The 72,089-nt window shown below is 34.4% G+C and overlaps 3 protein-coding genes across 5 annotated transcripts; 1 reads left to right on the top strand and 2 right to left on the bottom strand.

The window, feature by feature from the left end:
- The first annotated feature begins 24,408 nt into the window (after nucleotides 1–24,408).
- LOC108320988 (uncharacterized) lies at nucleotides 24,409–25,431 on the top strand. The gene has a single exon (XM_017552595.2). The coding sequence runs from the start codon at nucleotides 24,742–24,744 to the stop codon at nucleotides 25,330–25,332; it is 591 nt and encodes a 196-aa protein (XP_017408084.1). The 5' UTR covers nucleotides 24,409–24,741; the 3' UTR covers nucleotides 25,333–25,431.
- A 12,406-nt stretch (nucleotides 25,432–37,837) lies between these two features.
- On the bottom strand, nucleotides 37,838–48,631 carry LOC108321003 (uncharacterized). 3 transcript variants are annotated; one of them, XM_017552625.1, is made up of 6 exons: nucleotides 48,246–48,631; nucleotides 47,500–48,120; nucleotides 46,410–47,158; nucleotides 46,208–46,297; nucleotides 38,602–39,378; nucleotides 37,838–38,394 (listed from the first exon to the last, which is right to left on the bottom strand). In XM_017552625.1, exons 2-6 carry the CDS (start codon nucleotides 47,606–47,608, stop codon nucleotides 38,254–38,256), a joined length of 1,866 nt encoding a protein of 621 aa, XP_017408114.1. In that variant the 5' UTR covers nucleotides 47,609–48,120; nucleotides 48,246–48,631; the 3' UTR covers nucleotides 37,838–38,253. The 3 variants fall into 3 exon arrangements, with proteins under 3 accessions (XP_017408114.1, XP_052736209.1, XP_017408115.1); XM_052880249.1 differs by having other exon boundaries at nucleotides 48,286–48,631; XM_017552626.1 differs by having other exon boundaries at nucleotides 48,351–48,631.
- A 6,682-nt stretch (nucleotides 48,632–55,313) lies between these two features.
- On the bottom strand, nucleotides 55,314–63,132 carry LOC108321001 (uncharacterized). Its single transcript, XM_017552621.2, has 5 exons — nucleotides 61,977–63,132; nucleotides 60,926–61,677; nucleotides 60,717–60,806; nucleotides 56,177–56,953; nucleotides 55,314–55,873 (listed from the first exon to the last, which is right to left on the bottom strand). The coding sequence occupies exons 1-5, from the start codon at nucleotides 62,083–62,085 to the stop codon at nucleotides 55,733–55,735; spliced, it is 1,869 nt and encodes a 622-aa protein (XP_017408110.1). The 5' UTR covers nucleotides 62,086–63,132; the 3' UTR covers nucleotides 55,314–55,732.
- Between the last annotated feature and the right edge of the window lie 8,957 nt (nucleotides 63,133–72,089).

Raw genomic sequence — 72,089 nt, 5'->3', positions numbered from 1 at the left:
GCTCCTTTCTACCTCAGATTTTAAGGCTAGAGTCCTTTTTTTCTTAGTCTTTGCTTCTTCTTCATCTAGTCTTCTAAGGTCAAGTTCATGATCTCTCAATTTCCCAAATAATGTCGCCAAAGTCATTGTATTGAGATTTTGTGACTCAGAAATTGCAGTCACTTTTGGTTGTCACGACCTGTCTAAAGATTTCAAAATTTTATTATTAAGTTCATCATTTTCGAAAGACTTACCTAGTCCAATGAGATGATTAACAATGTTGGTGAAGCGTTTCTGGACGTCTGAAATTGTTTCTCCTTGCTTCATCCTGAACATTTCGTATTCCTGGATCAAGGTATTCTTTCTAGCTTTCTTTATGTCATTTGTACCTTCGTGGGTTACTCTCAGCACTTCCCACATTTCTTGAGTAGTCTTACAAACAGAGATCCTGTAAAACTCCTCAACAGTTAAAGAAGATGAAATAATATTCCGAGCTTTTACATTGTTTTGAAACCTTTTCTTTTCTTCAGCAGTCCATTGAACACGGGGCTTTGGTTCCTGCATATTGTCAGTAGGAACACACGGACCAAATGCAATAACTTCCCAAATATCACAATCAATAGACTCAATAAATATTTCCATTCTAACCTCCCAGAATGCATAATTTTCACCTGTGAATATAGGTGGTCTATTGATAGAAGCACACTGTGCAAATGTTTGATATGATCCTGCCATTCGAATAACTATCAAATCAAGCTCTGATACCAATTTTCAGAGCGACTGCAGCGGAATAATTAGCGTGGGATAACAAACCAAGAGGGTTTTTAATACGAACGCGTGCCTTTTAATTTCTACTCAATTAAACTTACCAAGCAAATAATAAAGACAAATAAAAAGGGTAAGGTTGAGAGAATTTTGCACAAATGATTTTATCCTGGTTCGGATCTTACCAATCCTACATCCAGTCGCTTATCTCAAAACAAGATAAACAGTTCACTACTCACAAAACAATTACAAATTACAATCACAAAGAAACAATTTGTAAAAGTTTAGAAATCACCTTTCTTGTTACCCCAAGAGATGAAAGTGACTTCCCCTGTAACCCACAAGGGATGAAGACCTCCTCTGAATCTTCACACAGGATGAATACCTCCTCTGAATGCTTCACGAAGGATGACAGACTTTTAACTCAGCAACAGCAACAACACTCAATCACACTCCCTGTGAAAGTTCTCGCTCTATGCCAACACGCCAAGTTCTCAAAGCCACAGCACAAGGGTTCAGCAAACCCTAGAACACTTATCACCGCACACTGCAAATAAGATTTTCCGAAATACACTTATTTCGTATTTTCGTATTTTAGAATGAGAGTCTCAATCTAATTTATAGAGATCTCACTCAAGGATACCTTTAAAAATCCGTTGTCAACTAATTAACGTGTGATAATCAATTGTCCAATTATGGTAATTAATTATGCATTTAATGAATGCACAACGGTAAAAAAAACTTGCTTAAAAATTCTCATAATTGCTCATTATAATCAATTATGGAAAGTCATAATTGATTATTGATAATCGATTATTGTAAATTGATAATCAATTATCTTGAGTATAAAATGAGGTTTTCTGATTTAAAATAAATTTTAACGTAACCTAAGACAAACAATACATAGAATCAAATATAAACCACACCTTATACATAAATCTACTAAATTATAAAAGCTTTAATATAAAAACAAGTCTTCATGAAGATCTTCCTGCAATAAGAGCACTTGAGACTTGACTTTGAGACATCATCAAAATTTATGCTCTTTAGCTTTATGCTAACAATTTGATCCTGTGACAAGTAGATCATCTACATATAGGCAGATGATAACCAAATCTTCCTCTGAATGTCCCTTTACATACATTCCATGCTCGACTATACATTTGCTTAACTTCAGATTGATTAAAAATGAATTAATCTGCTTATTCCAAGCTTTGGGAGCTTGTCTCAGTCCATAAAGCGCCATCTGCAGTCTGTATACATTGTATTACTTTTTCTTCTTAATGAATCCAGGTGGCTGCATAACGTACACTTCTTCATCAAGGGGACCATGTAAAATTGCAGATTTAACATCAAGCTGAAACAGTGACCACTCTCTTTCACAGGCCACTACTATCACCAATCGTTTGGGCTTCAATCGTGCTATTGGTGCAAATACTTTGTTGAAATCCACCCCTTGCTTCTGAAGAAATCCCTTAGCCACAAGTCTTGCCTTGTGTTTCGAAATTGATCCATCAAGATTCAATTTTTTCTTGAAAATCCATTTCACCTCAATACATTGTTTTCCAGCTGGAAGATCAACCATTATCCATGTTCCATTCTTTTCTCTATGGATCTAATTTTCTCTTTCATCGCATTACACCTGACTGGTTGCTTCATAGCTTTGGTTTCATTCAATGGTTCTGCTCTAGCCATTAAGGCTAAATGCACAAGATCTCCCCCTTCATCAATTCGTACATCAAAATATGTTTCAAAATCAGAAAATCTGTAAGGCATTACCCTTTGCCTCTGCTTTCTCTAGAATCCAGTGTGTTGAGGTGTATCAGTGACCTCTACAGCTTCTTCAGTCTCTATAGGGGTAATGTTATCAACAAGATCATTAACCTTTGTTCTCAGCAGATTGGTTTGCATTTTATTCCAGTCTCAGCTCTCCTTTTCAAACACCACGACATCCTTACTTAGCATCATTTCTCTCTGATAAGATTATAGAGCTTATATGCACTTGTAGAGTGATAGCCAACAAATACCATTGCCTCCCTTTTATCCTGCAGCTTGGTTCATTTCTGATTCGGTATGTGCATAAAAGCTAATGATCCAAATATTTTTAGATAGGTGATAGTTGGCTTAACACCTGTCCACACCTCCCACAACACCTTCTCTTCCAACCTCTTTGTAGGACATCTGTTCAAAATATATACAGTTGTTGAACTTGCCTCACCCCATAAATTTTGTGGCAATCCCTTCTCTTTAATCATACTCCTGGCCATATTGAGGATTGTCCTATTTCTCCTTTCTGCCAGCCCACTGTGCTAAGGAGTATATGGTGTAATGGTTTCATGCGTAATTCCACATGTTTGACAATAGCTCTTGAATGCACTGGAAGTATATTCACCTCCTCCATCATTTTGAAGGATCTTCATTTGCTTTCCACTCTCCCTTTCTGCATATGCTTTAAACTTTATGAAGACATCAAGTGCATCACTCTTCATTTTGATCACATATATCCAAAGCATTATGCTGAATTCATCAACAAAAGTTATAAAGTATCTGTTTCCAGCCAAAGAAGATACCTCAAATGGTTCGCATATGTCAGAATGCACCACCTCCAAGCAATATTTTGCTCTTGTTCTTATCTGCGACTTGAAAGGTTTTCTGGTTTGTTTACCAGCCAAACATGATTCACATATACTCTCAGGTATAGTGATTTTCAGCATTCCAGATACCATGCTTTTCTCACCAAGGTGCTTCATGTCTTTGAAATTTAAATGGTCAAACCTTAGGTGCCAAATCCAACCTTCATCTTTCTTCACAGCACTCATGCACTACAGATTTTCTACTTATGAAATGTCTTGTTCTTTGAAATCTTACACCTCAAGATCAAGTTCTTGTTCTCATCAAACAGTTTCATCCTATCATGATTTCCCATCACAGTCGTGAACCCTTTCTCCACCAACTGGCCAACACTCAATAGGTTACACTTCATGTCAGGAACGAATAGAACATTAGTGATCACAGCATGTGATCCATTCTTCTTTCTTACTGTCACACCCCCCATTCCTTCTACTTTTAGAGTGCTATCATCAACAAATTTTACCTTACTTCTCTTTGATGCATCAAAGTTGATTAGTCACTCCTTATGACAGGTCATGTGGTTTGCTACATCAAATTTTATCCTATATGGGACTTTGTTTGTATCCAACAATAATTACATGTTTGATACTTTGTAAACAAAATTGGAAAGCAAGATGTTCCCCAATCGCAATAGCAACTATAAGTTTTTGTTTGCCAATAACTCTTTTAAAATAGGAAGTTTGACAACATCGATTATTAATTTTAGTGCTACTCATCATGTTTCTTCCTCTCCATAAAAGTTTTCTTCTTACAAAAAAATTAATCCTATAGTTGTTAGTTTACCTAATGGATCAAAAGTTAATGTTACTCATGTTGGCATAGCCAAAATCAGTGATTTTTAAAGATGTTCTGTCAGGACCCTTAAATTCAGTAGCAAAGTGGGATCCAGATGGGTGCATTGGATTGGACCGAGTGGATTTTGACGGTAGGATATAATTAGCTTTTTCAAAAACCTCGAGTCATTTCCTGCATGCACCTTCTTCTCCAAAAGTTTCTGAGTTTCAGTTTTCTCCTCCTTCTCTCTAAACTTCTTCTCCTTCTTTCTACAAATTCTTACATTTTCCTTCTTCCGATCATCATTCAGGCAACACCTAAGTATTCCTTGTGTCAAGAGCTTTCCTTTGCACCGATCAAGTTGTTGTTTTGAGCTGGTAAGTTCAATTCCTTTGTCTTTTTGAAAAATCATGCATTTCCTGTCACATGCAAGCCTTGTGCGGTCTTGCATGTGTTCATCAACCTTTCATTCTGATTCTATTTCCATTTTTGGTTCGGTGGTGGTTTCCTTTCACCAATCCAAATTTTGTAGATTGTCTTGGCATCACTTGCGATTTAGAAAACTATGGAGAAGTTAAAGTTGTCAAGTTGCTTTAAGGTAAGGGAAGTTAGTTAATTTAATTGAATGGTTTATGTTGTATGAACTTGATTTGGATGATTCTGTATGAATGGAAAATTGAATGATTTTGTGTTCGGTTGAGTTGGTGTGGACTGTTAAATGGTTGTGTTCATGTTGATTGTATTTATGCTGAGTTTCTGGTTCATGGTCGAGTGAATTGTGAGGAAGTGCGATAGTGAAATTGGATAATTATGTTTGGTGTAAGTGTGGTCGGTATAGAGAATCTGGGTAAGTGGTATAAGACTTGTTAGAACCCTTGAGTCACTCAAAATGGTACTAAAGTTAGGAAATCTGATTTTCGGTCTTTGAGTTCATGATTCTGCCAAATTGAACCTCAAATCTGAGATGAAGCTCTCCAAATGATGTTAGAAATGTTTTAGATGTTCGTAGTGCAGCGTATAGGATGTTTGATACAAGATTGGAGGATTAGAAGTTGGGAAGAATGAAGGAATTTGGTAAAGATGGGTGTTGATCGTAATTCTGTAGTCACTCTACAGAATTATGTTGTTCGCTGAAGGTCCTTCTTGGACCGTTCGACTTTTCTCTTATATTCGGTCTTAACTAACTTCTGCTTCTGTGGAGTTTTCAGTTAATGATCGAATGGTCTAATACTGGTGTTTGGTCTTAACTACGTTTGGCCTCTATAGAGCCTTACTAGTTACTGATCGTTCGGTCTCACTCGAGTGTTCGGACTTAACTGAGTTCGGTCTCTTATGGACCTTACTTGTTAATGACCGATAGGTTATATTTAGTTATAAGTCTTGTCTCAGTATTCGGTTTTGACTCTTAGTGTTCAGACTAAATTATAGCGTTCGGCCTTAGATGTGTGGATGGTTTCTTGTTAAGCGCTCGGTCTTGTACTAGCGCTCGTTCTTGGTAGTGCTCGGTCTCGTATTAGCGCTCGTTCTTGGTAAGTGCTCGGTCTTGTACCAGCGCTCGTTCGGTATAGTGCTCGGTTTTGTACTAGCACTCGTTCTTGTTAGCGCTCGGTCTTATACTAGCAGTATGCTAGTATTAGCGCTCAATATAGTACAAGCAATTATGATAGTGTTAGCGATTAGTATTATTGGGTTGTGTGGTCTCTTATTAGCGCTCGTTCTTATACTAGTGATCAATATCGTACTTGTACTAAGTTAATAGTGTTCACCCTAAGCCAATGGCGTCCGGTCTAAGCCAATAGTATTTGTTCTAAATCATAAGTGCTCAATATAAGTCCAAGTGTTCGACTCCTGCTTGAGTCCTATTCTCTAAATGACTGTTCGGTCATGTTTTCATATTGGGAGTGTTCTCCTGTTCGGTCTTGTCTATAGGTTGTGTTGATCTTTCCTGTTCGGTCGTGCTCAAGGGTGGTGTTTGTTCTACTATTCAGTTTGATTTTACTTAAATGTTTTATTGATGAGGAAGTATGATGGCATTAAAGTATGATGTGATTTGTATTATATGGATATGAACGAGTGTTCCAAGGAGGAATATCTCATGTATGGTTATTGAATGGTAAAGTATGAATGTGTTTATAGCTTAGCTGGCATTTATCCTGATATTCTGTGATTACTCATTCTCAAGTAGAGAAGAGTAACTCATGTGTGAGAATGGCAGGAGGTCCTAGTCCATAAGGTGAACTTGGGCGAGGTATAACGGACTAACCTCGGGTGGCAGTTGTTAAGGGCATCTCAACTACTACACCATCCGGGTGCAAAAACGTCGTAGCTACACAATTCATACAGTCCGGACAGTCAGAGTAAAAAGTGGACAGTCATTGCATGTATTATACGTTCGGTCATTGCTGGAAATGTATGTTTGGTTGTTGCATGATTGACATGTTGGTTTTTGTTTACTCTTATGTTTGTCTTAATTATATGTTATCATAGTTAATTAAATTACACTAACTTACCCTTATTTCCTGTCTTGTCATGTTGTCCGTTCGGTCGTCTTTGTCATTGCAATGATCATCCTGTGGGTGTGAGCAGAAGGTGAGGAGGGTTCTCTAGAGCAGGCGCTGGCAGGAGAGGATGATTTTCGTTAGAGTAAGATCGTTCGGTCTTATGCTTGTTTTTGTATTCAGTAGAGGACCGTTCGGTTGATACACCTCTTGTATGACCGATCAGTCTGTTCTTATGGTTTGTTTCAGCATAGGTTTCTGTAAAGTTTTTAATTTATGATTATTTTATGATAACTTAAGTTAACTTTATTTCCTGTAATTGTTCTATTTTATTATAAATGTAACTACTCTTAAATATAGTTTACAGCTATATTTTTGGACGTTACATGTTCTATATATTTCTATTTCTTTTATTAATTTAATATCTATTTCAAAATTAACCTCTACTCTTGACTACTCAAAATATGAAATTTACAAGATCTCTTAACTTTTAATATGTATTTAAATTATATTTTAGATTATTCCAACCTAAATTAGTGTGATATTTAAAATATATATATATATATATATATATATATATATATATATATATATATATATATATATATATATATATATATATATAACGCAAATTCTTATCTTAATAAATACAATTTTCTCTAATACAATTTTATATTGGTATTGATATATTATATATCTTAAAAATTGTTACAAAAACACTCCTTAGTTATCGTTGTAAATTTTTAATTTTACCTTTTAGATAATATTAATACTTATAAAATTGTGAACAAATCACATTCATCCGGTCTTATCTTATATTGTTTAAGTCGTAATTGAGTATCAGGTTAGATGATAAAAATAGAATTAAACTGTTCAAGTAACACCTATAAATTTACTTTATCTATTTAATTATATCTTTTCAACATAAACTCATTTAAAATATTTAAATGCAATTGCTCATAATAACTTAATATTGGTGGTAAGCCAAACAAAGAAAAAAATTGATATAACCAAAAGCTAAAAGTTAAGAAAGTGTGTGACATATACATGACCTTGTTTAAAATATTTATGACCAAGAATTCATAGTATTTGAATGCAACTCTGGTCCTCACAAATGTATCAATTTGATTGAATTGCCAAATAAAATTTTACACATGGCTTCAAATTCTTGCATATATCATTATCAAAAGAGTGACAATTTATATTCACATTATGTATTATTTTAAGATATCAAATATATATATATATATATATATATATATATATATATATATATATTAAAGTGACTAAATTCATTGCTGATAACTATATACCCATTGGAATGTTTGAAAATTGACTAGTTACAATATGGCCAGTAAAGCTAATTTGTGTCCACTAGATTGGAAGAAATCCTTGACAGAAATGTAGATCATAGTTGATATTGAAAATTCCAGTAAGAAAGAGATATATATTAAATGGAAAAATATGAACATACTATTTGTGATCTTTGTGTTTATCTTTTTCTTTCTTAGAATTTTAAGGAAGATCCTCACACCAATAAGGTTACTGTAGAGACTATTTAATGTAAAATAAAATTTATGAAATTTAAAAAAATTAAAAACTTAGAAGACTATTGTGACATCCCAAAAATACAGTCAGAACTATAAATTCAGAAAAATCACATTTAATAATAATTCAGTACAGTTTTTCACTAAAAACAAAATTTGAAACGAACGGACGCTCAAGGACGAACGTCCTTGAGTACAGTATTACAACTTTAAAGAAACGAACGACGACAAGCCTCGCGTCTTACAACAAGAGTTACTATTGAAAACCGAACGTACAAGAAACCTGACCGAACAGTTTACATAGGACAATTACCGAACGGTCGATTATTAAAAGAAAACGAGTAGTAGGTCGAACGACCACTCACACCAACAACTAATAGCCGAGCGTCTCACTGCTCGGTCTTCACTTCAACTTCTACCAGATTCTCTTCGTTCAGCGCCTCTTCCAAACGCTCGTCTCTCTCTGCTCACATCCACACGGATGATCATTGCAATGACAAGACGGACGTACAAAACGAGACAACACAAGGAAAAACGAAAGGGTAAGCTTATGTAATTTAACTCATGCATCAACATACAAATTTAGGTAAACAATTCAACATACATGCATATTTCAACGCACTCATTCATCACATATCAATATACTGTAAAGTAAGTACTAATTAAACTCAACACGACTGACTGTCCGGACTGTATAAATTCCCGTGTAGCTACGACGATCGTGCACCCGGGTGGTGTGGTAACTGGCATTCTGATCAGCTGCCACCCGAGGTTAGTCCGTTCCGTCCAAATTACTGTTATGTGACGGTTCCGTCCAAATTACTGTTATGTGACGGGGACCTCCTGCCATTCCCATGCATGACATACCCCATCTATGTGAGGACGAGTAGTCACGGAATATCAGGATCGAATCGCCTGCTAAGTCTGTCCACGGTCATACTTTACAACTTTCAACTTTCATCCATGAGTCGTTCCTGCCTGGAACGCTCGTTCAACATTCATAACTTTACTTTCATCTCATATACTGTTCATCATTCACTTTTCATCATGTATTCATATTTTCATTTCATCTCATATACTGTTCATCATTCACTATTCATAATTCACTAGTCATCATTCCATAATCATTTTCATCATTCATAAGGAAGCCATTAAAAACGAACGTTCTGTCCCCAATAAGACCGAGGACGAACGCTGTGAGCCGAGACCCAAAAAGACGCTCGTTCAAATCAGAGTACGAACGGCAGCATTTCAATGACGTTCGCGAATGGCTGAATAATATACTGTTCATAGGACGAACGCGAATGGCTATTCGGACGAACGTTATTTACCTTGATAATCAGCTAAATGAACGAACGCTCAATGCAAAACCGAACACCAAACAGAACGAGCGTTCAGTATAAGACTGAACAGCAATTAGGACGAGCGTTCGGTATGAGACCGAACACCAATTTTGAACGAACGTTCGGTGTAAGACCGAACCCCATATTGAACGAACGTTCGGTGTAAGACCGAACTGCAATATGGACGAACGCTCCCATTAAAACCGAGCACACAAAAGGGCGAACGCTCATTTCAAACAGAGCATCATTTGGACGAACGCTAATTGATGCGAACGTTAGGTGTGAGACCGAACGTTAATAACCTTAAATAATAGATTTTACGAACGGAAATAGACTATTTCAAACATACCAGATACAACAAAGCTTGGCCGAACGCTCAACAAGGCAGTGGAATATGAGGACGCTCGTCCTCTACCAGGAATCATTCCAAATGAACGAATCTCATTCCAAAGACCGTTCAGTACGAACGTAAAAATCATAGGGGAAGTTCTTATTCAATATTCATTTACATTTCCAGTTCATTCTTCATTATGCAAAATCTCATAGTTTCATACGTTCATATCATCATTAACTTTCATATTTCATACGACCCATATTATGTAAATTCATATTTCTCACTTCACCTAAAATAACGTACATACATACATATCAATCACAGCAAATATCATGCAAATTCATTTATCTCACTTCACCCAAAATAACGAACGTTCATGTACTCCAGTTATATCAAAAATCATGCATTTTACTCAATCAAATAACGAACGTCCATACAATAAAATCACAGTAACATCATGCATTATACTCATACAGTTAACAACGAACGTTCAAACGAAGCACACAACATGAATTAAATCAAATAAGCTTCCCTTACTTGGAAAATGACCGAACGCTCACAGACGCACACAGACGCTTCTCCACTCAAAATCCACTAGCCAACGCTCGTTAATCCACTATACGAGCGAACCCCAAAAACCAAAATTAGAACTACTCCTACTTAAAGAGAATAACGAACGTACAACTCAAAACTGAGTTTTCATGCACAGAGAACGGACGTCAGAATGAAGGGAGGGCTTACCAGCTTCACTAGCCGAACGTTCTCCCTGGAAGCTCTTGTCGCCGAGCGTCCTGCAGCAGTGCCGGAGTACTAGAATGGAGGGGGGTGAATGTTGGTATCTTAGAGAGAGAAAGAGGTTCAGGTGTAGAGAGAAGGAGGAGAGAATTTGAGATTTCAGAAATGTAGAAGAGAGGTCCGTGCAGGGGAAGTGGGGAATAAGTTCAGAATCTCTGATTAGTTTCCCACTTCCGCCGAACGCTCATCTACTCTGGCAGCCACTTTCCAGCTCGGCAGATCGCACTTCACCAGCCCACTCCGGACGGTCGACCACTGCACTGTTGCCACGTGTTTTCCACTATCGCCGACGCACGTTCAGTCTGGCCGACACACTGTTCTCCACTACCGGACGTCCACTATGCGATCGCCACGTGTAATCCACCACTTCGAGCGCACGTTCACAGTCTGGCAGTCGGTGCTCCACTGACGCTGCTGACTCACCCGGACGCGCGGCAGCTGGCGTCCGTCAGTGGATGTCGGGCACTGTTGTCGGCCATGTTCACTGCTGAGGTGGCGCGCTCTCCAGCCGCCACGTGGCCGCCACGTGGACGCACGTTTTTCGAGGCCTGACATTCCTCCCAACTACAAAAATTTTCGTCCTCGAAAATTAGGACTGAGTCTCTAATAGATGGGGATACAAATCCTTCATAGCACCTTCCACCTCCCAAGTAGAGTCGCCTGTCTTCTCGTTCCAGACGACTTTCACCAATCTGACTGCTTTCCTCTTGTAGTACTTGGTGTTGCTATCTTTAATGCGTACCGACTGCATCTCCAGTGTACGATCTTGACGAAGACGAATATCTTCTAACTCCAAGATGTGAGAAGGGTCGGCTACGTACTTCCAGAGTTGAGAAACATGAAAGACTGGATGAAGATTACATAGTTGAGGCGGTAAAGATAACTCGTACGCGACTGGCCCGATCTTCCTCTAGATCTGATAAGGTTCGATGAACTTGGGAGACAACTTCTTGGGTCGAACAGCTCTTCCAACTCCCGTGGTCGGATGCAGTCTAAGGAAAACATGACTTCTTGTATCGAACTCCGAGGGTCTTCTCCTCTTGTCAGCGTAAGATTTCTGTCGACTCCTGGACGTCTTCAACCTTTCTTGAATCAACTTTACCTTCTCGGTCGTCTGCTGAATGAGCTCTGGTCCTGTTAATACCTTTTTCCCCTTCCAGAAATCAACACAAAGGCGTTTGGCACTTCATTAGGAATTACGTCAAAGAATTCATCCGCGACCGATCGTCCTCCACTCAGTTTACTGAACGATCACTCGCGACTCAAACCTTCAAATCGTTCGTCCGAATGCGTCATGATCAGAAACCAACTGACGCCCTCCACGATGTCTTCCTTTAGTTGACTGAGCATCACGGATACTCTACCTCATACTTGTCCGGGAATACTAATTCCCTTAAGGGGAGCCAGACTAGATTCACCTTATAACTACGTCCTTCACTCTCGATAGGACATTTGAAGCATACTGTAGACACCCTAACCTCACCAGCCGCTGTGGTTGATACTACCAAGTCGAACTGCATCTCGCGTTCGACTATACCCAATTCCCCAACGCACGCCTTCGAAATGAAGGAGTGTGTCGCCCCCGAATCATACAACACACAACAAGGCTTTCCAAAATAATAAACAGATACTGGTGACGAACGTACCTGAACTGGCAGCTTCGGCGCCCGTGATCGCATACACTCTACCAACAGCCTGCGTTCGTTCACCCCTTCCTTGTTGCATTCTCCCAGCATTTGGCGGTGTCATTGCCGCACGTCTGTCCATATAACACTCGCTTTCCCAGTGACCACTTCTTCTACAGCGGTTGCAATACTTCCCTCCAGTTAACTGAGGACAGACTGACTTGAAATGGGGTCCTCCACATTGAAAACATTTGACCGTCCCTCGTTGCCCAGACTGTCCGGCAACAACCAAAGCTTGAGACCCACTTGAATTCGGTGGCTGTACTGGACGAGCGTAAGGTACCCTATTTCGGTTCAAATTTGGCTTGGACATGACCAATCCCTTAGCTGCTTGCTGCTGTTTCTTTTGTTGCTTTGCTTCGGCCACATTCTTTTCCAATACCTTGGCCCTCTCAACCATTGCAGGAAAAGACCTAATGCATAGGCTGGATAGCAGCACCTTCAGATTACTCCTCAGCCCGTTCTCGAATTTCCTACACTGCCATTCTTCACTGGTAGCTATAGTGTTGAAACGGACCAGATGCTTGAACTTGCTGGTGTACTCAGAAACGGTCATGTCACCTTGTACCAACTGGAGAAATTTCACTTCCTTGGCGTAACGAACGCTATCAGGGAAATACTCCTCATAAAACTTAGCCTTGAAGACTTCCCAGGAAATGGGACTGTGAGAGTCCGTCAGCAACATCTTTGCGCTTGACCACCAATGACTGGCCTCTCCAGTCAACAGATACTCAGTGAACGCCAACCTGTTTTCGTCCGGACATCTCTTAGCATGGTAGATCTGCTCCATGTCACGCAGCCACTGGTCTGCCTCGTCAGGAAGGCATTTCCCATCAAATTTCGCTGGACGATGCTGCAGAAAGTTTTCCAAACTCCACTCAGCCTGATGAGTAGTGTTTGAAGCAGATGCTCCTGGCGTACCCCTAGTAGCTGCAAGAATCTCCATCAGCTGCCTCTGAGTCATTTCAGAAGTAGCGCGAGCAGCTTCGAGATTTTGTGAATTAGTCGCGTTTTGCTGCATCAGAACAGCATTCTGCTCTTGTAGCCTTTCGATCACCGATTCCAACAATCTAGCGTTGTTGGGCACATCATGTTCATTGGTCTGTGGTGGAGGAGGAGGAAGTCTAGGTGCCATTGATTCTCTGGAACGGAGAAAGGAACGAACGTTAGTCCTGTTGAAAGAGTCGAAAATAACTCATTGAACGCAATTTAAGCACACAGCAAAAACACAGTGTACTCATAACCTACAGTGTCCTTAAGAGGACAAAACTGCTCTGATACCACTAATGTTACATCCCAAAAATACAGTCAGAACTATAAATTCAGAAAAATCACATTTAATAATAATTCAGTACAGTTTTTCACTAAAAACAAAATTTGAAACGAACGGACGCTCAAGGACGAACGTCCTTGAGTACAGTATTACAACTTTAAAGAAACGAACGACGACAAGCCTCGCGTCTTACAACAAGAGTTACTATTGAAAACCGAACGTACAAGAAACCTGACCGAACAGTTTACATAGGACAATTACCGAACGGTCGATTATTAAAAGAAAACGAGTAGTAGGTCGAACGACCACTCACACCAACAACTAATAGCCGAGCGTCTCACTGCTCGGTCTTCACTTCAACTTCTACCAGATTCTCTTCGTTCAGCGCCTCTTCCAAACGCTCGTCTCTCTCTGCTCACATCCACACGGATGATCATTGCAATGACAAGACGGACGTACAAAACGAGACAACACAAGGAAAAACGAAAGGGTAAGCTTATGTAATTTAACTCATGCATCAACATACAAATTTAGGTAAACAATTCAACATACATGCATATTTCAACGCACTCATTCATCACATATCAATATACTGTAAAGTAAGTACTAATTAAACTCAACACGACTGACTGTCCGGACTGTATAAATTCCCGTGTAGCTACGACGATCGTGCACCCGGGTGGTGTGGTAACTGGCATTCTGATCAGCTGCCACCCGAGGTTAGTCCGTTCCGTCCAAATTACTGTTATGTGACGGTTCCGTCCAAATTACTGTTATGTGACGGGGACCTCCTGCCATTCCCATGCATGACATACCCCATCTATGTGAGGACGAGTAGTCACGGAATATCAGGATCGAATCGCCTGCTAAGTCTGTCCACGGTCATACTTTACAACTTTCAACTTTCATCCATGAGTCGTTCCTGCCTGGAACGCTCGTTCAACATTCATAACTTTACTTTCATCTCATATACTGTTCATCATTCACTTTTCATCATGTATTCATATTTTCATTTCATCTCATATACTGTTCATCATTCACTATTCATAATTCACTAGTCATCATTCCATAATCATTTTCATCATTCATAAGGAAGCCATTAAAAACGAACGTTCTGTCCCCAATAAGACCGAGGACGAACGCTGTGAGCCGAGACCCAAAAAGACGCTCGTTCAAATCAGAGTACGAACGGCAGCATTTCAATGACGTTCGCGAATGGCTGAATAATATACTGTTCATAGGACGAACGCGAATGGCTATTCGGACGAACGTTATTTACCTTGATAATCAGCTAAATGAACGAACGCTCAATGCAAAACCGAACACCAAACAGAACGAGCGTTCAGTATAAGACTGAACAGCAATTAGGACGAGCGTTCGGTATGAGACCGAACACCAATTTTGAACGAACGTTCGGTGTAAGACCGAACCCCATATTGAACGAACGTTCGGTGTAAGACCGAACTGCAATATGGACGAACGCTCCCATTAAAACCGAGCACACAAAAGGGCGAACGCTCATTTCAAACAGAGCATCATTTGGACGAACGCTAATTGATGCGAACGTTAGGTGTGAGACCGAACGTTAATAACCTTAAATAATAGATTTTACGAACGGAAATAGACTATTTCAAACATACCAGATACAACAAAGCTTGGCCGAACGCTCAACAAGGCAGTGGAATATGAGGACGCTCGTCCTCTACCAGGGATCATTCCAAATGAACGAATCCCATTCCAAAGACCGTTCAGTACGAACGTAAAAATCATAGGGGAAGTTCTTATTCAATATTCATTTACATTTCCAGTTCATTCTTCATTATGCAAAATCTCATAGTTTCATACGTTCATATCATCATTAACTTTCATATTTCATACGACCCATATTATGTAAATTCATATTTCTCACTTCACCTAAAATAACGTACGTACATACATATCAATCACAGCAAATATCATGCAAATTCATTTATCTCACTTCACCCAAAATAACGAACGTTCATGTACTCCAGTTATATCAAAAATCATGCATTTTACTCAATCAAATAACGAACGTCCATACATTAAAATCACAGTAACATCATGCATTATACTCATACAGTTAACAACGAACGTTCAAACGAAGCACACAACATGAATTAAATCAAATAAGCTTCCCTTACTTGGAAAATGACCGAACGCTCACAGACGCACACAGACGCTTCTCCACTCAAAATCCACTAGCCAACGCTCGTTAATCCACTATACGAGCGAACCCCAAAAACCAAAATTAGAACTACTCCTACTTAAAGAGAATAACGAACGTACAACTCAAAACTGAGTTTTCATGCACAGAGAACGGACGTCAGAATGAAGGGAGGGCTTACCAGCTTCACTAGCCGAACGTTCTCCCTGGAAGCTCTTGTCGCCGAGCGTCCTGCAGCAGTGCCGGAGTACTAGAATGGAGGGGGGTGAATGTTGGTATCTTAGAGAGAGAAAGAGGTTCAGGTGTAGAGAGAAGGAGGAGAGAATTTGAGATTTCAGAAATGTAGAAGAGAGGTCCGTGCAGGGGAAGTGGGGAATAAGTTCAGAATCTCTGATTAGTTTCCCACTTCCGCCGAACGCTCATCTACTCTGGCAGCCACTTTCCAGCTCGGCAGATCGCACTTCACCAGCCCACTCCGGACGATCGACCACTGCACTGTTGCCACGTGTTTTCCACTATCGCCGACGCACGTTCAGTCTGGCCGACACACTGTTCTCCACTACCGGACGTCCACTATGCGATCGCCACGTGTAATCCACCACTTCGAGCGCACGTTCACAGTCTGGCAGTCGGTGCTCCACTGACGCTGCTGACTCACCCGGACGCGCGGCAGCTGGCGTCCGTCAGTGGATGTCGGGCACTGTTGTCGGCCATGTTCACTGCTGAGGTGGCGCGCTCTCCAGCCGCCACGTGGCCGCCACGTGGACGCACGTTTTTCGAGGCCTGACAACTATACTCAAATTTAATCATTTGTACTAATCTAAAAATTTATTTCACCCTAATCTTTGTAAATTAAATTTTGTTAAATTACTCTTAATCAAATGAATTTATAGTTACTGGCTTCCAATATTTCACTTTAAGGATACATCAACTACTTAATTAATAATCTTAATCAAATATAAGAACTAAGAATTGATTAAACACTAACATCAATTTCCCAATTAAGTATTTTTGTTATAAATATTATCGAATTTAAAGATATATAAACTCACTACAAGACATGTGATGTCATTCCCAATAAAAAAAAAGTTAAAAACAGTAAATTTGAAGATTTTCTTTATATATTATTTATCTATTCGTTTTCACCTAATACGATACTATAATTATTTATAAAAAGAAATAGAAATATGTAAGTAATTGAAATTTGAAAAATCAATTGACGGTGGTGGAAATTCAAAGCTAAGTTGTAATATCATGTTTTCTGTTCCCTAAAGCATGCTCCATGGCAAGGAAATGTGAGGTCAAACAGTGAAATGAGTCTGAAATGAAAGAAGAAAGAATCCATATAAGCCAACCACACGATACCAAAATTATTCCATCACGTGTTTTCCACGTGAAGACAAAGATGGCATGTCGGCTGCAAATTTTTTCTATTTTCTAGTTTTTCTCTTTCTTTACATTTCATACGTATTTGCATGTGATTGGTTCCCCGATTAGATTTTACCCGATCATTTTTCCCTCTTTTGTAATTTTTTTCCCCAAATTTCTAAGCTGTTCTATCTTATCTGTAAAAAAACAAAAATATTTCAAACCAACATGCTTTTTAAGAATTATAAACAATTTAATTAAGTTTTAAATTTCTCTTAAATTCATATAGTTTTATTTGAGCTTTTTTTTCATAAGTATTTAATTATATTTTTTAGTACCTAAAAACTGTTGATTAAATTATGATTTTGGTGCATATATTTTACAAAATTATTAATTTACTTTTTTATTTTCCATTCATATAAGTTTGGTCCTTATTATTTTTAACGGAATTTTAATATTTAATCTTTAACATTTACATTGTGCATTTTATTTTTTTCCAATTTCATATATCTTGTTCAAAGTAAAAAAAACACATATAATTAAATAGAAAACAGTATTATAAAACTTCATATGAGAGGATATATCCCAACAAGAAAACATGAAGGATCCATTTATACTTGGAAGCTCCACACAAACTTCTTTCAATTTGGTCTAACCATAAATTTGAAAAAAAAAAAGCATGGAGTCAATTTTAACATGGAAGAAATTCATACTTACAAAAAAACAATTAAAGTCAAGTATAAGTTGAAATCGTATTTTTAATATAAATAGATAAAATATAAAAGAAAAAAAACCCATAAAACTATATTTAATTTTGGATTAAAAATAATGTATGTTTATTTATAATTTATTAATGCGAAATTTATCTTAGTCTTTTTTGAGAAAAAAATCAATATGCATGTCATAGTCTTATTTTACAAGGATGTTACTTCACATATATGTGTAACGTCCCAAAAATATAGCATAAAACTATATACAGGGGTCATAATTTAATAATATAATAAAACAGTTACTGGAAATAAAGTTAATCTTACCGTTATTACATAATAAACACAAAATTTAAAATTTTTCAAAAGTCTTGCACTATTCCAAAACTATGTACCTAACCGACTAGTTTATACACCACCATTAACAAGATTAAATAGTAAATTACTATTAAACGGTTGGTCTTTCTTCTTCCTCCAAAGCTTCCTCCACCGAGCACTCCTCTACCTCTGCTCACACCCAAAGGTGATCATTGCAAGAGAAAAATCGAACAGAAATATGGACCAAAATAGGAAATAAGGGTAAGCTAATATAATTTAATTGTATACACATACATAATTTCAAACAGGTCCAAACAATACAAGACCGAACGCTATAGCATGTCAAAATCGAATACAAGCAAACATATACATACCGAACACTCAAGTAGTTATGACCGAACACTATACTCATGCATAGACCAAACACCTGACTTGACCATCCGGATTGTATGAATGTGTAGCTACAGGTGTTTCTGCACTTGTGGTGGTGAAATAGCAAGACACCCATCAAGCTACCCCACAAGGTAAGTCTGGTGAATATTACCTTGATACCTTGAGGTTAAAGGACCTCCTGTCATTCTCACACATGAGTTACTCCTCTCTACTTGAGAATGAGTAATCATAGAATATCAGGATAAACACCAGCTTAGCACGATATCCACATTCATACTTTACAATTCAATAACTATCCACGAGACATTCCGCCTTGGAATTCTCTTCCACAGTACTTAAAACATAATCCTCAACATTTAACATATAATGTCATTCAACAATCATATCATCACTCATAAAACCGAGAACTCTGTGAACGTTGGAGACTGAACGTTGGAGACTGAACGGTTTCTCACTACCTAAAGGATAGGACCGAACGGTTCATAATAGATAGAACAGAAGAATTAACCGAACACTATTAAAAATCGATCACTAGAAGATACCAAACGTTAACACTAGCATCAATGCTAGTATAAGACCGAGCGCTAACACTAGCATAACTACTAGTATAAGACCGAGCGCTAACACTAACATAAATGCTAGTATAAACCCGAACACTAACTCTAGCATAACTGCTAGTATAAGACTGAACGCTTGACCAAGAACGAGCGCTAGTACAAGACAGAGAACTACCACCTAAGACAAACGGTCGTGAACGGGTAAGATTAAAGATACCGAACCCAATTCATGACCAAGTACCTGAACATGACCGAGCAATCAACAGCGAACGCTCAATTATCTGCCTAATTTTGCAGAACTTCTGCAGAATTATGAACAAGCTAGATTTTACCAAAACTAAACAATTTACCTAACTTCTAATCCTCCAAACATGAATCATATACACCTTTACACCTATCCAAGGTTACCTAAAATCTTTCTAACACCAATCTAAAAGATCTCTTAACAGATTTCGCATAGATTATGCAGAATCAATAACCCAATGACCAAAAATCCATTTTCCTACTATTTACATGTTTTAAGACAACTTAAAGGTTCTAACAATTCTAAATAAACTTTCCCAGACGTACCTTACCACCCAATTTCACTCCTAACCTCAAACTTTCATTTTCCCTTATTCACTTCTTAAAAAAAATAGCACAGACCGAACGCTTTTCTGCAGAAAACCCAACCAGTTCACAGGTTTCAGCCATACACAGAACTTCAAACACAATTCAATCAAACATCCACTTATTCATACATGCAAACGTCCAAACAGAAATTCCAAACACAGAAAAACATAATTAAATTACTAGATTCCCTTACCTCGAATGAACCAGACAAATTCTACACTTCCACAGTCTTGCCTAACCTGCACGTAACTTCTAAAGCAGCCTACAAATTTCTGATCGGTGAAAAGGAACCAACCAAAGCATCAAAGACAGAAAACATATTCAGAGGAGTAGTTGATGAACACATGCAAGCTGAACAGTGCTTGCATGTAACAAAACAGAAAATGTAGGAACCTCAAAGGACGAAGGAATTGAACTTACCAACTCCAAAACAACAACTTGATCGGTGAAAAGAGAAGTTCTTGACACCAGGAAGGCTCAGGAACAACCTGATTGATGATCAGATGAAGAAAAAGTGAGAATTTCTAGAGAGAATTTGTAGAGAGAATGAGGAGAAAAGAGAATTCAGAAATTTGGAAAGAAGAAGTGCATGCAAAGAATAAACGAGATTTTAAATTTTTTGCTTATATACTACCACCAAAACCGTGCGGTCCAATCAGTTGCATACACCTGGTTTTCACTTTCTCTGAATTTCTCGATCCTTACAATGTGTATATTCATAATTATTTTCATGAGTCACTGTTATTTTAGATTATGAATAAAAACAAATTAATTATTAATGAATAATAAACTTTTTTTTAATAAACCAATTCACAATTTTCTTAAAATAGTAAGCAAAATGTATCTGAATTGGTCGTTGAAAACAACAAAGATTAATTGCTATTTGATTTTCCAATGAGTGTATTCTCTTTTGATTTTCATTCCTAATGAGAAAAAAGAGAAAGAAGCAGAAAAAATTGTATGTATCATGACCCATATTGATGTAATCTTTGTTGGGTTTTCAATATTTATAATTTGACTCCTCAAGAAATTAAAATATTTTTTATGATTTCTACGTAATAAATCTTTCATGACATATATATTAACCATAATTTAATTAATTATATCACTTATTTATATATATATATATATATATATATAATATAATATATAATATGTCAATGGTCGAGTCGGATATGAATAATGTCTACTTACTACTTAACTCGCAAAAAAATAAATTCATTCACTATCTGCACAAATATTTATTTAAAAAATACTTGTACGTATTTTAAAATCCAAAAATACTTTTGGATACCGATAAATATTTAAAAAACTATATTTTATAAATTTTTAAATAAAATTTAAAAAAATATATAATATAAATTAAATTAAATATAAATTAAAATTTAATTTTAGTTGAATTTGTGTTAGTGTTGGTTTTTAAGCTAATATACATGTTTTGAATTGTTCTGCATTTAAATATTTAATTTTATAATGTATATATGTTTTAAACTGTATTTTATTTATTTTTATTCATATTTTAAAATTTAACATATATCATATGTTTAAAATTTTTATTTATTGTTATTATTATTTGAAAATTCAATTTAAAAATCTTTCAAAATATATATTCTTATGTTAATAGATTCTTTATAAACTAAAACGGTAAAAACTGTTTGGTATAAAGATACAGTAAAATAAATAAATAAACTTTAACGAGTTAAAGAAAAGCAGAGGCTGTATGTAGTGATTAATAAGTTTGTATTTTAAAGAAGATATTTTCTCACGAATTTTCAGTGAATTTAAACATATCACTGCCTAATGTGTCAATACCAGATTAAAACGGGACAAATTTGTTTACTAGTTATTTTTTTAAAGTAAAAATTTAAATAAAAATAATTTAAAATTAATTTTTATGTTTTATATTACTTGTAAATATGTAATAATATTATAACTTAAATAATTATACTTGTAAATTAAATTTTAATCATTAATTATAGTGGAATACTATAATATATAAACATAATAATTATTTTAATTTATTTAATTAGAATGGTTAATTAATTAATTAAAAAATTTGAAAATTTTATATAATTAAACATGTTTTTAATATATGTAATAATTTTAAAAAAGATAAAATAAATAACAAATTAAAAAAATGACTGCTAACTCATTCTTTAATGAATGGATAAAAATTTATAACTTCTTTATTAAGTTAGACTAGCTAAGTCTGACATTTTTATGGATGAATGACATATTAGAACAAAAACATGGTTAATAATATAAAGGATTGTGAGATTAGTATGACTATAAATTATAATTAATATGGTCAGACGAGTTATTATATAAAAGTTTCCTGAAAGCATAAAAAGAAATTAAAACAAATTATATAAAAATTTTCTGAAAGCATGAAAAGAAATTAAAAGTAGGATAAAATTGGAGTATAAATAAAGTTACTTTTTTTGTTAAAGAGTGAGTAGTCTCTTCAAAGGCTTGTTATTTATGAAAATAATGCGTGGTAGACAAATTTGAGTGGGCATCAACTCAAGCAGTGTGTTCAATTATTTTAGTAAGATATGTTACAATCGTGCGTGCAAGCGTGACAGAGAGAAAATGTTTCTATTCGCCAATTGTCTTAAAAAACTTTTACAATATTTATTTAGGATGATGTGGAGGAGATAAATTAAGGATTTAATAAATTAAAATTTCACTAAATCTTATATTACTGCATCGAAAAATACACGAGAATCCTTTAATAACATTTTTTTAATTTCAATAAGAAATTTTTCTGTTTTTTATTTTATTTCTTAACTAATATTAAATACTTTTAATAAAGTTATTAAGCTCTGTTGACTTGATGTGCCAGCTTTAGAACGATTTGATCCATTTAGTCTATCATCTATATGCGTTTGTGTAGGGTTGAATTGTAAACTTATAGAGAAAGCAGTTTTATAAAATTAATAATATATCTTAAAAACCAAAAAGAAATTATTATAATAAAGTATTTAAAAACTGTTTTGTTATATATATCAAATTATTGTATTTAAAATTAAAATTAATTTTATTAATATGACTTATGCAGTAAAAATAGTAATATTATTTAAATTTTTAAAATATATTTTATTTTTTACTATTGAAAAGCAGATCAAAATGATATAAAGTTAGGTCAAAAAACGATTAACTTATTTAAAATACTCTCAGACAAACCCAGTACAAATTCATTTAATTTATTAAATGTTTCGAGTCGAATTGAAGTGGTTGACGCGGAGTCAAACTGAATCAATTCTAATTGATTGCTCTATTAATTAGTTTATCTAGAAATTAATTAAGAATTAAAATTTTGACTTATAATATGCTAAATAAAGAAGAGTTGGACATTAAGACAAAACACGATAACCATCATTAGTTATAGTTTAGGAAACTTCACTTAATGCAAAGTACAAAAAACCTGCCCTAAAATATTGGCTTCTTGGTGAACGTGGCTGTACCTCATTATATGTTTTCCACTATTGACATTATTCCTTTTGAATCTCAAACTCAAAACTATTTTTAGAAATTTTATTGCAAACACTTGTATTCATATAACTATCATGGAGTTTTTGTGGATCTTTAGAAACAATGTTTGGAGTTTTTGTCATGAATTGAAAATACCTTCTCACTTTCTTCACTGGAAAATTGTTGTTATATTTTAGAATTTTAATTTAACAATTTTTTATGTTATGTAACTATTATATTTTAGGTTTAATAGCCTATTTGGTTTCCACTTTCGTTACCTAATCTCAATTTAGTTCTTACTTTTAAAAGTGTTTGGAATATATTTATAGTTAGTAAAATTTGCGTCTAATTTGTCTCTTCCGTTAAGTATCATCAAACGGAGTTAATTCATTAATAATGTGGCACCAGTTATGTAATATAATATATGATTTATTAAACGGAGTTAATTCACTAATCCGTTAAGATTTTTATTTTTATATAATATAATCTATGATCGTCAGTTTAGGATCGGACGGTTTACACAGTAAAAAACAATCATTTAATCATCTAAAAACAAGTCGGTTAGATTCTGTGAACTGAGCAGTTATCTTTAAACAACAATTAAGATTGATGATGATTAACTTAAACCAAAACACGATTATTACTAGTTGGGTCGTGATGAGATTGGTGTTAATATAAAACCCATTTTGAAATCTATAAATACATACGTGAGATAATGAGATAGGTTAGTTGAATTTATTAGCTATTCATGACTTAATTTATCACATATTTGTTAACTTTAATATTAAAGTATCTTTGACATATACCCTATCCACTTGAATTGAATAAAGTAAAGAAAAAATGGTAGCACGTACCAACAGATGGATACATATGATATGAAAGACTTATAACTTAAATTCCATAACAAATCATATTGTTAAATTTTTTTATTTTTATTTAATATAAAACTTAGATTCGTATTTGAATTTTTGAATAAAATTGGACTAAAGAAAAATGATAAGCTGATAAAGAAAAGGGAGCGATCCATAGAATGATAATTTTTTTACTTACTCGTGAAAGTAATATATGATAAAGTGGAAAGTAGGGAGCTTTAAGTAATTAAAGAAAGAGGAAGCTTTTGGGGACAAAGAGTTGTTGAACCTATGATTTAACCACCACACACTTTAGCACGATCGATTGGTTAGGATTTTGATCTCTCCACTTAGTCACAGACAGATGAATGCTAACACTTTCCTCTCCTTAAAGAGCTTAAACACATAACCAAATTCTGTTCAACATAAAATCAAAATAATGGTCCACAATTTTCCTGCTTCTCTTTGTTTCTTGTGTGCACCACTCTTCAATGAGGCTCCTTCTCTGCAATCATTATGATTTATTATATTTTCACTTTGGCACCTTCTCAATTGTTATTTATTTCTTTACTCACAAAATTAAACATGCTCTTCTTGTATATTTGGCAATCTCAGAGTCTCAAGTAAAAGTCCATTCGCATCTGGGCTAAGCATGAGCAGTGAAAATCATCATTACTTTTACCATCAGAACCTGCAAATCCATCGCAGAACCACGTTTCTGCCAATGCTATGTGCAAGGCCATCATCCATGAAAGATGTCAGTCTTCCACAGTGGAGAGACCAAGCAGGATCCTTTTCCAATGACCCTTTGTCCCCAAGAATTGGTTGCATGGGTCAGGTCAAGAGGCACAACAAAATACTTGGACTTCTCACAACCAAAACTACCACCACCACCAACATCAACATCATTTCCCCCTCTGTTAACTATGCCAAGCTTAAAAAGCTCTTTTCTGCCAAAAACTTAGCCACCACCACCACCACTAGGCCAAGAGGAACAGAAAACAGTGGGAATGTGCCCAGAAGCCACAACAAGCATATGTGTAAGAGAAATGAGAATGTTGTTCCCATAAGAATTGAAAACATGGATCTTCCTCTACCTGTGATCAAGAGAGTGCAGAAGCCAGAGGAAGAGAGGCAAGTGGATACTCTTTGGAAAAGAAGGTCTGGTGGGGCTGCATTGAAAACCTTACAACTTCAACAGATTCATCGTTCCAGACATCATCCTCAGCTTACAAGTGTTTGATGAGTCATCGGATATGCCAGATGCAAAATTCTTCTGTTTTTTCCTTTTCTCTTTGAATTTTTACATTGGATATAATCTAAATGGCATGTTTTTAGTTTCCGTGCTGTTTGATTTCCTGGTGTATCTCACATGGAGTTGGTTCAGAATATCCTAGTTATGTTGTATATATATATATATATATATATATATATATATATATATATATATATATATATATCATCATGAATAGATCAGATCATAGATCTAGCTTTGCTGTGTGTTCCAATATTAACCAAAAGAACCTACAATGGAAGTTTCTGTGTAAAAGTTGCAGGATCTGTGCCAGAAAACACCATGAATAACTTAACATGATGCAGATAATTGATCACATTACCAGCATCAGTGTTTCACAAAGGAAAGCCCTTATTCATTAATGAGTTATTATGATCATAAAAGTTAACAACATTTAGTGGTAAGAATATTATTTAATGTAATTATTGAAGATCCTAACTATGCTATAAATAAGAAAGTTTATAATATATAAAGGAATAAAAACTTTATTATATAAATGGTATTGTATGATTAAGTTAGATGTAAAGTCAGCAATTTATGGTAATATTCTCAACAATGTTGTACAGTAAAACATGAAATTCAGGAAGTCATGGATTTGAATTTTCAATTCTGATTCTGAAGCTTATGCTGGAGCAATGCAAATCACAGTACAAAACTTATATCACTGGATGCACGACCAGCAGTTCCCACTGCATAATGCTAAAAACATTAGCTTATTGCCATGAAAATATATGGAAAATCGTGTTCTGTTGGATCAATTTTATTGATGAGAGTAAAACATCAAGAATTTTTTTTTAAATTAGACTATTTTACTATTTAAGTACAATTTACAAAATTCTAATTATATTTTTTCTAATTTTGCAAATTGTGAGAATTCTGTTATTACTAAGTAATTTATTTATTTTAATTATTAACTTTAAGTTAAACAACTAATAACTTCTCCAAATAATTATCTAATTTGACTTTGAATTTAAAATTATATTTTTGAATTTTATACCTTTTGTATTTTAAAATTTTTGTAAATATCTATTAAGAATTTTTATATATTTCTATATTTTAATTTTCCAAATTTTTTTATAAATAAAAAATTTCTTAAAACAATTTGTACCTTGTTAATATTTTCTTTAAATAATTTCTTTATAAATAAACCTAAATGTTTTACATTCATATCACTAATTTTTAACTTTACGTTAAATCTTTTTTCAAATATTTCCACTTACAATCATGTTATTATTTAATTTTTATTTATAACTTATTACACACACAAAAATTATTACATAAACTATTTTAACCAAATAAATATACATTTATCAAAATTAATTTTACAAAAACACAACCATAAAAAGAATATTTTATTATGATAATTTTTCTATTACTATAATTATAATATATTAAATTATCATATTTATTATAATCATTTTTCAAAAAAGTTTATTTCTAGTTAATTTATATATATTAAATTGAATATATTTCTTAAATTTATATTCACGTGAGTTTATAAAAGAAATATAAATTTTTAATAAATTAATTTATTATAAATAAATATACAAATTTATAAAACTAAAAAAAAAATGTTGCTAAGAATTCATTCCTTAAAAAACAGAATTTCAACATCAAACAACTTACAAAATCAGAAAAAATTAGATGAGAATTTAGTTTTTATAGAAAAATATTTTATAGTTTTTTAATAATCTTTTCAAGTTAATAAAATTCAAAAGTGGTTAAAAAAAATTCTAAGATACCACCATTTATTTCAGAATATATATGCTATTTAAAAAAAATATGTACACCATGTTACAGAAAAATAGCTAATTTTCCCTTTTATAGTTACAACTTACAACAACTAACGCCTTCATTCCATCCCTCCAGCAGTTTAATAAAATGGAATACAAATAAAAAGAATCAAATGCACTTACAGGTTTAAATCAGTTTAAATAAGCATGAACAAAGGCTTAAGAATAAAATAAAATCTTTCTTTAAATCATCTAATTTTAATATTAACAGACAGATAATGCAAATAAAGAATTTAAGACCTATCTGTTTTAGATCAATCATTTCTATCAAATTTTCTTCTCACTATTATTAAGGCTTAATCTTCAGTTGGTATCAAAATTTATCATAATAATTATTGTTAGAGATATGCATTACAAGTCCCAATATCCTCTGGTAAGATATCATTATCCTATGCATAGGAAAAAAATATATATATATGCCAATTAAGCCTTTCATTTGCCTTAGGCTTTTAACAACATGGATGAATGGATAAAAAAAACGTTGCATATTCACCATATTTATATTTAAAGCATTTTCTTGTTATACCTTCATAAATTACTTTCTGCACCCTTGTAAATTTTGTATTTTAAATTATATAATCTAAAATGTAAATTTTAAATTCCGAATGATATAATTTATAATTTAATTTTCTTTTTTATATCTAAAATTCTATAATGCAAAAATTCAATCTTATATAAGATTAAATATGTTTTTAATTTCTAAAGTTTAAAATAAAATCTAAAATTATATAATTTTTTCTTGATATATTACACAAATTAATGTAATTAAATTAAAAAGACTATATTGCTTTATTAATAACTAAAACGTATCAAAATTTAAAAAAAAATATTAATTTCATGTGAAATTTAAATAACTAAAATTATATTTATTGAGGGGGAGAAATCATCCATATTTAACTATTACCAGTTAAACATCTCTGAACATATCTGTGGCATTCAAAATAGGAATTCTCTTTTGAGAATATCATATTCGTAATCATATTTTCCATAGGGAAACATTAATTTATATTAAAGAAGAATAAAAGTGGTGCGTGTTATTATCAATAATAATGGCAGTTTAAATTCATTTTTATCATTTCCGTCAAAATAAAAAACGTTTTGTATTTTGTTTCTGCATGAATTTTTGAGAGTGAGAGACTAACATGACGCGTCTTCCTTGTCTTTGGCTACCTGAAATGCTTGAATCGTCTGTCCTTTTTTAATTTGGACCGCCTACTCTCTTGCAACCGCTCGGTCTCCTAATCTTAACTGTTCAGTTTTTGGTGTCAACCGATCGATCTTCTTCTTAACGGGGGAGGTACCTACAAAAGGCACTCTGACGCTCAAGTTAGGCGTATGGTGGAAGAGCTTTGGCTCTTTGATTGAATACTCAGTTAAGAGTTATCACTATGTGAGTATTTTAGAGTAGTAGAGTGTGAGTAAAGTGTACCTGGCCTTTGGCTCTGTTAGTGTATTTATAAGTGTTTCATAGATCAAATAAAAACAACCATACCTGGAGATCCGGTTAGTTACTCATAAACAGATTTATCAATATCTTAAACACTTATCAACATCTTCAGATCTTCAATTAGATATGGCCTAATAGTACCTTAAGTATTGGCCCAATTATGACCCAACACTATTTAACATGGTTGACTTTAGTTGATGCGGTTGATGATGGCATGGTTGACCATTGTCGCGGTGGTAACCGAACGGCTTGTGATGTTAACCGTTCGGTATACACTATATATGATACATGCCCCCCAAGTCCGAGTTAAGCGTTCGGCTTTAGCCATGATTAACTATAGGACTTATGAGTTTGAGGGAGACTGTATTTGCTGTATTGAGTAATGCCCTTTTAGATTGTTGTTCACCGAACAAGGTTGGACTGATCAGTTGATGGCAAGATGCCAGAGAAGATTTTTTTTTTTTTAACTTTTTCTAAACTGAGGTATGGTTGATGAGAGTTCTTTTAGAACCTTTTCTCATGTTGATCACTTCACAAGGTAGGTTGGCCAAGCAAGCAAGACCGTTCGGTTGGCGACTGATGGTCCATGATCACATCGTTCGGCTTTTACCCCAGGGGCCCTAGGCGACGAGACCGACCGTCTCGCTCAGTTTTTTCACACCCAGATGTGTTGCGCGGCGAGAACGAATGACCGTTTGGCTTTACTACCCAGGGTTGCTAGGTGACTGATGTTTAATGTCCATGTGTGCTAGATGACGGGAACGACCGACCTGCTCGGTGTTTAACATCCAGGATTGCTAGACGACTGGAGCAAATGACCGTTCGACTTTACTACCCAGGATCGCTGGGTGACTTTTCAACGTCTAGGTGTGCTAGACGACGGGAACGACCGACCCGCTTGGTGTTTAACGTCCAGGGTTGCTAGACGATTGGAGCGAATGACCGTTCGGCTTTACTACCCAGGGTTGCTAGGTAACTTGAGCGAATGATCGTTCAGCTTTACTACCCAGGGTCGATGGGTGACTTATGTTTAACATCCAGGTGCTAGACGACGGGAACGACCGACCCGCTCAGTGTTTAACGTCCAGGGTTGCTAGACGGCGGAAACGATCGACCTGCTCGGTGTTTAACGTCCAGGGTTGCTAGACGATGGGAACGACCAACCCGCTCGGTGTTTAACGTCCAGGGTTGCTAAACGACTGGAGCGAATGACCGTTCGGCTTTACTACCCAGGGTTGTTCGGTAATTGGAGCGAATGACCGTTCGGCTTTACTACCCAAGGTCGATGGGTGACTGATGTTTAACGTCCAGGTGTGCTAGATGATGGGAACGACCGACCCGCTCGGTGTTTAACATCCAGGGTTTCTAGACGAGGGGAACAACCGACCCGCTTAGTGTTTAACGTCCAGGGTTACTAGAGCGAATGATCGTTCGGGTTTACTATCCAGGGTCGATGGTTGACTGATGTTTAACGTCCAGGTGTGCTAGATGATGGGAACCACCGATCCACTCGATGCTTAACGTTCAGGGTTGTTAAACGACGGGAACGACCGACCTGCTCGATGTTTAACGTCCAGGGTTGCTAGACGTCGGGAACGACTGACCTACTCGGTATTTAACGTCCTGGGTTGCTAGACGACTAGAGCGAATGACCGTTCAGCTTTGCACTAGGAGTTCCTGGAGAACTTCCTAGCGAGAGGGCTTTACCTCTTTGCTTTGACTTTGACCTCGGAGTTCTTCCTGGGGAACGGGTTTTATCGTTCGACTTTGCACTAAGAGTTCCTGGAGAACTTCCTAGTGAGAGGGTTTTACCTCTTGGCGTTGTGATTTGCAGGATCCTATCACCTACAGTAAAGAAATATAACAACTCGAATTTTACATGGTGAGAAAAAGAGTAGCCAAACAAATTAATGCATTAATTTCAAAATAGGTTGTTATAAGGCCGGTCGGCCAAGCAAATAAGACTGTTCGGTCTCTTGTTGAACGTTTGACGGTCAACGACGAGGAATCTGTATTAAGATATTTTGAATGAGTTGTGGGTGTTTTATGCTTTATGACCGAACGGGAGAGAGAGAGAGAGAGAGACCAAGGTCTACTCGAGCTATACCTTGAGGCCATGGAAGGCTGAGTAGTTGAGGCCGAAGGGCCGAATATGTGTAAGGCCGAATGGTCGAATACTTGTGAGGCCGAATGGCTAAATAGTTGAGGCCGAAGAGCCGAATACATAGAGGTCGAATGCCTTTGAATACTTGAGGCCATGGGAGGCTGATGTGGCATTTTTTTTCACCTCCAAATGTCCCAAATATTATCCTACAATTTCCCTACAATTAATAATGCAAATAATTAGTCTCAGATAATTCAAATTAATTAAAATAAGAATTTCTGATCAAATTAAGCACAATTAGAAAAAATGGGAAAATACTGGACATTCTAGCTCAATTCCTTGATTAAATCTAGCACAATAAGCTAAGTGAAATCAAGAAAATATTGACTCATCAGAGGCCGAGCGGTTGAGGTCAGCGAATACCTTTTAGGCCGAACGACCGAATGCTTAAACACTTGAGGCCATGGATGGTCGAGCGGTTGAGGTCGAAGGGTCGAACACCTGTGAGGTCGAATGGCCGAGTACCTGTGAGGCCGAATGGTCGAGCACATGAGGCCGAATCGCCGAGCACCTGTGAGAACGAATGGTTGGATACTTGTGAGGCCGAATGACTTAATAGTTGAGACCGAAGGGTCGAACACCTGTGAGGTCGAATGACAGAGTACCTATGAGACTGAATGGCCGAGCACCTACGAGGCCGAATGGCTGAATACTTGTGAGGCCGAATGGCCAAGCAGTTGAGGCCGAAGGACGAATACCTCTGAGGCCGAACGGTCGAATTCCTGTGAGATCGAATGGCCGTACTTTTGAAACCGAATGGATGAATACCTGTGAGGCCGAATGGCCTAATAGTTGAGGCCAAAAGGCTGAATACCTACAAAGCCGAACACCTTTAAAGCCGAATGGCCGTGAGGCCGAAAGGCCTAATTACTGTAAGGCCGAATGGCCAATTTCCTGTGAACTATATCACTATGATGCAGAGCACAAAATAAAATTTAATAAATGAAGAGAAGCACCATAATAAGGTTAGAAAATTATTAAATGATAAAGGAATCATGTGCGAATTGCTTTTCGAAGTTGAAAAGGAAACTCTTTTTATTATGGGACGTGTGTCGGTACATATTATATTATTAATTATATATATATATATATATATATATATATATATATATAATATCTACTATCAGCACATATTTTTTATTATTTTATGAAATATTCATATTTCAAAATTGCTTATTTTGTTGATGAAATTTCACGTAGAGATGACCATCCATATGATGTAGCTTTCGTTTTATTGAAAATTCCTAGTGTTGATCCGAAGTAGTGATGTCCAGACCGAATGCTCGTCTTGGTTCCTTGCATCTTTAGTGGGATGCCACTCGGCTTGGTGTGGTTGGACGGCTGGTGAATGCAGCCGTTCGGATTGGTGGTGTTGGATGGTTGTTGAATGTAGTCGTTTGGAATGGTGTGGTTGGACGGTTGTTGAATGCATCCGTTTGGAATAGGCTCGTTCCGCCCTTAGTGTCGTAATCTCCTCTTAGCGTTTCCACTGCATATCTCTGATTTGTTTCCTGGGGCTCTATTGCTCCTCTGTGTTTCTCGTGGTCATCATTGGGTTTCTTCAGCTTACTCTCGGCCCTACGGTGGGCGCCAAAATGTTTCTGTATGAATTTACGGGACCGAGAGACTAACCTGTTCCGACGCGTCTTCCTTACCTTTAGCCACCTGGAATGCTTGAATTGCCTGTCCTCTTTTAATCTGGGCCACCTACTCCCTTGCAACCGCTCGGTCTCCTGATGCTAACCGTTCGATCTTTGGCGTCGACCAATCGATCTCCTTCTTGACGGGAGGAGGTACCTGCAAAAGGCACTCTGACGCTCAAGTTAGGCGTGTGGTGGAAGAGCTTTGGCTCTTTGATTGAATACTCAGTGAAGAGTTATCACTATGTGAGTATTTTAGAGTAGTAGAGTGTGAATAAAGCGTACCTGGCCTTTGGCCCTGTCAGTGTATTTATAAATGTTTCATAGATCAAATAAAAAAAACCTTACCTGGAGATCTGGTTAGTTACTCATAAACGGCTTTATCAATATCTTAACCGCTTATCAACATCTTCATATCTTCAATTAGATATAGTCCAAAAGTACCTTAAATATTGACCCAATTATAACCCAATACTATTTAACACGGTTAACTTTAGTTGATGCGGTTGATGATGGCCTGATTGACCATTATCGTGATGATGACCGAACGACTTGTGATGTTAACCGTTTGATATACACTATATCGGATACATATCTTATAATATTTATTTAAAGGTTCTTTCCATTCATCCTTGGACAGTTTTCTATATATTTGTTGGTAGCTCTTACGTCTCATAACGTTTAAGATGAATATATATACGTCCATAAATTATCAGACATTTAATTGCCACGCAGGTTGGTGGTATTTTTATTAGCACATGTGTTAAATTATAGCCACTCAAATTGATTGTGATATTGAAGATTAAAAACTGTTTTTATAATGCATACAAAGAGAACAATCTTCTTCTATATTTTAATTATTATTTTTTTCTTTTTTTGTACTTATTATTGTGTTTTAAAATGAAGTTGTTAAGTAGGTACAATTTTCATGAAAAATAACACCTTTTTAATAGAAAACTTTGTTAAACTTCCAATACCTCTTAAATGAATTGGTTTACTAGTTTAGCTTTAATATTCAAGAAATGCTTAAAGAAAACAATATTAATCTAATACAGTTATACCGTTAAGCAATTAAATATTCAAAAGAGTAAAATATTAGGGCAGAAAAATAATACAAGCCTTTTTATATTATTCACTTTCAACCCTTAAAAATTACATTTAATTTTCCAGAATCAACCTTAGATTAAAGGAATAGACTATAAACAAATTCTGTTAACATATATACATTACATCAAGAGGATTCTCTAATATCTCTATCTCTAACTCCAACCACACAATTAGAAACACTGTCTAAACCCTTAGGACACTCTATCCCAAGTTTATAATCTTTCTAACTGGAACGCTATAATTCTAAACACAATTTTGAATTCAGAACACAAGAAAGAATAAACTACAAGCATCAACAATATTTTTAACACTTTTTTCTATCAAACTTTTCGAATCATATTAAAAGAAATACTTCTTTTGTTCTGCTCCCTCCAAAAAATTATATTAATGAAATTAATTATTATATACAACATATTTTTGTACCATAATTTATTTTACCCACCGCATAAATAGTCATTGCATAAAATTAATATATATATATATATATATATATATATATTATTTATATGTAGTTAATTTGTTATTATTTTTTATTTATATTTTGGATTTAGTCTATATTATTTTTATTATAAATACATTATCCTTTTTGTATATTTAATAAAGGTTTAATAACCTCTTTTGTCCCTATGCTCGGTTTTGTCAATTTGATTCTTGGTTTAAAAAAAGTGTCTACTTGATCATGACTTGGGAAATTTTGTGTCAACTTTGTCCCTTTCGTTAAAAAACACTAACGATGTTAATGAATTGATGATATGACAGTTTCTTTTCAATTTTTTTTTAATCTTTGGGCCACCTATTCCCTCCTGCCACGTCAGTTTTGCCTTCCCCAAATAGCAGAAACCCCAATTCCTCCACTATCACCCAAACCCTATCCGCCACCACCACTTTGCCGCGCCGCAACAGTGAAGTCCAAACCCTATCCAACTATGCCGCCACCACCCACACCGTCAATGCCGCAAAGAACCTGCAACCACCACATCGTCTTTCACCATCAATGCCGACCCACACCGTGAAACCCATCCACCACCATGAACCATGTCGTGTTGTCACCACCATGCCGCATTGTCACCACTATGCCAGAAATCGCACAACCAGGTTCGAACCTACCCTCCATCATCAATCTCGCACAACCCAAATCACCAACAACAACATCATCTTCTTCCTCACGATTAAGACCCAGAAAAATTTCCAATTTTCAAACTCCCAATTCGCGCAGAACAGAAATGAAGGCTTACCATGTGGCAGCCCTTCCCTACCCAAAACTTAGGGTTTCAGATTGGGGAAGAGTGCTTCTGCGCCGTTAATTCGCGAGAATTGGGTTTCGTCCTTCCCATCCGCGGTGGCTACTGCTAAGGTGGTGGTGTTTGGCGAATTGGAGGTCTTTTCCTTTTTGTAGGTGGTGAATTCAAGTGGATGAAGGTGCGAAGATGCGAACTCAGATCTCGTAGGATGAGGCTTTTTTTCTGATTTTGTGGTTTGCAGGATTGGGCTTGGAGAAGGTGATGGAGGTGTGGTGGTTGCAGGTTCTCGCGTTGAGTGGTGCAATTCTTACGGTGGCGACGGCCTGAAGTGGGCTTTCCAGCGCGGTAGCGATGGTGATGGCACGAGGGAGTGGCGGTGGTGAGGTCGCACTCTGGTTCGCGATCCTGCAGGGAGAGGTTCGCTCTGCGGCAGCTGTGGCATGGCGATTTAGGGTTTTGCTAGGTGTGGTAATTTCTGGTATGCAGGTTTGGTGATGGTGAAAATTGGTGGTGGAGCTCGCGGGTTTGATGGAGGTGCGAGACGGTGGTCGCGACAGCTTGCGTGAGCTCATGATGGATGGTGCCTTGCAGCGGCTTTGTAGCGCTGGTGGTGGTCTAATGAAGATGTTTCATGGTGGCGGCAGTGCATGATGTTAGCAGCGTCGTAGCTGTTGACGGCGGCGATTGTGGATGGTTCGACAGCTAAGGTTTGGTGCTTGATGGAAGTTAGGATTTCTGAAGATGGTGATGACGTGGCATCCAAATTTATACTGTAAAATCCAATCTGTAAAATCCACCTCAACCTCTCATTGACACGTTACCAATTTATACTGCCATATCATCAATTCATTAACACCGTTAGTGTTTTTTAACGGAAGGGACAAAGTTGACACAAAATTTCCCAAGTCAGGACCAAGTAGACACTTTTTTAAAACCAAGGACCAAATTGACAAAACCGAGCATAACTGAGGATAAAAGAGGCTATTAAACCTTTAATGAAAGATAGTTTAATTTCATATATAGTTTTTATTGTATTGAATATGGTATTTAGAGTTTTTGGTTCTTTGAAAAAAGAAATTGTTGCCCCTACCCAGTGCAACTACTACCACCACTGTCTTTGTTCGCTACCACCATTGTCATCGAAGCATCAGTTTCAATCGAGGACCACACGGTTCTGCTTGGCTCAGTCAAGCAACCATAACACCATCGAGATCGCCCTCGTCAGAGTTTAAACATGCTCTCACACGCTGATCACAATTTGTTGTTGCCTTCCTTTCCAATCGTACGTGGCAGTGCGTTCATCATCGTCTCCAACAATGACCACCTTCATTGGACTCGTCACGGCTTCCTCTCTAATGATTTGGTCTTGTTGTGTTGTTGCATTGATTGGGCCTCTTTTTATTTTTAGATTTTTTTATCTTTGGTTTGTTCATAGCTTTTTCCTTTGTTGTCTCTTCGGACCTTTCTAGTGCCACTAGTATGTTATTGGATAGTTATTCAAATATTTTCGAAAATGTTTGGATAATGTCAAATCTATGTTGAAGGTGCTCCATTAAACTCACTTTTTAGTGATAAAAATTATTCTTTATGGAAAGTTAAAATGCAAATCTATTGACGGGAAGATTTTCTAAATGAACCTTTTATATATACATATATATATTTCATTTAAATTAAAATTAACTTCTTACTTTTAACATATTAAGGTAACACTCTAAATTTATGTAACAATTCAAAGAAACAAAAAACATGCTTACCCACTTAGATTTCTTCTATTCTTGAATCTTATAGACTTACTATCCACCAATAATTAGGAATGGTAAAAATATTTTTACTCGTAAATATTTATAAATAAAATTGTAATGGATAGTTGGTATCCAAAAGTAACTATTATATGTAAGTAGCAAAGATGTTAATATCTATTTATAAACGGATTGGGTGCGGGTATCATACTATCCACTGATATTTGTAATCTTCAAAAAATAAAAATTTAATTTATATTATTGTTTTAAATTTAATTTATATTTTATTAGATTAAATTTAATTAAAATTAAAATTATTTATATTTAATTTAATTTATATTTGATATTTTTTGTATTTTATTTAAAAATTTTATAAAATATGTTTCTTTAAATATTTGCATATATTCACTTATATCCAAAAGTTTACAAAATCGGCGAATATTTTTTAAACCCGATAAATAACATATTGATTTTTTTTAAAATCGGTAACAAATAAATACTATTTATATCCTATCCGTTATCATCGAATCCATAAGAAAAAAACTACCCACCATTCACAAATAGTTTTTTTTAATAATTATTACGTAAATAATTATTTATTTCCTGGTTCCGTATAAAAAAAGTGCGTTGTATTACTAGATGAAGTAGGTATGATATTATGATTTTAAGGGTGACCCAACTGCTACCATAAGTTCAATTTTAAGAATTGATTCATTGTATTTTCTAACTATCGGATTAAATTAATATAAAATAAAATCAGGTGAATAAAAATTAAAACTCACTCTAAGAGTGTGTAAGCATTCCAACTTCAAGTGAGATTATACTCGAGTTAGCACTTTACACTTAACAATACATGTTAACTTTTCAGCACTCCTAACCAAAATAACTTTAATAAAAAAAAAACTATAAGTATAATTTAAAAGTAACTCATTAAAAATTCATCTCAACATTTTTTCTTTCCTTACACTAAAAGTGCGCTTAAAGTCATAAAGATTATTTTAGCTCAATATTCTCATGTTTCTTTATAACTTATTTCTTACATGATTTATAGTTATATTATTCAAACCGAGTGTTTACCCCCATTCACCCCAAGTGGAGGATATGCATGCAGTTAACTGAGTTGATTTTTCTAAATTAGAGGCAGAAATTTTCAAACTTATAAGTACAAAAGAAATATTGGCCAGAGAACAATCAAGAGTGTAAACTTTATATTTTGTATCTCGATATCATTTGTAAATTTTAACAATGCTCCAAGAACCGCAACTAGAAAGTGAACTGGTATATCCCAAAAAGACATCTAAAACTAATAGTATCAACATGCTCTAAAATTAAAATAAACTTTTAATTTCCCTTCTTTTTTGTAAAATTGAACAAAAACAGCATAAAAACTTTATCATGTAGAATCAAACCCTCATGGAAAGAAAAGAAACGGATCAAAATGCCCCAAAAGATGCAATGACCTAGCATCTTCCACTGCAGACAAAATAGCCCCTACCCTACCAACCCTATATAACCTTTAACCAAAAAGCCAAAGAGAAAAAAAAATACCCTGTTAAACAGGCAGGATTGAGGCACCTGTAACTTATTGCAATATTTGCAAAATGCAGGATTCTAATAAAAAACCCACCCCTCTTCTTTCACTCTCAATTCATTAGCATTCAGAACAAAAGGAATGGAACTAATCATCTGCCATCAAAAATATGAAACTTGGATCTAACTATGATTAAAGAAACAGTGTGTCAAGCTTCAGATCCGGGATCACTAGAGCTCAATTCAGCAGAAGATCCATGCAAGTTAGATGCATAAGATTCGAACAACTTGGACAGCTTTGGTTGCATGCCCTGGCATAGCTTGAATGTAGTTGGGTCCAAGTTCTTGCACTGAAAAACAAAAGCCAATGAAAAGTATGTCAACAACCGAATTCGGTGACAGAAAGTTGCATTAAAATGTAATTTGGTGCAGCAAGCAAACAACGATAGCTGAAGAGTTCACTCGAGCACGATAAAAATAAGCATATTTGAACTGTAATCATCATTAATCAATTAATCACCATTAATCAATACAAAACTAGATCGAGATATCATTACCTCCTGATAGAAAGCATTGATTTCCTCTTCTGTAAGGCCTTCATCCCCCTCTGAGTTCTCCTCCCAGCCAAGAGAACGAAGGAACGCAGCTTCTTCCTCATCTGGATATATTGTAGCACATGGAATTGATTCTTTTTCTTCATCATCAGAAAGCCTTTGAAACGCTTCATGAGCATGGGCATTACCATTGCTAGTTAGTTCAGTACCATTTCCAAGAGACTGGGGACTTGCAGATTCGTTAACTACTTCCCCATTCACTTTATCAGATTTCCCCATTATGGGAGAAGAAACCATTGGGCCAGAATCTGGAAGACCAGTAGAAGAGTTCATTAATGTTTTCTTCTTAATGAGATTGAAGAAATCATTCCGACTCTGAACTTGAGAGATGGAAAGCTTCTTATCCAATGTTGAACCTAATTTCACATCCAACGTAGTTGATTTCCGTTCTGTGGAGGATTTTAGGTTATTGGGGTTCCTCAAAGGAACAGAAGCAGCTCCTGAAGCAACATGATGTTGATTTCCTGGTTTGCTGTTAGGATAATTCGTAGGATGTGATACTTCCTTGGAGGTAGGGGAAGCACCATTTTCCCACACAACAGATTTCAGATCAGTAAACTTTCCAGAAGTCTTTGGAGCTTCAACTTTGGCATTTACACTGCGAACAGATTGGCTTGCAATATGCAACGCAGAGGGTTGCTGTGGCACAGTCTTCGTAACTACATTCATATCAGCATTTCTGATAGCTGTTTTGGGCTTTGATTTCTCAGAGCTAAGAACCTGAAAAGAGAATTAACAGTAAATTCTTAAACACTTTTAAGAGAAAAGAAAATAACAGATAATATTTTATCTTTTAATGAAATATATTTTATTGAATACAAGAAAGTAAATAGACATGCTAGAAATATAAACTTCCAAAATTTTGGAAGTAAAGAAAACATCCAACTTTGATTATGTTGAGAAAATGCATCCTATAAACAACCTTATTTCTTCGAGAGATTCTATTAATAAATGGAAACAACTGGAGCTACCATATTATAATAACACAATTTACATAACCAATTTTAATATGCTCGAAGGAAAGCACAAAACTTCATGTCCAATGGCGACATACAATAACCCATCCCATCCACAGTGAACTAACCATAGAAGCATGTAAAACAGAGTAAGAATATCGAAAAGGGAAGGTAGTAAAAGAAGTGAAAAAAATCGTGGATTATATTTGAAAGGAGCATGAAAATACGTATCACTAAAGCAGGTAACAAACAGTTTATCACAATATAAACAATATGGTTACAGTTATACATAAACATGTCTCTCGAGCATTTCTTTAGAAACCCTTTTACAGATTTATTTAAAAAATCACATATGTCGCCCACCATAAAAAAATTAAAAAGGTTTTAAGCAATTTAATATCAAATCATGACAGATTGTTATTCCAAGGAACCACATAATCCCAGCACACAGATTCCTTATACACCATATGGGAGATGCTGGAGGAGAGATAGGCAGTCCAGAATAGTGCTACCAATGATTCCAGAGCAATGTCATCAATAATGCATGGCAGAATATGGCAGGACAATATTCAACCATATACTAACAGCACTGGAGCCTGGCCTATGGTACCGAAGTAGCAGGCCTCCCTTCACAAGTTGTCAATGGCAGTTGGCAAAAAATCTGCCAAACCATTCTGCCATGGCACTACCATTTAACAATATTGGTCCAGAGTCAGAACCACAAGAACAGGGTAATTCTTGGGAACTCATGGTGAACCAGTACCCCAAAAACTTGCACACTAGATCAAATAAAACAGGTTTAGACCATATACAGTTGATGACATTTTCAGATTTAGGACCAAGCATTATTTGTAAAATGAAATGTTTGTCACTGTTAGGATATTTATCCTATTTTATCATCATTATAGTGTGTCAAGGGTTACCCTATTTATCATGATTATATTATGTCTAGGATTACCCTATTTATCATGATTATATTGTGTCTAGGGTTACCCTATTTATCATGTATTTGTGTATCAATTTATTCTTATAAATAGAAGATTGTGAGAGGGATCAATCAAGCCCTCTAGAATTATCATGTAATATATATTTGTCCGGCGCCACAGTTCTCTGTCGCCCGCCGCTGCCCGCCGCTGCCCGCCGCCGGCCACCGTCAACCGTCGGCCACCGTCGGCCGTCGCCGGCCACCGTCCGGCCACCGTCTCCGGCCACCGTCCGGCCACCGTCACCGCCGGCCACCGCCCGCCATTGCCGGCCACCGTCGTCCATCACTGTCAAAGTTTCCTTCGTCTAAACCCTTAGGGTTTTCTTGTTCTTCGTTAGTACTATTCGTCTTCTTCAGAAATGGCGTCTGGCAGTACTCTTTCCTTCTCTGGAAGTCCATCAATTACCTCCGAGAAGCTAAATGGAAAAAATTATCTATCATGGTCTGCTGCCGTTGAAATGTGGTTCCTTGGCCAAGGGCATTATGACCACCTTGAGCGAGATGGAAGCCATGTGCCTACTGAAAAAGCTGATCAGTGGAAACAAGCAGATTTCCAGTTGTGTGCCCTGTTATGGCAATCAGTGGAACCCAAACTTTTTGTATCTTTGAGGGCTTTCAAAACTTGTCACTCCTTTTGGAAGAAAGCCCAAAGCATTTATGCCAACGATATTCAACGTCTCTATGACACTACGAATAAACTTGCATCTCTTAAAATGGCAGACCATGATATGGTGTCCTTCATGACTGAAGCCCAATCTGTTGTCGAAGAACTTAGGATGTTTTTGGAAGTAGATCCATTAGAAGATATAAAAAAGAAACTAGACAAATTCTACATGGTGTTGATCCTTCGTGCCCTACATCCCGATTTTGATCATCTCAGAGATCAACTTCTAACTAGTCATGAGGTCCCCTCTATGGAAACATTGACCACTCGCCTTCTGCATGTCCCGGTATCTCAAACTCAAGAAGCGCATGAACTAGTGGAACCATCTGTCATGGTTGCCACACGAGGAAGAGGAGGACGTGGCACTAGAGGAGGAGGACGAGGAGGTCGGGGACGTACTCAATGCACATATTGTAAAAGGATGGGTCATACTCAAGAGAATTGCTACTCCTTACATGGTTTCCCTTCCAAAACCGCCAATATTTCGAAGACTGAAACTTCCACTTTGAAAACTGAAACCTCTACTTCTATGTTTTCTGAGGATGAATATCAAGAGTATTTAAGGTTAAAGTCTAACAGCTTGGCACAACCATCTCAATCTCCCAATACATCAACAGCCTGCGTTTCTCAATCTATGGAATGTCAAAATTCATGGGTAATTGACTCAGGTGCTTCTGATCACATTTCTGGTAATACCTCTTTGTTCTCATCTATTTCCTTTCGAGAAAAACCTCATTTCATAACCCTTGCAAATGGATCTAAAACTTCTTCCAAAGGAGTCGGTCATGTTTCTTTGTCTCCCTCCCTCAATCTCAACTCAGTCCTTTTTGTCCCTAATTGTCCTTTTAATTTAATTTCCTTAAGCCAGTTGACTAAAATGTTAAATTGTTCAATAACCTTTGATCATAAATCTTTTGTTATACAGGAGCGTGGTTCGGGGAGACAGATTGGAGAAGGATATGAAGCTGGCGGATTATACCATTTTGGATCTCGTCCAAGGGTGTCTTGTGTTGCTGCTCTTAATCCTAAAGTGCTACATGATCGACTTGGCCATCCTCATTTGTCCAAATTAAAAAAGATGTGTCCTGAACTTAGTGGTCTCCAAACCTTAGAATGTGAGTCATGTCAATTAGGAAAACATGTTAGATCTTCCTTTCCTAAAAGGTCTCAATCAATATGTAATTCTAGTTTTTCCATCATCCATTCTGATATATGGGGACCTAGTCGTATCTCCTCCTTTGGTTATAGATATTTTGTTACCTTTATTGATGAATATTCAAGATGTACTTGGGTTTATCTTATGAAAAATCGTTCTGAATTGTTAGCTATCTTTACATCCTTTTTGAATGAAATCAAGAATCAATTTGGTCAAGTAATCAAAATATTAAGTGATAATGCCAAAGAGTATTTTTCATCCTCCTTTTCTGCCATCTTGAGTTCCCATGGTATCTTACATCAGTCTACTTGTCCTCATACACCACAGCAAAATGGTATAGCAGAACGAAAAAATAGACACTTGGTTGAAACTGCTCGTACCCTTTTGCTTGGTGCCCATATTCCTGTCCATCACTGGGGGGATGCCATCTTAACTGCCTGTTATCTTATTAATAGGATGCCCTCCTCCTCTCTTGATAATAAAGTCCCTTTCTCCATTTTGTTTCCTAATGATCCTCTCTTTCATACATCTCCCCGAGTGTTTGGCTGTGTATGTTTTGTTCATGACATGTCTCCAGGTCTAGACAAACTCTCCGCTCGCGCTCTCAAATGTGTCTTCTTAGGCTATTCTCGACTTCAAAAAGGATATCGGTGTTACTCTCCTGAAACTAAGAAGTATTACATGTCTGCCAATGTCACATTCTTTGAACAGACTCCTTACTTCTCTCTATCTGTTCAGGATGTTTCTATCCTCCAGCAGGTCCTTCCTATTCCAATGGTTGAGTCAAATAGCTCCACTGTCTCTGTCATTCCCAGTCATGATCACAATCCTTCTACACCTGTTTCTCCACATACTGAGATCATCCCACACAGGGCCCCAATGGATAGTCCACCTCCCCAAGACAATGGTGAATCTCCTACTTCAGATTCTTCTCCCTCGTCACCTCCTCCCACGCCTCCTGGTGCAAATGATTCAGCATGGCCTATTGCCCTCAGAAAAGGTACTCGTTCCACTCGGAACCCTCATCCCATTTATAATTTTCTAAGCTATCATCGATTGTCGCCCTCCTATTTTTCTCTTTTATCCTCAGTGTCCTCTGTTGTTATACCCAAGAATGTGAAAGAAGCACTTGATCATCCTGGATGGCGGCAAGCTATGATTGCAGAAATGCAGGCTCTTGACCACAGTAATACTTGGGAGCTGGTGCCCCTTCCCCCAGGAAAAAAGGCGGTTGGTTGTCGATGGGTGTATGCAGTTAAAGTTGGCCCTGATGGTGAAATTGATCGGCTCAAAGCTCGGCTTGTTGCAAAAGGTTACACTCAGGTTTATGGTCTTGATTATTGTGACACTTTCTCTCCTGTAGCCAAGATGACTATTATTCGTCTCTTCTTTGCCATGGCAGCCATTCGTCACTGGCCACTTCATCAATTGGATATCAAGAATGCCTTCCTACATGGTGATCTTGAGGAAGAAGTTTATATGGAGCAACCTCCAGGGTTTGTTGCTCAGGGGGAGTCTGGTATGGTATGCAAATTGCATCGATCTCTATATGGCCTCAAGCAATCCCCACGTGCTTGGTTTGGAAAGTTTAGCTCCATTGTTCAAAAATTTGGGCTACAACGCAGTGAAGCAGACCATTCAGTTTTTTATTGTCATTCTTCTCTCGGGAAATGTGTTTACTTAATAGTATATGTTGATGATATTGTCATTACAGGAAATGATGTTGTTGGAATATCTCAACTAAAAGAGTACTTGTGTAGACATTTTCAAACCAAGGATCTTGGAAGTCTCAAATATTTCTTAGGCATTGAAGTAGCGCAATCAAAAGATGGAGTTGTAATCTCCCAAAGGAAGTATGCTCTTGATATATTACAAGAAACAGGCATGATTGATTGTAGACCGGTAGACAGTCCCATGGACCCAAACCAGAAATTAAGGACAGAAGAAGGTGAATTATTCTCCGATCCAGAGAGGTATAGGAGGCTGGTTGGCAAACTGATTTATCTCACTATTACAAGGCCAGATCTATCCTTTGCAGTTGGAGTGGTTAGTCAGTTCATGCAGGCTCCATGTATTGACCATTGGAATGCTCTCATTCGCATTCTAAGGTATGTAAAGAAGGCTCCCGGGCAAGGATTGTTATATGAAGATAAAGGAAGCATTCATGTCTCTGGGTATTGTGATGCAGATTGGGCAGGTTCACCTATTGATAGACGGTCTACAACAGGATATTGTGTTTTTCTGGGAGGAAACATTATTTCATGGAAAAGTAAGAAACAGAATGTAGTAGCTCGATCAACCGCGGAAGCCGAGTATAGGGCAATGGCATCACTAACATGTGAACTTATATGGGTGAAACAATTCCTTCAAGAGGTTAAATTTTGTGACATCCATACTATGAAGATGTATTGCGACAATCAAGCTGCTCTCCACATTGCATCAAATCCAGTGTTTCACGAGAGGACTAAACATATAGAAATTGATTGTCATTTTGTTCGTGAAAAGTTGTTGACCAAAGAAATATGTACTGAGTTTATTGGGTCAAACGATCAACTCGCAGATGTATTGACCAAGTCATTAAGGGGTCCTCGGATTGAGTTTATTTGTTCCAAGCTTGGTACATACAATTTGTATGCTCCAGCTTGAGGGGGAGTGTTAGGATATTTATCCTATTTTATCATCATTATAGTGTGTCAAGGGTTACCCTATTTATCATGATTATATTATGTCTAGGATTACCCTATTTATCATGATTATATTGTGTCTAGGGTTACCCTATTTATCATGTATTTGTGTATCAATTTATTCTTATAAATAGAAGATTGTGAGAGGGATCAATCAAGCCCTCTAGAATTATTTTACAGTTTCAATCTTAAGTGTCACCTCAGTCCAGTGTTCAAGGAAGCATAAAGATATCACTAATAAGAAACCACCACTCAGATAATTCTTAAAAATGATCTTTAAGTCTAACTCAACCTCAAAATCAGTTCACAAAATGAGAATTACATGTACTTATAAACTATAATTAGTTAGACCACATCTCTAGTCAACATGGGATGTCCAACACACCCCTTATGCCAAAAACTAACATCTTGAGAGTGGGACTACATATGTGTAAGTGTTCAAATAGCTAATGGTATGATAAGTCCAACAAATCTTGCTAGAATAGGTTATGATACTATATTTGAAAGTAAATTTTGGTCTACCATAATCCTACACACCGACTCATAAGGTTAGATTTTCACTTATTTATATATTACAATTTGATAATATATCCAATTGATGCGAGATTTTCAGCAATAATTATATGCTTGCTTAAAAAGTACAAAAAGAAAAACCAAAAAGCAACATTCTTTACTTGACCATATTAACCATTTCATCAATACTATTTCCAATCTGATAGTGTTACACCACAACCTCCACCATCAAAAAAATTCCAGGCCATTCAAAACACTTTTGAAATTGTCAACATTAACTCAAACGTTTACCACTAAATAGCACTCCAACAACAACAAATCCTCATCCTGCCAAAAAATAGCACTCCAATACAAACCAAAATAAACTAAAAAGCCAAAGTACAAATCTAGCTTCAAATGTTACCCTACAACCTAGTTATACATGTACTAATTAAAACTACCACAAACAAAAAACTAATATACAAAATATCAATTAAAACAAGAGCTACATAAGGATAAAGATTAATTGTCAGAAATAAAATCCTGTTATGCAATCTATAATAGAATAAAGTTCAAAAAAACAAACCAGAAAAGTATTTCACAATCTCTTACCGAAGATTTAGCAATTGAGGGTGTTACTGGAATCAACTGTCTTGATTGCTTGATAGCAAGTTCCTCGAGTCTTTGGGTTTTGACCAGCACCTACAATTGTTTAGGGCTTATTAATTGATCATGGATATAAATAAAAGATCACTAAACTGTAGAAAAGAATAAGAATAAAGAAGCTAGTGAAACAAGTAAATAATTCAACTACCTGGGGAGTAGTGCGAGCTCGGGATGGAGCCTGTGCCAATGCCTCAGCCATATTAAGACTGGCTGTTGTAATTGATGGCACAGACCCAGAATTTGTATTAAAAGTGTGCTGCACTGGTAGAGATCCAGTACTGCTGCTCCCAATTAATGCAGGTACCTCTGCTAGTGCAGAAGTCCATCCCTCGCCTCCAATCAAAGTGGAACTTCCAACAGGTAGACTCTGACTAGAACCCAAACCAGGAGATGAAACCCTCACCACTTCAGCTGTTCCCTGCTTTTCTTCAATACCAAGTGATGGAAAATCCTTGTCAAAGACGGCTTTTTGAATGCTACTAATAACATTACTTCCAGAAAGTATTCCATTGCTATTGTTCTGATGGCTATTGCCACCAGATTTAGTATCAACTGCTACTCTACGGTGTATAGTCTCACTCTGTTTCCTGGAAACCATTGATTGTGAACGGCGCAGTGCATCCTTCTCCAACCTCCCAGAAAAGAGATTGGCCAATGGGTCAGAACCATCACAATCCCAGTTATCTCCAAAATTGGATCTCTCTCTCTCTCTATCACGTTCTTTGTCACGATGACTTCTGTTGAAACTACTATAGGGATGCTTGGCAGAACCATTTATAGAACTCCTCCGAGAATTTGAAGAGGATGTCCGTTCAAGAAACAGAGAACGAGCAGTGTCAAAATCACCAGCATTCTTAGAAGACTTATTCCTTGTATGATGGGCCACAGAAGAAGAATCTACACAACAATGTCAATATGGTTAGTATTTTTCCCCTTTTCAAGGAATAAAACATTAATAAACTTAAATACCCAGGGTTTTGAATTGAGCAAATAGCAGACAAGTGCAGCCGCAAGAAATCCAAACATTGACACAACTCCAGCCAGTGAGAGTCAAGAAGATATCATTGATGTTACAAAACAACTGTCATGACAATTCTCTTTTAAAATAGTGTATACGGCCAATTCTTATCTCGTGAGCATTAAGAAACAATATTCTTAAATACGGGACATGAAATTCTCAATTAAATCAAATAAAAGCATTGAAAATGTAAATAATCAAGAAAGGGCGTCAAAATTACCAGTGTGATTAGACGAGGAGGGAAAATGTGGGGTTGAACTTCCAGCCCCGGCAACACTTCCGGCACTTCTCAACCATTCTGGAACTAATGTGGGTTCACTTCTTTCCATAACTAACTCTGAACATCATCAGAAACAAAAAAAAAGAAAGTCGTGTGCTCCTCTTCACCAACTCCACCCACAAGTAGCACTATCGCACTCGTTTTTATCGCTTAATAATCTCCATTCTCTACCTTGCACCACTCATCACTATCCTAAAACCCAACCCAATCATGAAAAACCCATTCCAAACGAAACATCAGCACTTTCACAGTAACATTCAATCACGCCTCAATTCCCAATCGTTCAACAGTTTCCAAATAATCCAACCTTCCCAACCTGATTCTCAATCTACTACAACCGCAGCCGTAACTCATCCAAAACAAGATGCTAAAGAGAAACCTGAGTCTTGAAACACAAGACAATGTTGTGAAGGGAGCGCTTCCCAAAGCTAAGCCTCCATGATTAATCAAAACACAGATTTCCACTTTAAACCACTCCCAGATGTTTCACCTCTCCATACAATTCAAGAACCGATAATTGAGAAAATGGAAGCACCACTGCCCCAACAATGGCAGAACTCACTGCATTGCAAACCCATCCACAGCACCAAAATTGAAAAAGAAAAAAAAACAAAATAAAATAAAAATCCCTATATTCTTTGTCCAAAATAAATAGGTAACAAAAAACAGAGAAGAATAAAACACACGTGATTAATTGGTGGATGTAAGAAAAATCTCCTCCCGAACCTAGGGTTACGTCGATATCTGATTGCGAGAGGGAAAAGAAAGCCACAGAAGAGGAAGCAACTAACCCTAAAGGCCTCGCAGTGATTGACGATGGGAGTGAAACGTCGACGTTTTTAAGTGATAACAGACAAGTCTTATCGCGTAATGCTTATAGGGAGAAGGAAAAGGAAGAGTTGGTTGTGTTTAGGTTTGGAGTCCGAGAATGAATGAGCAGAGAACCAGAGAGAGAGTGTGCAGAAATAGGGTTTTGTTTGTTTTTTGTTTAGTGCGTGCGAAATTGAGAAGAAAACACAAGGTATAATTTTCTGTTAGTTTCCAATACTCAGAAGCAAGCCTACGATGAACACTCTCTTTTCTTTTTGTTTTTTTTTTTTTCTTCAATATTATAATAATAAAACAAAAATTATTTTTTTTTGTGAGCCCATTTCTTCTTCATGTGCTTTATTTTTGTTACGTATTCTCTCTCGGCCTCTCAAATCTTGATATTGTTACGACTTTTTAAAACAAAGGAAACCGTTCAATTAACCAACCATGAGGTTACTTTTGTCATTTTCTGATTAACAACCTAGTTCATGCAGTTAACGCTCATATTTACACACAACAAACTATACAATGACAACTGGCAAATTCTTAATAAAAAAATATAATTAAATAGACACATATAATATATATATATATATATATATATATATACTTCTTGAATTGTATACCTTTTTTTTTTACTTTCTACTTTCAACAAATTGAATTTAATTATTTTTTCTTTGTACTTCTCTAATGGCATGAATTTATTTAACCAAATATCAATTAGCTTTGTAATTGTAGAATATTTATTTGTTCCGTTTCAACGTACTTTTAGTATTAACATTTTTACTTTTGTTAACTAAAAATCAATGCAGATGCATATGAATTTTAAGGGAGGAAATTTGATTGGGAGGGCTATATTACATCGGAGTGCCTTTAGATATTTCAAGACTAACAAAATAAATAAACATAAAATTAAACTAACAATTTTATTTTGATGGAATGATCTATAGAATTATTTCACATTTTCTGTTTTTCTTTTTTCAATTTTGTTAATTTAAGTTATGTTCTTTTATGTTTCTCTTTTTCACTTTTATTATTGATTTATTACTATGGTAACAATAAGTGTGTGTGGTTTATCTCATGACAATATTATTATAATACAAAAAAATGAAAAGAAAATAATATTAAAGATAAAATTATGGTGTTCTTTTTCTTTTATCTACGTTGATGTAAGTTAACTTTAGAAAGGATAAATAGAGTTTATAGAAATTTTATATTCATTTTGTATATACATGATAATATAAATAATCAAATAATAAGTCGAAGAAGTATGTACATAAAAATTTATATTGATTTACCTCACATTTTTTAAATTATGTTCAATCTCTTAAGTAATGTACTTAATATATTTCACTAATCAAATCCTTACGATTTGATTTGTCTCTACTTTGATTTGTCTCTTCTACTACTTAATGCATTACTTAATTATATTGACTTGTTTGGTCAATATTCTTGTCTACAAAGTTTAATAAAGTCTGCACTATTTAAGTCGTCTACAGGTTTGATCATCTAACAACATAATATGTCCAATGTATAATATGTACTTCTAAGCTTGTCTAAGCTTCAATTTATTTGGTATTTGTTTTAGACTTTAATCATCATTTGTTATTTGGTACTTGTGTTTTGTTATGATTTACTTACACTTATTAAACACATATTAGTTGAAAAAAACATATATTTACAATAAAAAGTGTGATTATTTAATAGCCGTAAGTTCACGTCTAATTATGTTTTTAACCTAGCAAACTTTTTCTAAGCCTAGTGCTTATATAAGAGTATTGTCTAATCATCTTTAACTATTCTAAAATATTATCTAATTGACTTAATTATCTTGTTTCATTCTAAATTTGTTATCATTAAAATCTACTTACTATCAAGTTTGTCTGATGAGATTGTGGAATGTCTAATGCTAACAATTAATTGCAACATAAGTTACTCTATTCGATTTTTTTGTGAAAGTATTTTAAATAGAATGTGTAGATTAAATAAATTATCACTTATGACGTGTAATTCTAAATATAAAAAAATGTTATTTGTTTTAGTTAGAAAAATTCTAAAATATTTTTTGTAAGTATATGAGTATAATTTTAAATTTCTATTTTAATGGAAGTAAGTTGCTTTTAGTGTTTTTTTTAATGGAGTTTATTCCGCTACATTCACATGTACAAACTCCTTTTTTGTTTTTTGAGAAAATATTTTAAGAGAAAATTTCTGATGATGTCACTAAAGTTTAAGGCAAACAGTACCTTATATAATACTTTACATGATCTCAATGATTATATCTATAAAGAGAAATATGTGTACAAATTATCTTAATTTGAACTTCTCAGCGAGGTAAGACTTTATAATTTGAACTTCTTACCTACAATTAGATGTATTGAAACACAATTTAACAAATCAATTTGAAAAATTATAATTCTAGAAATTTATAAATATGAAGTACAATTCTATTTTTTTTCAAATATTGTATGTTTGTAATGATAATAAAGGAATCTAAGATATATTTTAAGAAAAAAAAAGAATTTAAAAAATAATCCTCTTAATATTTTTGTTCAAACTATTCATTTTATTCAATTTCATCTAAGTATTAATGTATGACTTAATTTGGTTTCTTAATTTTAAAATTCATCAAATTTAGTATTTTTTTCCCAAATTTATTAACATTTTTACCAATTAAAGTCCATCATCATTATTAATTGATATCAATTTTTAACGACTTTAGAACACATTAAGATTAAAATGTGTTTTTATATAATTTTCAAAATCTATTACAAAAATGTTGCTATCATTTGTTCCTCCTAAAGAAGATAAAGATATCAAATAAATTGTTTGATGAAATGAATTAAACAAATGATGATTTAGAAAAATATTTGAACTTTTCACAACCATTATGAAATACATTTTAAGGATAGTTGCAAAGATTAAGAAAGTAGAGAGGAGAAAAATGAACATGAACATTTTACATTGGTTTGTCTCAAAGTGAGATTACGTAAACCTTTAAACTTTTCATAACCACTAAAAATGCATATAAAGGATGACTAAACGAGTAAAGAATCAAACCATTAAACGAGTATTAGATTGATCAAAAGAAATCAAGTTTAGAATGGTGCAGAAGAAATCTATTTAATCACAAGGTGATCACGATTTAAAATTGATCTATAACATAGAAATGGATTATCAAGTCAATAAGGAAAAATACATACGAGCATGATTTTGAAATATATTCTGATTGAAGATTTAATTATTGAAACAAATGATAATTGAAGATATTGTTGAAGATTTATTTGAAGAAAATCCAAACAAATTGATTAAATATCAAATTATTCATATAAGGAAGTAATTTGAATATCTCTCTCATTGATTACTCTAAATATTGTCATATGAATATTAATTAATCACGAGATACAAAGAGACTATGCAAATTGAAAATTGGGAGAGTATATTCAAATGATTGAAGCCTCACCGTTATAATGTTTTAAATTCAACTTTTTTAATGAAAAGGAAACGATTGATGATTGACAAGAAACAATGCACTTTGATTGAATATCAAGAACTTTCAAGTGAAGAATGATGAAGATATTTGAATATATTTAAAGATATTCTACACCGACAGTTAAATGGCATAGTGCAACTATAAATATCAAGAACTAGATGAAGAAGAAGAACAAAAGAGAAACACAAGAAGTACTGAAACACTATCAAATATATTTTTAAAGAGAAAAGAGAAAGAGAATATATTTTATGAGTTCATATTATCATATTCAATTGTTAGAGTGTGATATTGGGTTGAACGAAACCATTATAAATCTTTCACTATGTGAAGTAAACCCTGTAAGTATTATTGTAACTCTCCTGCATGAGAGATCATTGGATAATTGTAATTGTGAGTTCTTGATCTCAGAGGGAGATTAAGACTAAATACATGAAGAGGTTAAACCTTTTGTAACCTATAGAGGTTTATACTCATGATTCCTAAAATAGATAAACTCGTGAACCTAAAGAGGAGTGACTCGTTATAACCTAGAGAGGTTGATACTCCTTGCTAATCAAATGTGTTTATTAGTGAATTTTTTAAGTAAGTAGATTAAGAATTAGCGTAACCTCAAGTGGAGGTGAACTAGTATAAATCCTTGTGTACATTCTTTTATTTCTTATTCCTTACATTAATTTATTAATTGTATTTGTTGTAAAATATTTGCGCAAAAAGATTATCAAATGTCTATGGGATATATTTCACCCTCCACCCCCTTCCAGAGCCACATTGTACCAACAAACTCATTGTACATAACAAAAGCAATTAAAACAATTGAATATCAAAGTTATATTTTATTTTTAAGAAATATTACTAGCTTGAGGAATGTATTGCATCAAACTTACTAGTTGTTTTGAAATTATTAATGTCAATATTTTAGTTTGTTAAATAAAAATATTACAAAAGCAAGAAAACTCTTAAAAAATAAATTTAGATATAACATTTACCTTAAACGTGAGATGTTAATGTTGGTAAGGGAAATTCTTGACTAAGAATGCTTTTCTATTTTTTTTTCTTGCATTTTGTTATTGTGTTTGATGAATTTTTGTCATATATTTGTCAATCCAGATAAATTCAATTTAATGTTAAAATTAAAATTAAACACTTATTTTTAAAAAAGAAAACAACTTTCACCATAAAAAAAACATTAAATAAACTAACTCTATCCTGAAAATATTAACTAAGATGAATTTTGTATTACATTTAAAAGAAATTTTAAAAAATATTATTGTCATGCTGGTGTTACTTGATATTTCCATTTCTGTTGTTGTATTTTGTGAATTATTTTCATCCATATATGAAACAATTAATGGCATTAAAGCCAAAATTACATCAAATATCTTAAACAAGATTATATTATATGTTACAACAAAGTAATTGATGTAAGTTCATTTTACAATTTTAAAAAGTGCAAGGTAAGAAAATTCTAAGAATATTCTCACTGGAATAATTAAAAGGTTATCTAGATATAAAGTTGCACTTCAAAGAAGCTCAAGAGAGAGAAGAAAATTATTCAATTAAGTGGAAGAAATGAAGACAACACAAGAAACACAAGATAAATGGTGGAAGCATGGAAATAAACATAAGAGATATAAGCTGAAAAATGAAACAAAGATGAAGAGAAATTCAAATTGAAAATTGAAAATGATTTGAGTTGGATATTTAATCGATTTTATCCAAATATAGACAAGATCTTACCAACAATAACTTACCCATAACAAATGTAGGACATGCATGACAGAAGTTTCATATATCTATGGCAAAATATTAAAGAAAACCATAAAAACATAAACTTATTTTGAAAACAGAGAAGGAAGAAAAGGTTGAAACCCTAAATAATCTCAGAACCCGACATAGATAATGATATGTTGAAGAAAAAAAACAAAAATAGGTGCATAAAGATAGAGTACATAGCACATATTAGCAAAGAGCGGAAGCATAAAGATAGAGCACAAGATCCGTAAAAACAAATGCATGGAGAAATAAAGAAGGAAACAGTGAAGAAATGAAGAAGATAAATGTGTATGAGTAGTGGTTAAACTTTACGGAAAATGTCACGCCTTCAAATTATGGGTAGCTACCTTCAAAATCATAGGCAATTACGCTTTTGAATTTTAAGAAGCCACTTATGCTTTCTTTTTTCCTTTTCAGTTTAGTTTTTTTTTTTTTTTTTTTTTTTAAGATTTAAACCCTCGGTTGATCCTTATTTTTGTATGATAATCTTAGTTGGGTCCTCATTTTTGCAACTGTCTCAGGTCATATTTTTTATAAAAATGAATCAATTTTACCCTAACTGTTAAGTCTCTCAGACGGCGTTAACCTAACTGAGATTCCCATACAAAATTAGTTCCTTTTATTTGTATTATTTATAGATTTTTTAAATATTTTTTTATGATTCATTTTTTAAAATTATATCATCAATATTTTTTTCTTAATTAATAGTCAATCAATATAAAGTCACTGTAAACAATAAGTAAATTAAGTTAAAACATTACTAAAATGCAATTGATTGTATTGAATTTTACTAATTTCTTAATTATAAAAAATATTGCTTTTATAAAAAAATACATTTTATGCAAATATCATTAATGAAATGAAAATATTAAAATTTGCTAATATTTCAAAACAAGAAAAATAAGATTTTGTTCCTTACAAATTAAATAGAGATGGTATTAGATGTTCCTTTCTTGCATTACTCTAAAGAATATTCAATCAAATTTGGAGTATGTCAAAGTGTAACAAACCAATTATGTTTGTATTAAATTAATTTTTAAATGTCATTAAAATATTCTTGCATTTTACTTCATTTACCTCATGATAGTATATTATACAATATTTGACGTTACTTATAATACTATTATAATTTTATATTGACAACATAATTGTATCATTTTTAATAAATATGATTAAGATTCCTAAGAAAAACATTGTTAAAAAAAACTTGTGAAACTGGTTATATTTAAATTTGTTTAATTAAACTTTATTTACAAATTATTAATTTATAAAATAAAATTAATAGCATTTAATTTATTATATAATAGATATTATTTTAGTTGTATTAACAATTATCTTATAACATTTTAATCAAATATCAATAACTAAATTATAAAATACTAGCATTATATATATAAATATTACTGATAACATATTCCAATAAAATGTATTTATAAATAACTAATTTTCAATCTGTTTAAAATTATATTGTTATGATTTGTAACATATGCAATTAAAAACAGCTTTTAGGTAATGGTTTCAAATTGGTATTATTTGTACCAGTAGCACTGTTAAACCAAATTTAACCTAATGAGGCTAAATCTGAATATTAAAATAAAGGAAATCAAATTACATAAAATTGAAAATTGAGGAACAATATTAAACAAAAACAAATAATAGTGAAACTAAAAAAAGTAAATAAGCCAATAAAAAAACTTTAATTTCCTTTTTTTTTTGTAAAATTGACCAAAAACAGCATAAAAACTTTATCATGTAGAATCAAACCCTCATGAAAGAAAAGAAACGGATCAAAATGCCCCAAAAAGATGCAACAGCCTAGCATCTTCCACTGCAGACAAAATAGCCCCTACCAACCAACCCTGTAACCTTTAACCGAAAAACGAGAAAAAAAAAAGAAAAAAAAAACCTGTTAAACAGGCAGGATTGAGGCACCTGTAACTTATTGCAATATTTGCAAAATGCAAGGTTCTAATCAAAACCCACCCCTCTTCTTTCACTCTCGAATCATTGGCCTTCAGAACAAAAGGAATGGAACTAATCATCTGCCATCAAAAATATGAAACTTGGATCTAGCTATATGATTAAAGAAACAGTTTATCAAGCTTGAGATCCTGGATCAGTAGAGCTCAACTCAGCAGAAGATCCATGCAAGTTAGATGCATAAGATTCGAACAACTTGGACAGCTTTGGCTGCATTCCCTGGCATATCTTGAACGTAGTAGGACCCAAGTTCTTGCACTGGAAAACAAACGCCAATGAAAAGTAAGTAAACAAAATCCAATTCAGTCACAGCAAGTTGCATTAAAGAGTAATTTGGTGCTGCAAGAAATAACCGATATCAGAAGACTTCACTCTAGCATAAATTTCAAAAAATCCACCAAAAATAAAATTTAAACTCATTCCGTTAAACAAAGCAAGGATTCTTAACTTCACAAGGGGTCAAAAATGATACATTTTCATTATATTGATGCATGTTAAAACTAAGCAGATTTAAATTGCATTTATGATAATCAATGCAAAACTAGATCAAGATATTACTACCTCCTGATAGAAAGCATTGATTTCTTCTTCTGTAAGGCCTTCATCCTCGTCTGAGTTCTCCTCCCAGCCAAGAGAACGAAGGAATGCAGCTTCTTCCTCATCTGGATATATTGTAGCACAGGGAATTGATTCTTTTTCTTCATTATCAGAAAGTCTTTGAACCTCTTCATGAGCATGGGTATTACCATTGCTAGTCAGTTCGGTACCATTCCCGAGAGACTGGGGATTGGCAGAATCGTTAACTATTTCCCTATTTACTTCATCTGATTTCTCCACCAGGGGAGATGAAACCATTGGGCCCGAATCTGGAAGAACTGAAGAAGAGTTCATCAATGTTTTCTTCTTAATGAGATTAAAGAAATCATTCCGGCTCTGCACTTGAGAGATGGAATGTTTCTTATCCAAAGTTGAACCTAATTTAAGATCCAAAGAAGCTAATTTCCTTTCAGTGGAAGATTTTAGGTTATTGAGGTTCCTCAAAGGAGCAGATGCGGAGGCAGATGCAGAAGCATGATGATTTCCCGGTTTGCTGTTAGAATAATTTGTTTGGTGTGATACATCCTTGGAGGTAGGGGAAGCACCATTTTCCCACACTACGGATTTCAGATCAGTAAACTTTCCAGATGTCTTTGGAGTGTCAGTTTTGGCGTTTACACTGCGAACAGATTGGCTTGCAATGTGCAAGGCAGAGGGTTGCTGTGGCACAGTCTTTGCAACTACATTCATCTCAGCATTTCTGATAGCTGTTTTGGGCTTTGATTTCTCAGAATTAAGAACCTAAAGAAAAATACACTGAATCATTAAAAACTTAAGAGAAAAGAAAATAACACGTAAATAATACTGTTAATGAAAAATATTTTTTATTGAATACAAGAAAGTAAATATACACACGAAGCTAGAAATATAAACTTCCAAAGTTTTGGAAGTGTGCCTTGAACAAGGAAACATCCAATTCTGATATTGTTTAAATAATGCATCATATACACAATCCTTATTTCTTCCACAGGTTTCTATAAAAACAGGGAAACAAATAGAGCATACATAATAATAACATGGTTTACACAATCAATTTTAAGTATCCTCTAAAGAAATCACAAATTTCAAGCATAATTGCAACATCCACAAACCCATCTGAGGTGAACTAATTATATAAACATGGAAAATAATTCAATATTCCAGCAACGGGAAGGTATTAAAAGTGAAGCAGGAAAGAACCAGCTTATTATGATATAAACAATATGGTTACAGTCATACATAGAGAAATGTCACCGTGACTTATTTTAGAAACCTTATACAAATTTATTTAAATTACACAATCAATTTTAAGTATCCTCTAACGAAACCACAAATTTCAAGCATAATTGCAACATCCACAAACCCATCCGAAGTAAACTAATCATATAAACATAGAAAATAATTCAATATTCCAGCAACGGGAAGATATTAAAAGTGAAGCAGGAAAGAACCAGCTTATTATGACATAAACAATATGTTTACAGTCATACATAGAAATGTCACCCATGACTTTCTTTAGAAACCTTGTATAAATTTATTTAAATTATGACAATTATATTATGCACACCAAAAGAAAAATTAAAAGGTTTTTAAGCAATATTAAATGCAAAATCATGACAGATCCTTATTCCAATGAACCACATAATCCCAGCACACAGGTTCCTCATACACCATATAGATATATGCTGGAGTAGAGATATAGGTAGTCCAGAGCAATGTTATAAATGATGGATGGCGAAATATGGCAAAATTCAACCATATACACACAGCAATGCGGCCTACGGTGCAACCTTAGCAGGCCTCCCTGCACAAATTGCCACCAAGGCGGTAGGCAAAAAATCTGCTAAACCATTCCACCATGGCACTGCCATTCAACAATATTGGTCTAGAATGCACCAGGAAATTCATGGGTACTCATGGGGAACCAGTATTAAGGACTTGCACATTAGATAAAAGTAACCAGTTTAAATAGTACACCAAGACAGTAAAAATTGAGATTATAGTTGGGATTGTGAAGTGCTCAGGAGATCATAACTCGTGGGATTGAAAGATAGACTGTAGATTCTACTTATAGACATATACAGTATATATATATATATATATATATAATTAATTAATTAAAAGAAGTCACAACTGTGACTTCTCCAAGGGTATAGTCAAGCAATCAGAACAAACACAACTGATCGGGTTTTATTTTAGGGAAGGTGGTTTCTTAATAGACAAAAAGGAAAAAGTAACATCACATAAATAGGAACTACGTGAAACCAACTGTGCACGAAGAGTTCTTATTATTGGGCTTCGGTTTAAACCCAAAAACTAAGAATGCAACACAATACCAAAACATGGTGGAAACTCCACCGTTTCCACAATTTCTGATGACAATCACAATCCCACTCTGGCACCATCTTGCATGAACTCTAAATTGCACATGGTGGTGGGCAGAACCATGAAATCATGCAATTCCACATTTTAAATTGAGACTTTGACTACAATGGAGTAAACAGTTGATGACATTTCGAGATTTAAGTCATAGCATGTAGTAGTCATACGAAATATTTGTCATATCAACCCAGTGGGCAAGGAGCACAAAAACATCACTAATAAGAAACCACTGCTTGGCTAATGATACTACTTCATGACTCAAATTCAGGCTACAAGGTCATGTTTAAAATAGATAAACAGAAAACCTAAAAAGCAACATTATTAAGCATTTTGAGTTCCTAATGCTAGTACATAACAAGTATTCACACTAAAAGGACTCAATTTTTCATCAATAATTTTCAAATTTGGATGAGGATAGAAAGACTGTAATTTCATAAAACAATTAAAACAGACCCAAAATGAGGCTACCCTGGATATCTGCATAAATATTATAATATCATACTTAAAAATAGCTCAACCACTAACCCATGTCAGCTAACGGATCACACATCTTTGTTTGGTTCAGTTAGAAGGAGGTCAATCAAGGGCGTAAGATAGGATAATGAAAGCAACATCTGGCTTCCATAAACACCACTCTTAAGTAAATTCACACATTAATTAGCAAATAAAATAGAAAAAACAAACCACTAAGTGCAGCACCAATTCCTGTTAAAAAAACTAATAAACCCTCGTTCTTCATTTTATTTCACTGAATTATAAACAGAAGAAAGAGCAGTAGAGCCTCAAGATAATAGATACAACACAGGTCTCAGGATTAAAAGAAAATTATTCCACAAATTCTGCTAGCTGTAATATTAAACTTAAAATAATAGAGTGACGTAACTGTTCCATTGCAAAGAAGGAAAATTAAAGAAAGTGGGATGAAATAAAAGGTAAGAGAGATGAAATTGAGTGAAAAGTAGACTACTTTGTTTGAGAAGGAAGCTAAATGAAAATGAAGAAAAGTTGTCATTTCAAATAAACATAAATAAACTAATTAAAAAAATATTTGTACAATTGCAAAGTTACCCATATATTTATTAATTGATGCTTTACGAATGAAATAACTATATAACTTAACACCTTCAAATTAAGATCTCATTTTTGTTCAATATGTTTATTCTCTGATATATAGTTATGAAATACTATTTATTAAAAAATTACAATTGTTTTTGTAAAAATATTTAAGCTGCTTAAATTAATAAAAAATATCAATTTGAATATAATGTGGCCTAATCCTATCTTTAAGAGAGACATAATATTTGAAAATACTAGTTTGTTTTAAACTTTCCTCATTTTTACCTCAAATAAAAAAAACAAAAAAAAAAAAAGATAAAAGACATCTAGCACCAATGGAACGTAACACCCTTGAATACTTTCATTGCTACAGAAGGAAGTTTTTTCTTTCTTTTCATTACCTTGCTCCAGTCACTTTCCAATCCACACTTTCGTTTCAAACAAAAAAAATCCTTAATTTGATTTGTAATGAATCACTATATAACATCACTAGAACATATGACCATCACTAAATGATACAACAAAATATGGTGCAAGGATTTTAACCAAAACTCCTTCATCAACTCGTTAAATAATATGATATCTTATGTCTATATTATCTTCATAAATATAATGTACCTGACCATCATTAAATGCAACATATAACAAATAATACTATGACAAAAAAACAACGGTAACCATTTTAAATCTGATAGTTAGACTACACCCTCAACCATCAAAAAGACTCCAGGCTATTCAAAACACTTTTCAAATTGTTAACCTCAACTCAGTTTCTAAATAGCACTCCAGAAACAACAAATCCTAATCCTACCACTACATGGCACTCTGTAATGCAAACAAAATAAACTAAACTGCCAAAGTACAAGTCTGACTTCATATGATACAGTACAGCTTATTTATGCTTATACGCTAATTAAAAGATAAGAAAAATTACAACAATTTAAAATTATGTGCACATAATATCAATTAAAAAATAAGATACATATGGATATAGACTAATTATGAGAAATAAAATCCGGCAATGCAATATAAAATAAAATAAAGCTTGCAAAAATAAAAACTACAACAGCATTTCACAAGGTCTTACCAAAGCTTTAGGCATTGAAGGTGTTACTGGAATCAACTGTCTTGACTGCTTGATAGCCAGTTCCTCAAGCCTTTGGGTTTTCACTTGCACCTACAATTGATTAGGGGCCTTACTACTTTATCATGAACATTTATAAAATATAAAATCACTACAATTTAAAGAAAAGAATAAGAATAAAGTAGCTAGAGACACAGTACTGACTCAACTACCTGGGGAACAGACCGAGCTCGAGATGGAGTCTGTGCCAATGCCTCAGCCATATTAAGACTAGCTGTGGTACTTGATGATACAGACCCAGTTGTATTAACAGTGTGCTGCACAGAAAGAGATCCAGCACTGCTGCTCCCAATTAAAGTGGGCACCTCTGCTAGTGCAGATGTCCATCCCTCCCCTCCAATCAAAGCAGAACTACCAACAGGCAGGCTCTGACTAGTAGCACCACCCAAACCAGGAGATGAAACCCTCACCACTTCAGTTGTTCCCTGTTTGTCTTCAATACCAAGTGATGGAAAATCCTTCTCAAATACAGCTTTCTGAATACTACTACTAACATTACTCCCAGAAAGAATGCCATTGCTATTGCTATGATGGCTACCGCCACCAGATTTAGTGTCAACTGCGACTCTACGGGGTATAACCTCACTCTGTTTCCTGGAAACCATTGAATTAGATCGGCGCAATGGCTCCCTCTCCTTCCTTCCAGAAAAGAGGTTGGCTAATGGGTCAGGACCATCACTATCCCAGATATCACCGAAACTTAATCTATCTTTCTCTCTGTCACGGTCTTTGTCACGATGGCTTCTGTTAAAATTACTATAGGCATGCTTGGCAGAGCCATTTATAGAACTCCTCCGGGAATTTGATGAGGATGTCCTTTCAAGAAACAGAGATCGAGCACTATCAAAATCACTACCGTTCTTAGAAGACCTATTCCTTGCATGATGAGCTACAGAAGGAGAATCTACAATACAATGCCATGACAGTTAGTATATTTTTCCCCTTTTCGATGGTAAAACACATAGAGAAGGTTTTAAGTTGCAGACAAATTGAGCCGCATTTGCGGTCATACAGTAAAAAAACTACCACAATTGCAATCATGGAGAGTAAAAAAACACTGATGTTACAAATAATGGCCAATAACCACTTTTTCACACAGCGTGACCACGAACAAACAATATTCATATATGTGTAACCATGGCCTACTGAATAAACACAAAAGAACTACAAATGTACATAATTCAGATAGAATATCTAAATTACCATTGTGAGTAGACGAGGATGGAAAATGTTGGACTGAACTGCCAGCCCCGGCAACACTTCCAGCACTTCTCAACCATTCTGGAACTAATGTGGGTTCACTTCTTTCCATAACTAAGACTGAACATCATCAGAAACAACAAAAAATAAATTGGGGCACCTCTTCACCAAGTCCCACCCCCAAGTGGCACTCTCACGCTTGTTTGTAAGTGTATAAATCCCCTTCTCTACCATGCACCAGTCATCACTCTTCAAGAGCCCAACCTAATCAAGAAACCCCCTCCGGGAAAAACCCTTCCCAAACAACAAGAAATACCAGCACTTTTCACAGTGAAATTCAATTACTCCTCCATTCACTATCCTTCAACAGCAGCATGGATATAAAGAACCCAGCCGTAACTGGTCCACAAACAAGACTATATGTTCCCCTAACAACAAACTTGAGTATTGAAACCCCAGGATTGTAGCAAAACTACTTCTCAAAGCTACGCCTCCATTATTAATCAAAACACGGATTTCCACTATAAACCACTCACAGATGTTTTACCACGCACCACTAAGGCAACAATGCCAGAACTCAATACTCACAGCATTGCAAACCCATCAGGTTCTCCAAAATTTTAAAAAAATAATAATAATAAAAACCCTAGAGGGCCACCCTATATTCAGTGTGGAAAGAAAATAGGTAATTTAAAAAAAACAGAAAATCAAGAATAAGGACAAACAGGGGATTAATTGATTGGGTTAAAAAATCACTCCTCCAGAACCTAGGGTTACGGCGTCAAGGCTTGATTGCGAGAGCGAAAAGCTAGATACAAAAAGAGAACCAACTAACCCTAGAGGCGAGGCAGTCTTTAACTATGGGAGTAAAACGTCGACGTTTGAGAGATGACCGGCAGAAACCTTATCGCAGAATGCGAATAGAGAGAAGAAGAAAATAGAGAAGTTGGTTTGGTTTAGGTTGAGAGTTGGAGAATGAATGGGCAAAGAGTGAAAGAGAATGGGAGAAAGAGAGAGTGTGTGTGTTAGAAATAGGAAATAGGGTTTTGTTTTTTGTGTAGTGAGATGTGTTTGTGTGAAATTGAGAGGAGGCGAGAGAGACAATGTATAATTTTCTGTTAGTTTTGGATACTCTGAAGCAAACGTATGAGTTATGACCATCTCTCTCTCTTCTTCAGTTTTTCTTCAAATACAGTAATAACAAAATCAGAATAATATTTTTTGTGAATATTTTCTCTACATGTGTTTTATTTTTGTTTCCTTTCCTTTCTCAGCCTCTCAATTTTTTTTTTATATTTTTGTTACAATTTTTCTTTATATTGTTGAATGAGTTTTTTCTTTTGTCATATTCGGTTACTTTTTAATTTTATTATATTTGTGATATTTTCTCTACTGTTGATTATTGACCATAGCCATCAGCCTTCGTGGCACCCTAGTGTGGCGCGGTGCACATTCGCAGTACATTATTTTACACAGTTTGAGAAAAAGATATTTAAAATTATACTATTTAGATAAGATTACATATTTTTATGGTAAATGTGATTACAGTTTAATTTGCTCAGATTTCAAGTAAATCGGACAAATAATTTGAGTGATTTGTGCATGAAAACCATTAACACTTTTAAAATTTAAATCTAGACTAGAAATTTGTTATTTGTTATTTTCTTAACATATATTTTCTTAACATATCTGTTAACAAGATTGGGTTCAGCCGAAGAGATTATTCTTTCCCACAAAATTAAGTTCTGATTAAATTATGTTTTACCTTGAACATCCTTGTATATACTTGAACAATGTAAATTAAATACTTTTTTTATGTTTTTTTATTGTAGTTGAAATTAAAAAAAATTAATAATTTAAATAAAAAATTAGTTTTTAATTAGTTTTATTATAAAAATTCAATGCTTTTTAATTAAAAGTAAATTAAAACTTTTCTAATATTTAATTAAAGGTTTATTAAGTTACTTTATCAATGTTAGGCAAGTAATTTTTTTTTCCATTTAAGAAGTCTTTCTTAACCTTTGACACCATTATTAAAAAAACACAAAAAAAAAACAATAGAATTACTTACATCTTTTGTTTCTTAGGACATTTTTTTTATTTTCTTTTTCTTTCTTTTCTTCCTAATAAGTAACATGACCTACTAAATTGTTCAAATAACATTCTTTTATTTTGCAATCTCATTATGCTTCAAATTGATTGACTCATTCTATTTATTTCTTTCGATTTCCTTAATTAAAATTGATACAATATCAACTCTACCAAATTATCTGATAAAATCTCTTGTAAGTCACTCTTAATTATTTTTTGTTGCTTATTATAATTTTCTCTTTAATTACATCTTTCATTTTGATGACACATCTCCTAACTATGGCCCAAACATATTAAAGAAGAGCTAAAGTCGTATGGAAGATGAAATAAAGCTCTCTTTTTTTATCTTCATGGAGTATTTCTACATATTGTATTAAGAGTCAAGTAGTGTAGGATTTATTTTTAGGCCTTGTATTAAGGGCCAAGTAGTATAGGGTTTTTTAACAATCTTGCTTAAGTTGTAGGAAAATATTTGTGTCTAGCTTAAGCTAATTTTGGGTGATTAGTTTTGTAACCCTAACTTGGTGGAGGGTGCTCCATATGAGACATGGTGGTCACATATGGTAAGCTCTTAATGAAGAGTTTTCTTACAAAGGTAGTGATCATATGTCATGTTCCTAATGGGAAACTTTTGCTAAAGTGGTTTTTCACATGACAAGCTCTTAGTGAAGAGTTTTTTTATATAGGTAGTAGTCATGTGTCATGTGTCATTTTCTTAGTGAAAAACTTTGCTAAGATGACTTTCCACATGGAAAACTCTTAGTAGAGAGTTTTCTTACAAAGATAGTGGCCATGTGTTATTTTTTAAGTGGCAAAATTTTTGCTAAAGTGGTTTTCCACATGACACTTAGGAGTGGAGATTTTTTCTAAAAATTAGAGTGTCACATGTCATACTCTCCTTCACCAAGATAAGATTGTTGGGGTTTAGTGTAAGATGTCATTTTAGGGTTTTGGTATAATTTGGAGACACCTTCATCTATAAATAAAGTTGTTTCTTCCCTTCTAAACCTACTTTTGAGATAATTAAATGTTGCTAAAACTTTGAGTAATTCTTAACTTGTTTATAAGTCATGGCTAGAGCATCCCATGAAGTTCCTTTAATCACCATTCTCTAAAGTTGGTCCAACCTCTCTAAGAACACCATCAACCTTCTTTATTTCACCACTTAAACCTCCAAAACCAAGAGCAATCACCACCATATCCATAACTTTCGTGCCACTTCTACCACCATAGCTTCATCTTCTTGCTTTGGTTCAACCTAGCTTGAAGAGGAGGTTATCATTTGGTATTAAGAGCTTTGGTTTTATAAGAGTTTTTCAAATTTGATTTGTGATGTGTAATGGTGTTTCATTGTGTTCAAAACAAAAGAAAAAAGAAACAAAAGGTAGAAAAGAAAAAAAAATAAAAGTAAAAAAGTATAAGGCAAAGGTAAAAAGCAAAACAATTGTACAAGGGACCACTACCAATAACACTACAAAAAACTAGATTTACCGACAACAGTAATACATTGAAAATAATTAAAATTCGTCGGTAATGGTTGTTTTCCGTTAGTAATAGTTGTTTTTCGATGGATACCAACAACCTAAAATTTGTCGATAAAAATTCTATCAGTAACAATTATTGATGGATGTATAATTACTGACAGACATACCCCTAGCCATGACCCAAGCATGTTCAAGAAGAGTTAGAGTAATCTAAGTAAGGTGAAACAAAGTTCTTTCTCTTGGATGAAGTATTTATAGACCTTGTATTAAGAGTTAAGTGGTGTAAGATTTATTTTTAGGTCTTGCATTAAGGGTCAAGTAATGTAAGGTCTTTGAATAATCTTGCTTAAGTTGTAGAAAAACATTTACGTCTAACTTAAGCTAATTTTTGGTGATTAATTTTGTAACCCTAGCTTGGTGGAGGATATCGCACATGAGACATGGTGGCCACATATGGCAAGCTCTTAATGAAGAATTTTCTTACAAAGGTAGTGACCATGTGTGTAACGCCCCGGCAACTCACAGGGACCATCGACTGCCCCCACAGATCACCACCAGGCTTTCCAGTGTGCTTTGTCCTCACTCGCACACTTTCCGGGAAAACTTCCCAGAAGGTCACCCATCCCAGAATTACTCCAAGCTAAGCACGCTTAACTATGGAGTTCTTATGAGTCAGGCTACCGAAAAGCAAATGCATTTTTGGTGATATGAGTAGTCAAATCAATTCCTTTAAGCTATCCTTCAACTGTATAGTCCCATACCTACACAGTCTCCAGATCCCTCTCATTCCGGTGTATGCTCGATTCGTCCATGTACCCCTTCCACCTGAAGCTGCCAGGAGCCGCTCCTTGTCTGTGCCCCCTGCACCATGCCTCTTGCACCGGCGTCACTCCCCGCCCTCGTCAGTGCCCGGATGTCACAATGTGTCATGTTTCTAGTGAGGAACTTTTGCTAAGGTGGCCTTCCACATGGCAAGCTCTTAGTGAAGATTTTTTTTATAAAGGTAGTGACCATGTGTCATTTTCTTAGTGAGAAATTTTACTAAGGTGACTTTTCACATAAAAAGCTTTTAGTGAAGAGTTTTCTTACAAAAGTAGTGGTCATGTGTCATTTTCTAAGTTGGGAAACTATTGCTAAAAGGGTTTTTTACATGACAATCTAGCAACATAAAGCTTTTTAAAAGTTAGAGTACCACATGCTCTCCTTCATCAAGATAAAAATTTTAGGATTTAGTACAAGATAACATCTTAGGGTTTTGGTCTACTTTAGAGACATTCAACCCACATTGAGATTAATAATGAAATACTGTTTAAAAGTTTGAATCATCCTTAACTTATCTCTAAGTCAAGGCTAGGCATCCCATGAGATCCTTCTAGCCACGCGAGTTGGTCAAATTTCTCTTAGAGCACCATTAATAATCTTCATTCCACCATTTAAACCTCCAAAATCGAGAACAACCACCATCATCTCTATATCCTTTTCTCCACTTCTACCACCATAGATTCATCTTTTTGTTTTCGCCTAACCTAGTTTAAGGAGAAGACTATCACATTTTCCTTAATCAAAATTGATAAACGAGCACCATATTCATTTTTGAAAAATAAAATAAAAAGAAAATTTTCACCTCTCATAAAATCTTTAGAACATATTTTTTATCTATAAATAGACTCATGCAAAGTAAAAAATGAGTGAAAAATAAATAAAGATATTTGAATTTAAGAATGTTTTCCTTCCATTTTTATTGAGAAAGGGTATCAAATCCAAAGTTAAGCTCAGTATAGGTGATCATAAATTTCCTTCCATTTTCATTCTGAATTATGTTTCTTAAAATTTGTATTTGCATTCTTATTTCGTAAGTTGCTATCTAATGTACAACCTTAAGAAAGAGTAAAAAAAAGGGTTTCGAATATATAAAATACACGAGGAAAAATTAATCATTTCATTGGCTATAATTTGTTATTGCAAAATAAAGGTTGTGACTATTGAAATATTTTGTTCCTTTTTTTTTTCTCTATGGTGTTTTTCCTTTCGGTGATGAATGAATGTTTATTATCTTATGTGCATCAAATATTCAATATTGTCCAATATTAAGGTTTGAAATGTCTCTTATACAACTATTATAAAAGTTTTTTTTTTTTTTTTAACTTTGAAGCAAAATGGTTTGACCCATATATTTGTTTTCTTCAATTTTTTTTCTAGTCACATAAAATTTCTTCAATTTCTTTTCTAGCCACATAAAATATAATGTTGATGTATGTTTTGGTGATATTATTATTATTATATTTTGCTACAAGTAGTTTTAATAAGTCTTATATTACTTTCCACGAAAGTGACTTCAGATATTGTTGAAAATCTAAGTTTTATATAGGTGAATAGTACTCTTGTAAAAAATATTGAACTAATTAAAATGATGCTAATGCATAATAAATGTCAAAGGAAAAATATCTTCCCAAACTAATATTAATATATATATATATATACTATTTATTAAAAAAGTTTATTTTGATTTAATTTTTTAATCGTAAAAGTTCAATAAATTGTGACAGTTTCATGTCTTAACTTTTTTTAATTATAACAGTCTGTATTGTAATTTTAGTTATTTTTAAAAAAAGTTATATTTATTAAAAAAAATATCATTTATTGTAATTTTAATTAATTTTCTTAAACTCTATATTTTTATACAATTTTTAAATATGCAAGTTGACAACTAGTTTTTTTTTTTCTGAAAGATGTTTGTGACAACTTGTAGTGCAAATATTTCTTCTAAAATAAATAATGTATGAAAGATGTTGTTTATGACAAATTTCCAAATATTTATTTTAAAATAAATAATTAAAAAATTTATTGATAATAATTTGAAGCAAGAAATTCGTGATTATTACAATCAATTTTTTAAGCAAAAATTATATTTCAAAATATGGGATGAGTTAACTTAAATATATTTTATTTATGAGATTCAAAATAGTAAACTAATAATTGTGACAAAAATAAACTAACAAATTAATTTGGTGTACAAATTGGTGTACATTTTAATTTTTTTCAAAATTTATGAGTTGTTATAGTTCGTAATCCTTTTTAATAAAATAAATAAAAAATATATAATTATTAACAAACATATATTTTTTAATAAGAATTACATAATTCTAATTTTCCATTGCGTCTAGAGATGCTAGGAGCATGAGTCCACTACTGTTGAGCTAAATATCAATGTATATATATTATTTATTTATTTATCTTCTATTAAATTTTATATAATAATAATAATAATCACTAATTTAATTTTTTAAAATAATAAAATACAATTTAATATATATTTTTTAAAATTAATGTTTTTATTATTAGGGTGAGACCAATATTTTAAAAATATTAATATGTTTATTATAGGTAACAATCTTTATGATGGATGTTATAAGGTATTAACATCTTCTTAAAATCTTCACGTAACATACTTTTGAGTTCAAAAATCTAGTTTCATATACTAGTCATTTCTAAATGGTTTTTACATGGTTTTTCCTACTAAATATTGGTGACAACTGTTTGTTTTTCTTATTTTCTTTTCATCTACCCGTTATGATGCTAGTTGCGAGGTTGTGACAAATGAGAATTCAACTATGGATACTTTTTGTATGAGTCAAGCCTAATATAGTTAATTAAACAACTATTTATATTTTTTAATTTATTTATCTCATATTTCTTTGTTTTTAACAACAAATACTATGTTGGTTGAACCCTATAATCGACATAATATTCTAAATTTTCTATTTTCTCATTCGTATAACACTCACTTCACACTCATTGGACTTCAAAGTTAGATTTTTTTCTCATTCTCACACTACCCAATTTTCATTGACTTCTCCTGATGTTGTTGTAGTCATCGTGCTTTGGTGCTGCTTTTGTTGTCATGCTCTTGTATTCCCTCTACGCATCATTCTCTTGGTGTTTGGGCATCTTAACATCGTTCAATGCTTTGTCTCTATTTTAGAGTGTTAGGGAAACATTGAGAAGCTCACCCTTGAACCCAAATATCTTACATTACGTTTTTTTTATTTTCAAAATGCTTAACCAGAGAACAATCAAAAATTAAATCCAAGGCCAATGCAATAAAAAAGGAAACTACGACGAGCTCCTGGGGTTCAGGGGCAAAGTCAAAGATGCTCAGTCTAGCATGGGTTTAATGATGGAAGGTAAATGTAAGAAGCATTGATAGTGGTGCGCAAGAATGTCAAACAAAGTGGTGTAGGCACGAGCTCTGATAAAGGTGACCCATAACCTAGCAAGCTCGAGTAGAGGAGGAATGACCAACGATTGAGTCGAAGGAAGAAGACACAATCTAATGAGGGTCTGGTGGTGAACGTCAATGGTCATGGTGAAGCTTCAGTGAGGATTAAATGGTGGGTCGCATCAATGTTGTTCATAGGAAAGGCTAGCTGTAAGCTCATTGGAATTTGGAAATAGGGACATAAGGCTTTAATGCTCGCTACCATTAATGATGGTAAACACATTTGAACAAAGGGGGTTATAGTAAGGGTTTGGTGGATGTTGGATAAGGTGGATGGGTTCTTCTTCTACCCTCATGAAGGAGAAGAAAAAGAGTAGTTGAATGGGGAAAGTGAAGGTCCCTACATGAGTGCAGTGTTGGTTTTCTCTTTCTAAGTAAACTTTTGATGTTAGTGTGAGAGCGGCTGCAGTGGAATGATTAGCGTAACCAAGATGGTTTTTAATACGAACGTGTGCCCTTTAATTTCTACTCAATTAAACTTACCAAACAAATAATAATAACAAATAACGAGAGTAAGGTTGAGAGAAATTTGCACAGATAATTTTATCCTGGTTCGGATTTTATCAATCCTACATCTAGTCGTTTATCTCAAATCAAGATAAACAGTTCACTACTCCCCAAAAAATTACAAATTACAATCACAAAGAAACAATTTGTAAAATTTTAGAAACCTTGTTACCCCAAGAGATGAAAGTCACTTCCCCTGTAACCCACAAGGGATGAACACCTCCTCTGAATCTTCACAAAGGATGAACATCTCCTCCGAATGCTTCATGAAGGATGATAGGCTTTTAACTCAGCAACAACAACAACACTCAATCACACTCTCTGTGAAAGTTCTCATTCTATGCCAACACGCAAAGTTCTCAAAGCCACAGCACAAGGGTTCAGCAAACCCTATAACACTTATCACCGCACACTGCAGATAAGATTTTTCAAAATACACTTATTTCGTATTTTGTATTTCCTATTTTAGAATGAGAGTCTCAATCTAATTTATAGAGATCTCATTCAAGGATACCTCCAAAAATCCGTCGTCAACTAATTAACGTGTGATAATCAATTATCCAATTATGGTAATTAATTATGCATTTAATGAATGCACAACGGTAAAAAAACTTGCTTAAGAATTTTCATAATTGCTCATTATAATCAATTATGACAAGTCATAATTGATTACTGATAATCAATTATTATAAATTGATAATCAATTTTCTTGAGTATAAAATGAGGTTTTCTGATTAAAAATAAATTTTAACGCAACCTAAGACAAACAATACATAGAATCAAATATAAACCACATCCTATACATAAATCTACTAAATTATACTCATGGTCTAAGTATTCGCACCAATTCTGGTACTAGACTATCGTGCCTAGATTTCCCTGAGGATTCACACCACTCTTGGTACTAGATTATCGCGCCTAGATTTCCTTTGAGTAACGCACCACTCCTGGTATTAGACTATTGCACCTAGATTTCTTTTGAGTATTCACACCACTCTTGGTACTAGACTACCACACCTAGATTTCCTAAACTCAAAAGAGTTCAGTTGCAAGTATTTTAATTCTCTTAGAACTACAATCAAAGATTGCTTACAAGTCGTTCAAACTATTACTCTTGCGGAGAGAATTTAAATACAATATAAAACAGTCTAAACACTTACGGGTGTTTGTCTCTTTTCTTTTACAACAATAAGCAATATAACAATGAAGCTCGAGAGTATAATTTTTTTTTTCTTTTGCTCTTCTTTTCTCTCCTCTCCTCTTCTCTTTTTCTCTTTTGCACCTTAAATGTATTCTTTTTCTTGAGCTTTTTCTTCTCTTTTCTTTTGAATTCTTATTAGGATGGATATTTCGTTGTAAGCTTTTTACTTGATTATCCTCTTAAGCTATCCTCTTGATTTCTCATTTGAAAACTCTTCTATTTAAAAGCTTCATAGATATATGTCCCTTAGACTAAGCTTTTATCCTTAATACTCATGCTTTCTCTTTCTTTGTACAATAACCGTTGGGTAAGTCAACTTGTCAGAGCAGACATACTTTTTCAGTTCTTTTCTTGAAGTAGGTTGTACGTTCTTTTTAGGCATGACTTCAAGTTAATAACATTATGTGAATATCTCCTTTGCCTCTAACGTCTACTTTTGATATTTGATTTGTAGATCTGTGGATGCGTGTAGAATAACTTATCTACAAAGAGTAGAGTAAATTGTGCATGCAACAGATAAGTATATTCTTATCACTTGTGCTATTTTTGACATT

Source organism: Vigna angularis, chromosome 7, assembly GCF_016808095.1.
Source record: "Vigna angularis cultivar LongXiaoDou No.4 chromosome 7, ASM1680809v1, whole genome shotgun sequence".
Taxonomy (NCBI): Eukaryota; Viridiplantae; Streptophyta; class Magnoliopsida; order Fabales; family Fabaceae; genus Vigna; species Vigna angularis.
This window is presented reverse-complemented; position numbering and strand designations above follow the sequence as displayed.

Excerpts from the sequence above, each read along its gene's own strand:
- LOC108320988 (XM_017552595.2), top strand. The coding sequence starts at position 24,742 with ATGAGCAGTGAAAATCATCATTACTTTTACCATCAGAACCTGCAAATC.
- LOC108321003 (XM_017552625.1), bottom strand. The coding sequence starts at position 47,608 with ATGGAAAGAAGTGAACCCACATTAGTTCCAGAATGGTTGAGAAGTGCC. Across the intron at positions 47,159-47,499 it reads CTCCTCGTCTAATCACACTG|ATTCTTCTTCTGTGGCCCAT; the intron begins GTAATTTTGACG and ends ATTGTTGTGTAG. Across the intron at positions 39,379-46,207 it reads CCTCAATTGCTAAATCTTCG|GTTCTTAGCTCTGAGAAATC; the intron begins GTAAGAGATTGT and ends TTCTCTTTTCAG.
- LOC108321001 (XM_017552621.2), bottom strand. The coding sequence starts at position 62,085 with ATGGAAAGAAGTGAACCCACATTAGTTCCAGAATGGTTGAGAAGTGCT. Across the intron at positions 61,678-61,976 it reads ATCCTCGTCTACTCACAATG|ATTCTCCTTCTGTAGCTCAT; the intron begins GTAATTTAGATA and ends ATTGTATTGTAG. Across the intron at positions 55,874-56,176 it reads TCAATGCTTTCTATCAGGAG|TGCAAGAACTTGGGTCCTAC; the intron begins GTAGTAATATCT and ends TTTGTTTTCCAG.